Raw genomic sequence first — 72089 nt, 5'->3', positions numbered from 1 at the left:
TGGTATAGGAAGCATGAGCATGCTCATTTGGGTGATTGAAATACATGACAATAATTGGAAGCAACTACAAAATAAATTGGAACATGCAGCGACATGTCAGTAGAGTACTTCAGGAGCAGGGCCATTGTGGGACACTGGTACCCAATAGTTTCCATTCATTACCATGAGCATGCTATGACTCGTATGATGGTTTTGAGGCAAGGATATGCCTTTTTGTTGTGTTTTCCGAAGCAAGGAAGCCTTGCCAAGGGATGGACTACCCGGGATGGGGGTGCTAGTGGAACTTGGAATGTGAGTGACCACATGGAAGGAGTGACCGGATTCCCGAGGGAATGTGTAGTAGAGAAGGGAAGGCCATGAATATATTTATTTTGGTCATTAGCATTTCCATATGGAATCAGATGCACATTCGAAGTGTGCCCTGAAACAATGAGCCAATAATTGTTCACTGAAAGGACAAGTGATGGAGGATTGTAGTGATGGACATTGGATGCAGATTTGACTTTGCAGTGGATTTTGGAATTCCTGGGAAGGAGGTGAATCCTGTTATTACTTTAAGGGTGGAGGTGTGACCCTATGGATTCCCTTGTTTATTGATACATGCATCATATTCTCTTATTTTTTGGTTTAACCGATGTGCATATGTGTATATGTGGTTGTTGTAAATATCATAATGAGTTGTGTTATAAAGCTCCAGTATGTGGTATGGTTGTTATATGTTAATGTTGTTATGTTTTAGCAAATGGTCATTGTAAATACTGCAATGAGCTATGTTATAAAGATCCATGGGAAGTGTTATCACTCAGATTTTCCTTGAAGTTGTTAGAAGAAGGAAAGAGGTCCGAGGTAATCACAAAACAATATTTTAAGTACATAATCTAACCAAAATGTACTCAGATAGGGCTCTCTCTTTATGATTTAGCTTTGTTTATGGGATATTAGGCTAGTTATGAAAGCTTGGGGGGTTTTGATTTTGTTTGGTGGTGGAATTCAGGAGCAGATGGATAGAACAAGGTATTTCAGGCTATTGGGCTATGGAGTCAACTGGAAATGGCTTAGCTGGATCAAATTGATTTAACAAAGGGTGGTTTCATAGGGAAAGATAGCTAAACAAAAGAAAAACGATATCTTAAAAGGGTGAAATGGTCTTGAAAAGGAGGAAGGGCAATTAAGAATCCTTCAACAAAGTTTAAGATGAGAGAAAGTGGGTGGTCATTAACAAAAAACAATTAAGAATTCTTTGTTAAATGATCATAATGGTAAACTGAAAAGCAGGGAGAAATTAAGAATTCCCTACCTATGATAGCTTGGAAGAAAACATTGAGAATATAAATGATTTTAAAGATAGAATGCAGTAAAGCTCTTTTTGAAATATAATTTTTCGTTTATCATTTAGATATGAAACAAACACAAATATTTAAACAAGAAACTGTAAAAACATAAGATATAGAATACTTATTTGTTTCTCGTTTGACACATGTATCCTGTAAGAGTCCTTTTCTTTATTAATTTGTCCAGCTAGCCATACAATAGTTGTTCAACAACACTTCTATTCCAAAATAAAGTGTCTACAAAAATGTATAAGAATCCACACACAGTACTTCAAATAAGGAAGCACTTATACAAAATTATATCAAAATATCTCCTAACGAAGAGAGATATATTCTAGGAAAACTAAAGATCTTTTACATGAACGTAGAGATAGATAGTCTCGAAATTAGAAACTGAATTTTAATTGCTTTTTTGTTGTCCCTATTTTTGTTGAAGGAGCTGAAGGCAAGTCCTATGAATATGCATCTTGTTGTCTTGCTCATAATTCTGTGCTGGATGATTGATTTTTGGCTTTTCAATGATACTCTTTTACCTGTGACTGATACTTTTTACCCGTTTTACCATCATTCATCCTTTTTTACCAAAATTGACTATGGTAAATACTTCAATTTTTTTCACTTTTACCATGGTAAATCATCAGATGTCTGTCATGTCGTCTGCCAATCATCTCTCGGTATTCTTCTCCTTGTCAATTTTCTGAAGATTTCATCTACTTCTGTGTATTTTACAAAATTTGGTTGCACTGGAAACAAGTGCCTCACTTCATGCTCAATATAAAAAAGGTTCTCCAAACTATCATAGAGAACTCTCCCTGTGGGCAATGCCTTGGGCATAGATGAACTAGTAGACAAACTGGCTTGACTATTAGCTTGCTGATATAATTTGTTGACATAATCATCCTGCATCATTAGCTTGTCATTGATGACTAAAGGACTTGGAAGTCCTTTATTTTGTAAGATGCCAATTTTCCCCATAAATTCATCTATGTCTTCTTGCATATTTTGACATTTGCATTCCAATCCTTGCATTAGAATCCTTTTGGTCAATACTTTCTTTATTTCGAGGATGGTAGAAGTCCTATCCTCAATGTTCAACTGTTCCAACTGATACCTGTTTCTGCTGTTTAGAAATTTTATTAATCTGATAGCTTCTTCAGGCTTCCCTCCTATTTCTTCCTTAGTTTTTTCAATCTCTTGAAGAGAAACTTTCACTAAGTCAATTTGTTCAAAAGTGATTTGAATTGATGACCAAATATCATTTATTGATTCAATGATATTGGTCCATAATATCTTCCTGATATCAGTGAAAGGCTTTTCAAATGTAAGATCTTTTTTCAGTGTTTTAACATGTTGAGTCAAGCCTTTGTTTTTTCTCACTTCTCTGGAAAAATTTGTTGGCATTATGATTCAAGTGTTGTCCTTGATGGCAACTCACTCAGAGGATGGTACAGGTGCTCAGAGGTTGGTACAGGTGATGGCAACTTAATCAGAAGACAGATCTCAGTACAGCATGCCAAGGAAGCTCATACACGCCGTTTTGTTAAGCCCAAGTCGCGTGTACACGCCAGTTCGATTCATAAAAAGCGCGTGTATGTGGAAAGGTTCCTTTGGTCCATGGTGGTTAGTCCTTGGAAGTTGTGCCTATGATTTCGGACCATTGTGTCTCGACGGGCGTGTCGATCCCTAGTTTTGAAGTTGATGGTATTGTGTTACTATGGTTTTGGCTCTTGGTATTGAGCTAGGCCTAAGACTATATAAGGAGAAGAAGATCATTAGGCAAGATCATCTTTCGACAAGGCTTGAATATCTAAGAGAGAAAGAGATCTGATATGCAGGTTCTGGGTTGCTTGATCTAAGCCAAGGAGAGATCACATCGGTTGATGGAAGACTAGATCTAAGGATAGATCGGGATCTAATGGTTTGAAATGCACTATCATGATATGGTTGATTATGCGTATTTCTAGATCTGCATATTGTCGCAATGTTACGTTTTGGATCTAACTAATGTCTGGTACAGCTGCAAATTGAGAAAGTTTATTTTTAGATCTGTACGCAGGTTGGATTCGGTAAAAGAGCGTGTATACGCGGGTTTTGCTCATTGAAGTAGCGTATATCTTTTGAAGCTTGATTTTGGGTTTACAGTGGGGTCTGACTGTTATTGCAGAGTTCTGTAGTCTGCTCTGTGTTCTGGTAACTTGTGATTGACAGGGTTCAGTGGTTCAGTGATTCAAAGTTTGGTTGTTTTATGCTTCAATGATCTGTTGTGGAAATTGAATGATTTGTGGTCTTCAGATTGTAATGTTGTGCTTCAGGAATATCCAAGTCTGAAAATGTATGAAAAGTGATATCTGAAAGAAGGAAGATTGTAGGTCAGCACCTACGTACTAGTATCTTGGCTAGTACAAGAGCAAAGGGGGTTGGAGCTCCCTTCCAAGGAAGTTTGGAGAACGAGAGAAGGTTGTAGCCTTCTGCAGGTTGTAGCCTGCGTACTGGTATAAGGCTGCACCAGTACAAAAGATTGTAAACTGAAGTTTCATATTAAAGAAAGATAGAGACAACTTGCAGCAGGTGGTTTTCACCCACATTGGGTTTCCACCTTATATCTTGGTGTTCATGTGTGTGGCTTTTTATCTGTTCTGTTATACTGCACATGTTTACTGTTAATGTGGTGAATAATGTCCTGATGCACTTAATTGAAGAATAAGCTAACTAAATTGTGAGTTTTCTTCTTATACGTTGTTTTACTTCGTCACAGTAGCGTGTACACGCTGGTTCACTTAACTGAAGTAGCATATATGTTTCTGAGCATTTGAAAAGTTTGATTAATCTGATAATACTGATTCACCCCCCCTCTCAGTATTATTTCCAACAATTGGTATCAGAGCAGGTCCTTCAGAGAAGCTTGATCGCTTGAAGGAAGATCATTCATCATGAGCAATTACGAGAAAGAAGCATCAATCAGGCCACCAGTTTTTGATGGAACAAATTTCAATTATTGGAAGGTAAGAGTTACTGCATATCTTCAATCTCTTGGTACAGAAGTTTGGGATATTGTAGAAACAGGCTATGCTTTTCCTTCAGCTACTCCTACAGATCCAGCTGAGAAAAAGGCATATGAAACAAATGCAAAAGCAGTCAGTACTCTATTAGGAAGTATATCTCAAACAGAATTCATGAAGGTCATGCACTTCAAATCAGCAAAAGAGATATGGGACAAAATGATCACTAGCTATGAAGGAGATGAACAGGTAAAGCAAGCTAAACTTCAAACTCTCAGGATTCAATATGAGACCCTCAAGATGTATAATGATGAAAGTGTGGCTAATTATTTTCTTCGGGTAGATGAGATTGTTAATTGTATGAAAAATTTGGGTGAAGAAATAAAAGAGACTATAGTAGTTCAAAAGATTCTAAGATCATTATCCCCCAAGTTTGAATCCAAAGTATCTGCAATAGAAGAAAAGGAAAATCTCAAAGTTCTCACTATGTCTCAGCTACATGAAATTCTAACTGCTTATGAAATGAGAAAGGGAGGTCCATCAGACAGAAGGGAAGCTGCTTTTAAGGCATCAAGAAAAGAAGATTACTATGAAGCAAGCCATGTTCCAGAAGAAGAGGAAGAAGAATCAAATTTTGTCAGAAATCTTCAAAGGGGTGCTGGAAGGTTCAGAGGTAAGCTACCTTTCAAATGCTTTGCTTGTGGAAGAGTAGGTCATTATGCTGCAAAATGTCCTAATAAGGATAAAGGAAAAGAACCTGCTAGATGGAATAAGAAACAAAGTGCAAATAAGAAAAGCTACTACACCCATGAAGATAGTGATGGCTTATCAAACAGTGATGAAGATGAACAAGGTAATAAATATAAGCTATTAATGGCATTTGAAGATGATGATTATGAGGATGCTGTAGATGTGGATAATCTCTATAATGAAATCACTAGACTCAAGAGATGCATAGAAGAAAAGAGTGTGATCATTGATACTTTGCAATTCCAAATTGATGAAAAGGAAAAACACCTTGAAAAACTAGAAGGTGAAATTGTTGGTCTCAGAAAAGAAATTGAGAAAACAAAAGCTATTAATCTTAAGTTTGTCAAAGGATCTGAAACTTTGGATGAGATAATCAATGTGCAGCGGTCTCCTCTAAACAAGACAGGTTTGGGCTATAATGGAGAAACCTCTCAAGCATCCACCTCAAAGAGTTATCTTGATGCAGCAAGAAGAAATGAGCAGAAGAACAATGAAGATAATCAGGTAAAGCAGGGACGAATTACAAACAGAAACTATCAGGGACAATCCTTCTTAAGGGTGAACAAAAGCTACAACCAACCACAGGTAAAATCTTCTCAGTTTGGCACAAGAATAGATAGAAATTACAATCAGTTGGCTGGTAGATTCAATAACCGCAGAAGCTTCTTCAATGGACAATGCTTTTCTTGCCATAACTTTGGTCACAAAGCAGCTCAATGTGTTGCATATAAAACAATCATGACTAGGGAAGCTCAAAAACAAAGAAGTATGACAGGGATTACAAAGAGGACCTATAACAACTTTTCGGTTCTTGAAAATGAAGTTGAATGTTCTATTTGCAATAATTTTGGTCATAAAGAATCTGAATGCAGGAGCAGGTTTCAGGAGAAAAAGGAACAAGCCACGAGCACCAAAAAATGGAGAATAAAAGAACCTCAGACAGAAAGATGTGGGATAGCGTTTTATGCAGAAGGACAGGAAAATCTATGGTACATTGACAGTGGATGTTCGAAACATATGACAGGTGATAAAGAAAAACTTGAATCTTATTCTACTTTAGAAAAGGGAAAGAAAGTTTCTTTTGGAAATGATACTCCTGCAACTATAAAAGGAAAAGGTATTGCTCCTTTGAAAGAAAAGGTCAAGGCTGGAAATGTTTTGTATGTTGATGGATTGAAGCATAATCTTCTAAGTGTCAGTCAGATGTGTGATCAAAAAACCGAGGTTATTTTCAGATCGAATGGATGTCTTGTTCGTGATCTTGATACAGGTAAAACAGTTCTCAAAGGCAAAAGAACTCCAAATAATCTGTACATATTTGAAGAAGGACAACAACAATGCTATCTTAGCAAGGATGAAGAGCACTGGCTATGGCATCGAAGGTTGGGACATCTAAGCTTCTCACAAATAAGAAAAGCATGCAAATATCAGGCAGTTCGCGATCTTCCAGATATCAAAATTCCAGACAACACTATATGCAAATCTTGTCAGTTTGGAAAGCAAACCAGAACTAACTTTCCAGAAAAGGAAGGATCAGCTAGCTTGCCTCTTGAGCTAGTCCATACAGATGTATGTGGTCCATTTAGGAAAAGGACACCTCGAGGAGAAGAATATCTGATATTATTCATTGATGATTTCTCAAGGTTTGTTTGGTTAGGGCTTATGAAGCACAAAGATGAAGCATTCGAAAAATTCAAATCCTTCAAAGCATTGGCTGAAAATGAATCAGGACACAAAATTAAGTGCCTCAGATCTGACAGAGGTGGGGAGTTCACATCAAATGAATTTTTCGATTTCTGCGATGAACATGGGATAAGAAGAGAATTCTCTACAGCTAGAACTCCTCAGCAAAATGGGGTTGTGGAAAGAATGAACAGAACTATCCAACAAATGGCTCGTGCTATGCTCGATGAATCAGGTACTCCTGCAACCTTCTGGGGTGAAGCTGCACATGCTGCTGTTATCATTCTTAACAAAACAAATGTCCGAGTAAATAGCACTCAAACACCTCATGAGCTTTGGAGTGGTAAAACTCCTTCCGTGAAGCATTTCAAAATCTTTGGGAGCAAATGTTATATTAAGAATACTGATGAGCAACTTGGCAAACTTGAACCTAGAGCAGATGAGGGCATTCTTCTTGGTTATTCTCCACATAGCAAAGCATACAAGTGCTACAATAAAAGACTTGGCAGAATTGTTGACAGTATTGATATAGTGGTTGATGAGAAGGGATATATTCCTAGGCAAGTTCATCATGAAGACATTGAAGAAGATGAAGGTTACTCTCAAAGGCGAAATGATGAAGAAGAAGAACCTCAAGAAGAAGAAGAATCTCAAGAAGAACCAGAGGAGCAGACAAGAATAGAAGAGAAGACTCCATCCAGATATGTCCAAAAGAATCATCCAGAAACTCAGATTGTGGGGCAGAAAGAAGCAGGAGTACAAACAAGAAGGACACTTGCAGAAGCTTCAAGCTACTTGGCTCTACTCTCCTCCATTGAACCACAAAATGTGAAAGAAGCATGCAAAGATGAATGTTGGGTCAAAGCAATGGATGAAGAACTTGAGCAAATCGAAAGGAACAACACTTGGGAATTAGTTCCTAGACCAAAAGATAAGAATGTAATAGGAACAAAATGGGTCTTCAAGAATAAGTTAAATGAAAATGGAGAAGTAATTAGAAACAAGGCCAGACTTGTTTGTAAAGGGTATGCACAGCAAGAAGGAATAGATTTTGAAGAGACCTTTGCTCCTGTGGCAAGACTAGAGGCCATCCGAATGTTCCTTGCTCTCTCAAGCTTTCAAAACTTCAAGGTATTTCAAATGGACGTGAAATCAGCCTTCCTGAATGGAGACTTAGAAGAAGAAGTATATATTGAGCAGCCAGATGGGTTCATTCTTGGAAATGATCCAAACCTTGTATGCAGATTGAAAAAGGCACTCTATTCGCTCAAACAAGCTCCAAGGGCTTGGTACTATCGGTTGGACAAATATCTTCACCAACAAGGCTTTTCAAAAGGATCAGCAGATAGCAATCTCTATATAAAAGTTGAAAATAACAAATTGCTAATTCTTGTTGTTTATGTAGATGATATTATTTTTGGCAGCAATGAAGAGACCATGAGTCAAAACTTTGCCTTGGTTATGCAGAAAGAATTCGAAATGTCACTTCTTGGAGAATTGACATATTTTCTTGGATTGCAAATCCAACAAAATGAAGGAGGTATCTTCTTGTCTCAAACCAAATACCTCAAGCAGATCTTGAAGAAGTATGGCATGGAAGAGTCAAAGCCAGTATGTACACCCATGGTTACAGGATGCAGCCTCAGTGCAAATGATGAATCAGCAGCAGTTCACCAACCCACTTATAGATCCATGATTGGGAGTTTGCTTTATTTGACAGGTACTCGACCAGATATTACACATGCAGTAGGAATGGTTGGAAGATTTCAAGCCAACCCAAAGGAAACTCATCTTCAGGCAGTCAAAAGAATCTTCAAATATCTTCAAGGGACCCAAAACTATGGCTTATGGTATCCTAGAAATACTAATCTCACTCTTCATGCTTACACAGATGCAGATTGGGCTGGAAGTGTGGATGATAGGAAAAGCACAAGTGGAGGTGCTTTCTTCATGGGTTCCAGATTAGTATCTTGGTTCAGCAAGAAACAAAGTTCGATTGCCTTATCTACAGCTGAAGCAGAATATGTGGCTGCAGCATCTTGTTGCACACAACTTCTTTGGATGATGCAGACCTTGCAGGACTTTCAAATCACTTGCACTCCACCTGTCTCTATCTTATGTGATAATACAAGTGCAATCAGCATTTCAAAGAATCCTGTCATGCACTCAAAGACCAAGCACATACCAATCAAGTACCATTTTCTTCGTGAACAAGTGCTTGAGCAGAAGGTCAAGTTGGAGTATGTTCCTTCTAAGGAGCAAGTTGCTGATATTCTCACAAAACCACTGCCCAGGGAAACTTTTGAATATCTCAGACAAAAGCTGGGAGTAGTTGATGCTTCATCCTGTTGTTGAAGTTTGTTTGTTCTACAGAAAAGTTGGTATACGCAGGTTACGGAAGGGATATGAGCGTATACACGCGGATTCATACTGGGTAAGTCGCGTGTATGCTGGACGCTTGTTGCAGAAAGAACATCTGCGTACATACGCTGTTTTATACAGGATAAAACGCGTATATGAAGTTCCGAACAGCAAGAGAAAACTCTGAAGTTCTGAACAGCAATAGGAATGTCAGAATTCTTCAGGCACAGTTTCAGGGAGTGCAACAGGCACAGGTTCAGGGGGAGCAGCTCAAAAGTCTCATAAAGCATTGTTGGCATTCAGATGTTTTGGTTGTTGGTTTCAGGAGAAGGAGCTCAAAAAGAAATTCTGGTTGCTGATCTAACAAGATGTTTATCAGAAGCTGCTGGTGTCTTTCCTAAGTCTTGGTCTAGATCTGTTGTCTCTATGTCATGTATCTCTCTTGTCATATCTCTTTTATGGTGTCAAGGTCATGTAACGGCCTATGTTGGTTTCCCCACTATGCCTGGGATGAATGCTGTAATATAATTGGTTGTTTCTGATATGTCCCCTCTTGGTAGGGAGTATGGATGTATGTATTGAGTCTTTTGGTGATAGGAAGGTCCCTTATGGTGTATAAATCTTGGTTCTTGTTGAAGAACATCTTTTTCAGATCTGGCCTACTGTCAGGGGGAGCACGAGTCAGCACAGCCAAGCAGAGGTATCAGCATGTCCTCAGGGGGAGCACAGCCCTTTGCCCTTGATGTCAAAGGGGGAGAGTGACTTGGTGTGGTGGTTGCCATCAAGTCCAAAGGGGGAGATTGTTGGCATTATGATTCAAGTGTTGTCCTTGATGGCAACTCACTCAGAGGATGGTACAGGTGCTCAGAGGTTGGTACAGGTGATGGCAACTTAATCAGAAGACAGATCTCAGTACAGCATGCCAAGGAAGCTCATACACGCCGTTTTGTTAAGCCCAAGTCGCGTGTACACGCCAGTTCGATTCATAAAAAGCGCGTGTATGTGGAAAGGTTCCTTTGGTCCATGGTGGTTAGTCCTTGGAAGTTGTGCCTATGATTTCGGACCATTGTGTCTCGACGGGCGTGTCGATCCCTAGTTTTGAAGTTGATGGTATTGTGTTACTATGGTTTTGGCTCTTGGTATTGAGCTAGGCCTAAGACTATATAAGGAGAAGAAGATCATTAGGCAAGATCATCTTTCGACAAGGCTTGAATATCTAAGAGAGAAAGAGATCTGATATGCAGGTTCTGGGTTGCTTGATCTAAGCCAAGGAGAGATCACATCGGTTGATGGAAGACTAGATCTAAGGATAGATCGGGATCTAATGGTTTGAAATGCACTATCATGATATGGTTGATTATGCGTATTTCTAGATCTGCATATTGTCGCAATGTTACGTTTTGGATCTAACTAATGTCTGGTACAGCTGCAAATTGAGAAAGTTTATTTTTAGATCTGTACGCAGGTTGGATTCGGTAAAAGAGCGTGTATACGCGGGTTTTGCTCATTGAAGTAGCGTATATCTTTTGAAGCTTGATTTTGGGTTTACAGTGGGGTCTGACTGTTATTGCAGAGTTCTGTAGTCTGCTCTGTGTTCTGGTAACTGGTGATTGACAGGGTTCAGTGGTTCAGTGATTCAAAGTTTGGTTGTTTTATGCTTCAATGATCTATTGTGGAAATTGAATGATTTGTGGTCTTCAGATTGTAATGTTGTGCTTCAGGAATATCCAAGTCTGAAAATGTATGAAAAGTGATATCTGAAAGAAGGAAGATTGTAGGTCAGCACCTACGTACTAGTATCTTGGCTAGTACAAGAGCAAAGGGGGTTGGAGCTCCCTTCCAAGGAAGTTTGGAGAACGAGAGAAGGTTGTAGCCTTCTGCAGGTTGTAGCCTGCGTACTGGTATAAGGCTGCACCAGTACAAAAGATTGTAAACTGAAGTTTCATATTAAAGAAAGATAGAGACAACTTGCAGTAGGTGGTTTTCACCCACATTGGGTTTCCACCTTATATCTTGGTGTTCATGTGTGTGGCTTTTTATCTGTTCTGTTATACTGCACATGTTTACTGTTAATGTGGTGAATAATGTCCTGATGCACTTAATTGAAGAATAAGCTAACTAAATTGTGAGTTTTCTTCTTATACGCTGTTTTACTTCGTCACAGTAGCGTGTACACGCTGGTTCACTTAACTGAAGTAGCGTATATGTTTCTGAGCATTTGAAAAGTTTGATTAATCTGATAATACTGATTCACCCCCCCTCTCAGTATTATTTCCAACAAAATTGAATTTTGACACATCATACTTTTTCTCTAAAGTAATGAATTTCTCTTTTACCTTTTGCAGTTCAGTGACCTGGAAATTCATTTCCTCCATGGACTTGATCAACTCCTCTGTACTCTGATTTGAGGTTCATACCTGTGATGTACCTATACCTATTACTTCTATAGTCTCAGTTGTTGCCAAAGGGACATTTGGTGCTAGAGAAGTTCAAAATGTAGAAGGGACCTCTGTAGAAACCATTGGCATCACATTTTGAGGATGAGAGGTCGACTCACTCTTCCTAGTTTGTAGTGTTTTCTCTAATTCTTGCACTGTATATTTTAGTTGCTCATTTAGCTTAAGGACCAAGTCCATAAGCTCTTCTTCATTCTTCTTTTCAACCACTTCAGTAGTCTGTGGGTGCATGAGTGGTGGCAATTTCAACTGCTTTCTCAGTGTAGCTATATCTTCATTCTTTTTCTTTATTAGTCTCTCTGCAACTTTGATATCCTTTGGGTTATGGCCCAACTCAATAATCAAATCCTCTAATGTTTTAATTATGTTATCCTTTGCCTATGAGGAGGACTTTTCTACTTGTAATTGGGCAGTAGTGTTGTTCAGTGAATTCTCCAACCTATGTGCCATGATGGCCTTGCTTGTCAATGTAGAATAAACCATCTCCCCTATTTGTTTATGCAGTTCTATCTGATCTATGGGGTGGATATCTTTAGCTAAGACCTCAAAATCAGTCTTGAGGTAGTATGCAATTGACTGGGGCTGCTGCACTTTAGGATTTACAAAACTCATCTGCATTTTTCCTTCTTTGATGTCATAAGCTGACATCAATCTGGTTTGATTGGTTGGGGCCATCTTCAAGTATTGAGTATAGGCTTGGGCCTTTAGATGCTCATTTTTGGCCTTTATCTCCTTGAATTTCCATTTTATGTCTATGAACTTCTCAGATGAAGATTTGAAAGATAAAACTTAGGCACTTTGTTGTCTTTCAAGCTCTTGTCTTCGTGAAATGGAAGGTGCCCCACATATTGGGAATGTATGTAGACTATCCCCACCTTCTTTCCTCAAACTCCCTGTTGTTTCTTGAAAGAATTATTCCTCTGAATATGGATTTAGCATGTGCCTCTTAGCACCAGGCTGGTCTGAAGGACCACTGGTAGGGATAGCTGCTTCCCTATCTCTTTTCAAGTTCTTTTCCTCATTTAGAGGAGTCTACAAAACCAGGGGATTTCCCATGTTAACCTGATATGAATGAGGCTGTGGTGGAGCTTGTTCTTCAGAGATTTCAAGCTACTCTGACATCCCTGGTTATTCTCATGTTGGAGTACTTGTTCCCTGGTCTTGTTCCTGTGGCGGTTCTATTGGGGGTGCACTATTTTCCTATGTGTACTTTTGAGAAGTATATGTTGTAGAAGCACTAGGTTCTGCTATTGGCTTTTGAGTAGTTCCAACTGGTACCTATTCACAAGAGTCTAGGTCAAGTCTCTTTTCTAAGTCTTTCATCATATTCTCTACATCAAATTGATCAATATCCATTTCAGCTAGAGTTCCTTCCCTCCATTCATCCATATTTACATACTACTCTATTTCAGGGACTCGGTGATGGATATATGGTGATAGCTTATGTTTCATTCTCCTATCACAAATGAAACCTTGTGGATCATATCTCCAAGCAAAGCTTTTCTTTAATCACATTTTTTCTAGGATTTCTTCTGCTCTGTTGCCTGCTTCTCTATTGTTGCAGACAAATGGTCCTAAGTGGTCTTTAATTCTTAGTTGTGCCTTTTTCTTGGCCTTGGTGAAATGAGTCTGATCAGAGTTTAACATTTGCATATAATATTCCAAGGAAAACAACCTCATAGGAACATACTTTGGTAGTTTGAATGGAGGAAGTTCACAACCATAAATTCTGATCTCTGTGTTATTCTGGTACAAGTACCAGTCACCTATTTTGTACTTCTTTGAGAGCTGAAGGATTCTTTTGATTTCATCACTAATCCTAGGAGGGAGACTTCCTATCAGCATGGTGGTCACAGGGTGAACAAACTGGTCAATGAATTCATTGTATGGATATGGACAAGTATAGTGGAAGATAGAAGTCCAAAAAATGACTGATCTAGGATTACTCTTTGTATCAAGTTTATTGATAGAGGATGGGAACTTGTCAGACTGATAGTAAAGGAAAAGGTGATATATGACTGCAGAATACTTGAACACCTTTTCATTTTCTAACCTCATGAACTGGTCATGGATTTTCTTAGCAATGAAAGCAGCATAGTTATACTTGATAGTATGAGGCTAACTAGAGGTAAAAATGGACATTAAAACTAAAGTCAATTCATCCACATATTCTATGTTTTCTATGTTTTTCTCCTTTTCAGGAGTATAATCATGATTTGTTGATTCTCCTAGATAAACCTCTAGAGGTTCTTCCATGGTTTTCTTGGAAGGAAGGGAAGTGGAGGGTTGTTTGTTGTTTGGTTGATTGTCAGAGACATATTAAATTATGGGGTTAGAAGGATTAGTGTTTGATCTAGAAGGAATATGTACAAGTGTGATTACTGTCTTACCTCTTTTGGGCTGATTTGGATCTGTTTTCTTGTTTGTTTCAGGGACATCAATTCTCCTAATTCTTAGATTGTATTGCTTGTGCACCTCAAAGATGGCTATATCATATCCTTCTCTAAAGTCAAATGATTCCCTTGATTGGGTTTGAAACTGCTTAAGTATGTGGGTCTCTTGATCATCTTGGGTTAAGAAAACTTCTCCTTCATCATCAAGCCCCATCAAATTAATTTGAGTATCTTCTTTTGGGCCTTCAGAGTGGGAAGCTTCTGCATAGTTCTCCTGGAAAGGGGGTCTAATTTTTTGGTCAGGACCATTCTTTCTAGTGTTTGGGTTTTAATTTTTCCTGAAATTAGGATTTCTCCCTGTATTGGCTTGCTGGATATCCTAAAGAGATTTCCTTTCAATTGTCTCTACTCTGTCTCCTAATCTATCCATTCCTTTAATTATGGCATCTAGATTTTGTTCAAAGGGTGAGCTCTCTTCCTTTAATGGTATCCTACTTTCACTCCTAGCCTTGGCTCTTTTAGATAGCAGGTTGGCTTCAACACTGACTACTATGCTTTGCATATCTTCCAAAGTAGGGGGGTTTCATTCTCTCAGCTGGAAATCCATATCAGAATCAAATCCATCTGGGAATTTGATTAAGGCTAAACTAGGTGGGGGTCTAAGGTCTCGTGGGATGGCACTATACACACTATTGAATCTAGTGCAATAATCTTGCACAGTTTCTTGTGGTCCTCTTCTTAGGTTTTCGTATTCAGATAGAATCTGAAGGGGATCTTTCCTTTTATCCCATCTGTTCAGGAATTGCTAATAGAGAGTTCTTAGGCTATCTATACTATTTGTTGTTAAGGCTCTACACCAGGTTCTAACTTCCCCTGATAAACTTTGAATGAATATTCTCATTTTTACATCAGCAGTATCTATTTCATAAATTTCAAAATGATCAGTCATCTTCTTGGTGTGTTGTTGGGCTGTATAGTTTCTAGTGCCATCAAATGTAGTGATCTTACTTTGGTAGTCCTGGGGCATGGCACCTAAATTTGATGGTAGTAGCAGGGGGGAATATTTGTTGGCCATTGTTGTTGCTAATGGTGAAACAAAAGCTGGGGTTGGAATAATAGTGGACGTTTGAGTAGTGGATGGAGAGCTAGAGGTGATGGTCTGATGTGGAGCTGTTTGAAGTTGAGAGATATGAGGGAATGATTATGAGCTTGCAGAAACAGAAGTGATTATAGAGGGATTAAGTGTTCCTTCAGTGGTAAGATCAAATTGTGGTGAGCTTTGCAGATATCTATCAATTGACAAATTGGCTGCTTGGAGTTCTAATTCTCGAATGAACTCTGGGTCTTGGACTAGGTCTGCTAATTCAGAATCGGATGTAGTCCTAAAAGAGAGGTTTCAAAGTATTCATCAAATGGTAGGTCTTCGAGGTAAATCCACCTAACATGACATGATGAGGATCTAAAGGTGGGTTGAGGACTAACAGAACTTTCTTGTTTCTAAGAATTTTGGGGATCATATTAGGTTCTCAAACACTTGTGGTGGATTGGGATCAGGATTAGCTCTAGTGTAACGAGTCCTTTCTAAAGCCAGATTTTTGGGTTTTGTTTTTGGTTTTCTTAACTGATATCAAAAACAACTTCTATGATTTCTTTAAGATGATTTCAGATTTAATGTTTAAATTTTCTTAAAGATTTGTTTTGACTGAAGAATTGTCCTTCTCCAGTGGAGTCGCCACTATGTTATCACTCAGATTTTCCTTGAAGTTGTTAGAAGAAGGAAAGGGGTTTAAGTACATAATCTAGCCAATATGTAGTTGGAGAGGGCTCTCTCTTTATGATTTAGCTTTGTTTATGGGATATTATGCTAGTTATGAAATCTTGGGGGGTTGTGATTTTGTTTGGTGGTGGAATTCAAGAGTAGATGGATAGAACAAGGTATTTCAGGTCACTGGGCTATGGAGTCAACTGAAAATGGCTTAACTGGATTAGGTTGATTTAACAAAGGGTGGTTTCATAGGGAAAGATAGCTAAACAAAAGACAAATGATAGCTTAAAAGAGTGAAATGGTCTTGAAAAGGAGGAAGGGAAATTAAGAATCCTTCAACAAATTTCAAGATGAGGGAAAGTGGGTGCTCATTAGCAAAAAGCAATTAAGAATTCTTTGTTAAATGATCACAATGGTAAACTAAAAAGCAGGGAGCAATTAAGAATTCCCTACCTATGATAGCTTGGAAGAAAACATTAAGAATATAAATGATTTTAAATACAGAAAGCAGTAAAGCTCTTTTTGATATATAATTTTTCGTTTATCATTCAGGTATGAAACACATGAATATTTAAACAAGAAAACTGTAAAAACATAAGATATAGAATACTTATTTGTTTCTCGTTTGACACCGGTATCTTGTAAAAGTCATTTGCTTTATTACTTTGTCCAGCCAACCATACAATAGTTGTTCAACAACACTTCTATTCCAAAATAAATTTTCTACATAAATGTCTAAGAATCCACACACAGTACTTCAAATAAGGAAGTACTTATACAAAATTTATATCAAAATATCTCCTAACTAAGAGAGATATATTATAGGAAAACTAAATATCTTTTACATGAATGTAGAGATAGATAGTCTTGAAAGTAGAAACTGAATGTGAACTGCTTGTTTGTTGCCCCTATTTTTGTTGAAGGAGTTGGAGGCAAGTCCTATGAATATGCATCTTGTTGTCTTGCTCGTAATTTTGTGTTGGCTGATTGATTTTTGGCTTTTCAATGATACTCTTTTACCTGTGACTAGTACTCTTTACCTGTTTTACCATCATTCATCCTTTTTTACCAAAATTGACTATGGTAACTACTTCAATTTTCTTCACTTTTACCATGGTAAATCATAAGATGTCTATCATGTTGGTCCGCCAATCATCTCTCAGTATTCTTGTCCTTGTCAATTTTCTGAAGGTTTCATCTGCTTCTTTGTATTTTACAAAATTTGGTTGCACTGGAAACAAGTGCCTCACTTCATGCTCAATATAAAAAAGGTTCTCCAAAATATCATAGAGAACTCTCCCTATGGGAAATGCCTAGGGTACAGATGAACTAGTAGACAAACTAGCTTGACTATTAGCTTGCTAATATAATTTGTCGACATAATCATCCTGCCTCATTAGCTTGTCATTGATGACTAAAGGACTTGGAAGTCCTTTATTTTGTAAGATGCCAATTTTCCCCATAAATTCATCTATGTCTTCCTGCATATTTTGACATTTGCATTCCAATCCTTGCATTAGACTCCTTTTAGTCAGTACTTTCTTTATTTTGAGGATGGTAGCAATCCTATCCTCAATGTTCAATTGTTCCAACTGATACATGTTTCTGCTGTTTAGAAAGTTTATTTGTCTGATAGCTTCTTCAGGCTTCCCTCCTATTTCTTCCTTAGTTTTTTCAATCTCTTGAAGAGCAACTTTCACTAAGTCAATTTGTTCAAAAATGATTTGAATTGATGACCAAATATCATTGATTGATTCAATGATATTGGTCCATAATAGCTTTCTGATATCAGCTAAAGGCTTTTCAAATGTAAGATCTTTTTCAAGTGTTTTAACGTGTTGAGTCAAGCCTTTGTTTTTTCTCACTTCTTCGGAAAAATTGAATTTTGACACATCATACTTTTTCTCTAAAGTAATGAATTTCTCTTTTACCTTTTGCAGTTCAGTGACTTGGAGCTCCATTTCCTCCATGGACTTGATCAACTCCTCTATACTCTGATTTGAGGTTCCTACCTGTGATGTACCTATACCTATTACTTCTATAGTCTTAGTTGTTGCCAAAGGGACATTTGGTGCTAGAGCAGTTGAAAATGTAGAAGGAAATGATGTAGAAACCATTGGCATTACATTTTGAGGCTGAGAGGTCGACTCACTCTTCCTATTTTGTAGTGTTTTCTCTAATTCTTGCACTGTCTCTTTTAGTTGCTCAATTAGCTTAAGGACCAAGTCCATAAGCTCTTCTTCATTCTTCTTTTCAATCACTTCAGCAGTCTTTGGGTGCATGAGTGGAGGCAATTTCAACTGCTTTCTCAATGCAACTATATCATCATTCGCTTTCTTTATTAGGCTTTGTGCAGCTTTGATATCCTTTGGCTTATTGCCCAACTCAATAATCAAATCCTCCAATGTTTTAATTATGTTGTCCTTTGCCTATGAGGAGGCATTTTCTAGCTATAATTGGGCAGTAGTGTAGAATAAACCATCTCCAACCTATGTGCCATCATGGCCTTGCTTGTCAGTGTAGAATAAACCATCTCCCCTGTTTGTTTATGCAGTTCTATCTGATCTATGGGGTGGATATATTTAGCTAAGACCTCAAAATTAGTCTTGAGGTAGTCTGCAATTGACTGGGGATGTTGTACTTTAGGCTTTAGAAAAATCATCTGCATTTTTCCTTCTTTGATGTCATAAACTAACATCAATCTGGTTTGATTGGTTGGGGCCATTTTCAAGTATTGAGTATAGGTTTGGGCCTTTAGCTGCTCATTTTTGGCCTTTATCTCCTTGAATTTTCATTTTATGTCTATGAGCTTCTCAGATGAAGATCTAAAAGATGAAACTTCAGCACTCTGCTATTTTTCAAGCTCTTGTCTTTGTGAACTGGAAGGTGTCTTACCTATTGGGAATGTATGTAGACTATCCCCACCTTATTTCCTCAAACTTCCTGTTGTTTCTTCAAAGAATTCTTCCCCTGAATATGGATTTAGCCTGTGCCTCTTAGCACTAGGCTGGTCTGAAGGACCACTATCAGGGGTAGCTACTTCCCTGTCTCTTTTTAAGTTCTTTTACTCATTCAGAGGAGTCTACAAAACCGGGGGATTTCCCATGTTAACCTAAGATGAATGAGGTTGTGGTGGAGCTTGTTCTTCAGAGATTTCGAGCTGATTTGACATCTCTAGTTGTTCTAATGCTGGAGTACTTGTTCCCTGGTCTTGTTCCTATGGTGGTTCTGCTAGGGGTGCACTAGTTTCCTATGTGTGCTTTTGAGAAGTCTCTGCTATAGAAGCACTAGGTTCTGGTGTGGGCTTTTGAGTAGTTCCAACTAGTACCTTTTCACAAGAGACTAGGTCAAGTCTCTTTTCTAAGTCTTTCATCACATTCTCTACATAAACTTGATCACTATCCATTTCAACTAGAGTTCCTTCCCTCCATTCATCCATATTTACATACTACTCTATTTTAGGTACTCGATGATGGATATATGATGACAACTTATGTTTCATTCTCCTATCACAAATGAAGCCTTGTGGATCATATCTCCAAGAAAAGCTTTTCTTTAATATCATTTTTTCTAGGAGTTCTTCTGCTTTGTTGCCTACTTCTCTATTGTTGCAGAAAAATGGGCCTAAGTGGTCTTTAATTCTCAATTGTGCTTTCTTCTTGGCCTTGGTGAAATGAGTCTAATCAGAGTTTAACATTTTCCTATAATATTCCAAGGCAAACAACTTCATAGGAACATACTTTTGTGGTTTGAATGGAGGAAGTTCACAACCTTAAATTATAATCTTTGTGTGATTCTAGTACAAGTACCAATCACATATTTTGTATTGTTTTGAGAGCTGAAGGATTCTTTTGATTTCATCACTAATCCTAGGAGGGGTACTTCCTGTCAGCATGGTGGTCACAGGGTGAACAAACTGGTCAATGAATTCATTGTATGAATATGGACAAGTATAGTGGAAGATAGAAGTTCAAAAAATAACTAATCTGGGATTACACTTTGTATCAGGTTTATTTATTGAGAATGGGAACTTGTTAGACTGATAGTAAAGAAAAAGGTGATATATGAATATAGAATACTTGAACACCTTTTCATTTTCTAACCTCATGAACTGGTCATGGATTTTCTCAGGAATGAAAGAAGCATAGTTATACTTGACAGTAGGAGGCTGACCAGGGGTAAAAATGGACATTAAAACTAGAGTCAATTCATCCACATATTTACTTGTATTGAAACCCATGACTATAGCTATCATATTGACTATATTTTTGCCTATCTATGTGAAGAAAACTGATAAATAGGGAGGAGGATCTTTGGGTTGATGTTGTTTATACATAAAAGTCTGGCAAAGGCGAATGAGTTTAGACTGGGACAGTTTAGATGATTTCTCTAGTAATTCTCCAAGGGAAATGGGGGTGAGGTCTTGACTGGGCTGAAACTGTAGCATTTCACTGATTGAATTTGCAGTAATTGTGAAAAGAATAGTTTGATTTGGGGACAATATTGCTCTGAGGGTGGGATTATAATTGGTGTGACATTGATGGATAATGTTAGGGAAAATGCACACAGAGGGGAGCATGTACCTTGGGAGATTTGATTCCCAAAGTCCTATAGGATCAAATCCATTCAGGTAGTTGTCCCGGCATTGACAAAATACTTTCAGGGGTCTTTTATTTGAAAATCTTTATCTGCTAAGGGTAGATAATCCAAATCTCTGTGAGGGGTAGTGATAGGGGTTATACTGAGGGCCACGGGGTTTCAATTCGTGTTCTTGTGGATTCAAATAGGCAAATGGGGTTTTTAAGTGGAGTTGGTGAAAGCAGAGGGTCTTGGGAGTCTTCAATTCTAAATTTTGTAACTGAATTATAATGAATTTGCATTTTTTCAATGTAATTACAGAGGAAATCAAGTATTTATAGGGTTTCTGGAAGGAAAGTGGTAAATACATGTTCTTCAGTGATGGGCAATGGAGAGCAAGTTCAATGGGTGCAAATGGTGGACTGGAGCGGCGTTGAACTGGAAGCTTAAGGGTGGTTGACGGTTGGTGTACAAGCTAGTCGACTTCAATGTTCAAGTTGCATGCATGCACTTTCAGAATAAGAATGAAAACTATTTTAACTTTGTTTTTATGCAAAGTCAAAGCTTTTGGTGGGTCCAGCATTTTTGACAGATGGCATTAGCGGGGAGGTGATTTGACGTTTTTTCTTTAGTGGGAGGCGGTAAGCGGGTTTCATCACACCGCTAGTGGAGGGTAAGTGGTATTTTGGTGAGATCGCGTGATTTCATACGCTGCTTGACACGTAGAAATGGTGCTATTCACGAAACTGCTCTCCATCGCATGCTAAAGGTCAACCGCAGGGGTCTGTGCGATATGCGCAATGACCATTGGATCTTGGGGATTCGATAGGATGGTTGTCAGGGAGCTGAAGTGTCTAGCGGATACAAAGGATGGGCCCGATATAATTTAAAAGGATTATTCATATCGGGGGTGATTCGATTGGTTAGAAAAGTTATTAATTAATCGTGGGGATTAATTAATCCTTGTTTTAGCATGGTGGGGGTCAGGTTCTTAATTAACTACGGATTAGTTAATTAATCCCATTTTATTTTTTTATTTAAGGCTATATTCAACCATCAGGGTGGGATATGTAAGAATTTGGGGTTTTTGTATCATATAATAATACAGGTGTGGGTAATTTTATTTTAAAGGGGAATTATATAATAAACATTAGTGGTTAATATGACTTTATGGAATATGAAATGCGTGCTAAGTTTAAAACTTTCTCATCATACACATTTAAAACTTAGGCTAAGTGAATATGAGGGTTTATATGGAGAGTATTTTATTTTCCCTAAGTAAAATATAATTTTACTTAGAAAAAGATTTATTAGGGGAATGAATAACTTATGAAGGGGGGTGAATATTGATGAAGGGGCTTAAGCACTTAGGAATTATAAATTATTGGGCCGAGGGTCTGATCCCTCCAAAAGTCAGAGAAATGCTCTAAGCCCCTCTAACTTTGATAATTAGCTTTAGTACTTAGGGAATTAGTGAAGCTTTTTAGGGGAATGAGTAGGGAAGTTAATTATTTGAATTTGAATATTGAAGTGCCTTTCCATGTGATCCATGTCTTTTCCTTAGTGATGAAAGTAAAAGATTTAAACATTTAAACTTATCATCCACCAGACATTTATTCTGCAACCATCATCTACTTACGCTACCTACTTTACCCTAGCATTTTCACTTCTTTAGTAGGGTGCACTTAGACTGGAAAACCCTTATCAAACTTTATTTTTCTTTTACCTATCTAAATCTAAACTTCTTACATCCAAGGGCTCAGATTAAACCATTGAGCTCCTTTTATTCACTCTACCTATCTACTTATATGCCAATATTAAACTGTTTGGTCAGATCTTTATTTTCTCTTTCTACAACATGAAATTGAATATATGAATTAGTCAAGATTAAAGTATTTGAATATTCATAAATTGTGGCATAAGTGACAAGCTGCACACAATCTTTTATTATACAAAAGTAAAAAGTAGTGGCATTTAGACTTGCGGTCTTTTCTTTTTGTTGGGGTTAATTTTCTTTCCTTTTTTGACATCTTTTTTATTCTTTTCACCCTATTATTTTTCTTTTAGGGTATACCATCTTTACATTTTTTAATTTTTAATTTTTTGATTTTTTCCAAATGTGGAAAGCCTTTGCAATAAGTAAAGGTATGAACATATTTGAGAGTTAAACCAAGTCAATCATGATATACGACACCTATTGGTATAGGGGCATAACAGGAATTATGTTTTGTTTCAACAGTCTTGTTGGTTATAGGTGTCATTGAACACTGAGGACAGTGTTCCCCCAAGCGGGAGGGTTCTGTAACAACCCTAGTGAAAATTCCATGTAAAACTATATAAGACCACAGTTGATGGGACATGTATTCCAAGATGAATTTTGGGCAAGGTATCCTAGGGAATGTTCATTTGGTTGTTTATGGCTAAAGAAATTAGAAAAGGCAATGGCTAAGGCTTTGTAAAGGCATGAGGCATTTATTGGAATTTTATTTATGAAAATAAAGGAAATTAGGAGAAAAGGAAGATGAAAGGTCACAGGTTGCATGTGAGGAGGAAATTGAAGGAAAATAATGGAAAATGAAGAAAATGGAGGCCTCATTGATAAAAAGGTTTCTATGGATTAGTTCGAAAGCTTGACTAGTTCAGCTTTGGAGCTATCTTCTATTCTCTCACTCTTGGACACTTGTAGCTTTCTTGGAGCACTTTGGCATTTGAGCAAGAAAGGCAGAAGGCAAGAGGAAGCAAAGATCAAGTAGGGAAAGGTAGGAGGAAGCAGCTACAACAGGATTCATTGTAGGTATAGATTTTCATGTGTATTTTTCTCTCTATATTTAACATTCATGGTACTGCATGTGGTTATTTTCTATCATGGCATGGGTTTTTCCAGGTGTGACAATATTCTTCAGCCTATCCTTGCCATTTCCTAATAGATTTGATGAGATGGTTTCTTAGACTTTGGTTAATGTGGGATGGCCAGATGGATTCAAAGTTGAGTGGGGTGGATCTACGAAATGAAAAACACATGGGCTAGTGGTCCCTAAAATGGACTGTGGACCACGGTAAAGCCACTAGCCTAATAACCATTGAGCCAGATTGTGGGTTGCAGTAAATCCAGGATTGTGTGCCTCAATGGGCCTAAGAATCCTTGTCGGTGAATGACATGATATATGATAAAGCCGAGAGGTGGATTTCTCTTTGTTAGTCCTAGTAGTCCTAGAATGGGATGTACAGTAAAGTTTGGAGAGCGTGTCTCCGTATAAGTCCTAGTGATCAGTAGATCAAAATATGGATTATAATAAAGCATGAGAGACTAGGAGGCACTCAAATTACTCACGATGTAGGTGGAGAACTCTGGTGGAATTCATGCTTATTTGGTGTTTTTTTGTGTTCTATGAGTCCCACATTCATGCTTGGAATATGGCACAGGGTTGCTTGGATAAAGAGAGACTTGGCTCAGCCAATCTATGGTCGGGTGGAACATGGTGGTTCCATCTCCGGTTGGCTTATTTCATCATTAATGAAAGGTTATTTCTCCTTGTATTTCTATGAGTATTTTTATGGATTATATGTGGTCTATATGGTTGTACTTTCATAAGTATTTATGTTGTAATTATGCTGGTTATATGTGTGGTTTATGACAACAACTATATATAGCTCTCAAGATGTTTTTACTTGTAAATGAATGGATAATATATCTCTTTCCTAATAGATGATAATGTAGAAAATGACATGAGGGAACAATTGTTCATAACGATTCTCAAATAAGTATGAGATACCTAAGCTTAATTATGTTGTTTACACTTGTAGGTTACATGCTGATGATATGTTTAACAAAATTCTCATCATGGCTAGCAGGGGTCTGTTTAAGGTCTTGTTTAACTTATTTATTTTGCATCATTGTTTCCCTGTTCTTTAACTAGTCGTAAGCTATCATTCCATTTAAGGAAGTGACCTGGGCTATGGGCCTAAAAAAGTGGCTCAAATATTAGGGACACTGGCACAAAAATGGCTAATTAGGTCTCTAGGCATTGGCAGGCTAGCATGTGAGAGTGACTCTAGGTTTCTGGACACACTCATGCCTAAAGCATGAGAGCGACTAAGGCATAAGATGTCTAGAACATTAGTGGGACCTAGGGAAAGGATCTTTGAGTGGCTCACATGTCTCCCGAGGGTTCTGTTTCTAATGTGGATAGGTTAGTTGATGTGTTTCGTCGACTCCACTTCCTTAAGGTCACATAGGAGGTCGAATCCAATCATAGTAGCATATCGTCACATGTTTACTCTGGATGGTCGATTGCTTGGGTAGATGCAGGAGGAGGGTGTTACAGTCCAGTCTTCATCTGACATTTCCATTGGTTTAGTACCCATATCTATCATGATCCACTAATCTTTATCCACCAATAGATCCTCCATCTTGAGTTTCCACAACTAAAAACTCTGACCATTAAATTTCTCAGTCTTTATCTTTCCACTTCTCACCATCTTCTTTCACCCCTAAGGATCGATCTCATAGATCTCCCACTGAACAAGGTCTACCATAGGCTTGAGAAAAACCCCTCAGTAGAAAAGGTGTCCCTTTGAAGCCAAACTAACTTCGATACCAAATTTAGGTTTCAACCCTGTACAGAAATTACTTGCAAATGAATTCTTAAAAAAAGAGGAAAATATACAATGGCGAGAAACACAAAACAAATACACAAATAATTTCCCTTCGATCCCAAAACCAGGACTACCAAATTAATTTTTCATTATATTCCTTTCAATCTTACAACACATATATATAAATGCCAAAGCATTCATAAACCCCAATCCATTAACCTTAGATTACAAACATAATCGTAGTTCCCTTGACCAGATCTGCAAGATACCATGGGATAAAAACCATCATGCCCAAAACCATATGAAAAACCCATGCACAAAACCATAGGCAAGTCCACCCACCTAATATAAGGCCCAAATTCCTTTTTCCAATGGAGCTGCCCTAGACCTCGTATAGGGGGGGCTACTTCCCCCATGAAACCCTCAAACAAGGGGGTATTCCACCCCTCCCCCGCCCGTTGCGCCGGCACAATGAAGGGGGAGTTTCCACACCCCCCCCCCCCCACTCTAACCCCCTGATTCATGCGTGGGGCTAATCATGTAAATAGTATAACATACACCTAACACTTACATCCTTAGTAAGGTCTATGGGTGGTAAGGAGGTGAGTTACATAGTGGTATCAAATCTTCCAGGTTCAACACATGGACTGGATAGGATCTATCACAAAAGAAATTCAAAGAAAATATTTAACTCTAGACCTTTAGGTATAAATTTGGTGCCCTATTACAAAATTAACATAGAACAAGGTTCAAGGCTTGAACCTTTGGAGATGACTGAAGCTCTAGCTCAAAGTATAAAAACTAAATGTGAATATGATTTTATGTTATTTGTAGCACTGATATTGGATAGAATGTTGATGGAAATGATGCCTCTAGCATGTTTTTATTGAGAAATGAAATGGGACTTCATGGGTTATTATTTTGAATTTTAAGGTTTGGATAACTTATGGCTATGACATTGGTTAGTTGTCCTTTTCCTTAAATTTTTCAAGACTACCTACATGATTTTTGTGCATGATTGTCATAGTGTACCAACACTACTAGACAAGTGATGCATTTTTATGCACTTGGAATAAGTGTTCATGTGAATGTCCTATGATATGAGGGATTGAGGAAATCCATGTGTTTCTTGTATGACATAACATAGTTAATTTTTATTGAGTATACACACTCACACATATACTAATTGGGATGTGAGAATCCCTTGGTTTGATTAGCATCATGGAAAAGATCCTTGATGGAGGTTGACTATTTTTATACATTGATATTGGTTATGATGTTTTCCTTATGGGTGCTTGTCATTAGTGGTTAATTCCTTTCTTTTTCAAGGAATGGGATGTGGAATATGGGTATGGTTAGTTAAAGCCTTCAAGGGTAGTTATCTAAATACAAAATAGATCATCCATGTTCAATACTTGAACTAGATGAGTTCAAAGGAAAAGGTCTTGAGTAGACCTTGTAGATAAAGGATTTACAGCTCTGCTAGAGAGTGATGTGCTTGATGATTGTTTGCTTGTGTCGATTGTAGAATTGTGATTGTTGATGGTATATTCATTGTTTCCTTGTGCAAGTGGTTGTTGGGTGTAGCATTATGATTGAATGGCTATCTATTGATTGTAATATTTCTTGCATATACATGATACATTTCATAAATGTGAAAATTATAAATTATAAAAATGTTAGATGCTTATATGCTAAATGGATTTTAACTGACCTTTGCAATTATAGATGCTTTGTTGTTGTTGGCCTTGGTAAAGAGGTTGATTGTAATTAATTCTAATAGATTGTGTAAAAGACTAATTTTTAAACCCGTGAAGGCATTATTATAAAGGAACCTATATGATTATATGCATGAAAACTCTGATTTTTGAAAAAATTATGTTGTGATATAAAATATGCATATTTATGTCCTAGATTTTGAGACAAGTGACTAAAGAATAAATTGAGATATGTGTGAAACTGTAAGAAAAAATGTTTGGGATAACATGGAAAGGAAACAAATAATTTTGAATTAATGATACTAACAATTGAATGTAAGTGGCAATGCATAAAGATAATGGTACAACAAGAAAAGAGTAGCTAGTAAGAGCTCTCAGACATTTGAGCCAACAAGGTATAATATGGGAATAAAAGGAAGAGGAGGGGGAATTCCCTCAAGACCCATTGATAAGCATTGAAGGATTCCTGAGACAAATTGCATGGGTAGTACAAGTTTAAAAGGATTCCATGAAATCTTGAAGGCTAATATTTTATTCATGAAGCATTGAAAATACTGGAACTCATGGGGATTGAGATGTTGTGGTTGTTGAATATTTCATGTTTTGTGTTCCTCGATTGATTTTATGCTTGACGTTCCATTTTGACTATTGATTGGTGCATGTGCATGCTACCTTGTCTATAGTTTGTATTGTAGTTATGAACTTTTGTGATTTTTCATTTTTATTTTTTTCTCGCCTTCTATGTCTTAGGGAAGCATTGATGAGGTTCATCAATAGGTAAATTATATATGCCACTCTCCAACTTATTAAAATCACATTTTCTCACATTTATTTACATAATTTATTATATTTTTCATAGTGAGAAGGGTAAAGGTGATAAGTTATTTCATGTGGCTTAATGTGAATTAATTGCAAGATTTGGAGAACTTTGGGGCTAATATAAGTGCAAGAACTCGAGGTAGAAAAGAAAGAGGGATTCTAGGAGAAATTTTCTCCCTCTTTAACTCCTCAACCACTCAAATATTCGTCCACCAGATCTCATCAGATCGAAGTTACAAGCAGCCAAGCCAATCGAGTCAATTGACAGCCAAGCTAGTGATAGTTGAAGACAAGTCAATCTCAAGTTTGGGAGCCAAGCCTCCCTAATTTTTTGGAAGTTGTTGGTAGATTAGGTTGTATAAATAAGATGACCTAGGGCCTCATTAGGGTTCAACTTTGTATTATAGCCAACAGGAAATTTCTAGCTAAGATATTGTGGTTGTTATTCTCATGTTATTTTTGACATTTATGATAATGAAAAGGGTTTCTTTGATCCAACATTGATTTGACTCAGAGGGTTAAAGCTCTTGCATTAGGGACAAAACCTAGTAGTAGAGGTTCCTCTTTTTGTACCTATATTCTTAGATTAGAATCATATATTAGTTGTTGAAGCTATCTCTGATTTGTTTAAGTTACAAGCCTTTGAATGATTGGTTAGTTTTTTTCTCATTAGTTGGAGAAGTAGATCAATGTTATAGTAGTGAAAGAAAAGACTCTAGAAAAATTTGTAATAGTGGCCTCTTCCTCATCTCCCTCATGAGATCATTGGTTGAGGGCCCCACTATCATAACCCCAAAAACATATTTATCTTTTGGTCATTGTATAACTTAGGATTTCTTGTTGAGTAGATCATTGTTTATGATTTCTTAGAAGCACCTGAAATTGACATTGTGGTTTCTTGAGTTTGTTGTAGATTGGAAAGTGTTCCATTCCATAGATTTAAGCCATTATCCATCAATAAATCAATTTTTGAAATTCAACTCATCTTTTCCACATTTACATAAAGTTGTGAATAAATTAAGAAAATAATATATGTTGTTGCAGAAGTTGTTGATCTGTAGGGATGAACTCATTCCACTAGACTAATCTAATTCCTCTCCACCTCTCGCCCAATCCTACCAACCACTAATTCACATTTCTATTTTGTAGCCACTGTGGACAGCCACCTTGAGCAAATCCAACTCTCCTGAAGAGTTGGGTTAATCCTTGGGTAGTGTGCACCTTTCTAATACCTTACTCCATCATCATACATATTCCCATCACTTCCTTTCACCTTCCCTACCTTCCTATAAACTTCACCTAAGTTTCCTGCAGTAAACCAGGAAATCCTGCAGTAACTACAGGACATCCTATAGAAACTATAGGAAACCCTGTAGAAACTACAAGAAACCCTGTAGCAGCGTGTTTTAGACTGTTTTGGGAAAATTTGATGATCAAAGCCTAGAGTAGGCCTTCAACTTGACTTCCATACTACTCAACGCCATTTTGGACCAGCTTTTCCATACCTTTCTCCCCTGCAAAAGATTGGATTATTAGCTTAGAATTTATGTTTCTCAATTGAAAGCCATAAGACTCTTTTCTGCAATATTTAGCTAGTGCATGCATACATCAGTCATAGTAGTGTTAGGATAACTTCCATCCCTACTTAATCCAGATAACTAGCTGATAAAATTTCAGGTTAAATTAGGTCACTTTACAAGTAATGCGTGTTAATTCTTAGCTAGCTAATATCATGTCATTTCATAGCACTTTTCTATTCAGTACTTTCATTTCCTTAAAGTGTGCAAGAATTTTCTTTCTGCGTTACATATAGATTTACATTCACTACCAGTAGTCAGCGTCCTTCTAGTCAATAGAAGATTGGTTTGAAAAACCCTAGTGGTCTATTGCCCCAATTGAGAAGTGAGAAGAGTAGACTGTTGCATATGTTGTGCATATAACATTGTCACCTCCAAGTTTGTATCAACCCCAGGTTGATAAAGTAAAGTTGAACACCCTAGGAGTTGCAGAATCCTTGTTGCAATACTGGGGCTCGCCACCTTTTCGCGCCAATGTCAGGGAAGTGTCTAGGTAGATGGAATTTCTACTTTCCTTTATATTTGAAATTCAATAAATATATGTGATTTCTTCTTTCCTTTTGTTTTTCCTTCAATACGTAGATGCAATTTCTTCTTTCTTTCCATTTTGCAAGTAGTTTCATTCAAAAAATTGTTGCAATTTCTACCTTTTGTCCAGTCTACAAGTAGTTCTGAAAAAAACCCTAAACGAAAAAAAAAAAACAAATTTCTTTCATGCCTCGTAGGAGTAGAGACAAGTTAGGAAAATATTTTCTAAATACCCCCACACCATCAAACAACCAACCTTCCCTCTTCTTCGATGGTTCTAAGCTAGAGGACCCATTAGTCGAACAATTTGAGAACTTTGAAGATCCTATTGGGGAAAAAGAAGAAGAAACCATTACACCAACCTACACCATGGCAGAAAATTAAAATGGGATTTAAAATAGAAATGGAGCTGAAAACATAAATGTGGATGCTTTTCACATTAGAGACGATTCTAGGATGAAAAATATAAGCTCCTCGGCCCTTCCTCAATTCCATGGCTTAACATTAGAGGACCCTGATACCTTTTTGTTTGAGTTTGTTGTCATCTGCAGAGCCTATGATTATACCTCTAATGACCATAAGTTGAAGTTTTTCCCATCCACCCTTAAGGATGCAACCTTGCGCTGGTTCATGGGTTTACCAAGGACAACATCAATACATGGGATCAAATACAACAAGCCTTCAACAACAAGTACATGGATTATTGTAGGTCCAAAGACACCAAAGAGGAAATATTTAGAATGACCTTGGGACCTAAAGAATCCTTGGAAGATTATGAGGAAAGGTTCCAACTTAATTAAAAAAGGACTAGATGCATTCTTGATCATGAATCACTCATGTTAGTCCTCCTTAGAGGGATCAGGGAGGACCTCAATATCAAGACAGTTTTCAAAAATAATTCTAGGGTGGCCAAAAAGAAGGGTAGGGCTAGTCAAGCTTTGGTCAGTTCATCCTCCTCCAACACATCCATCAAAAGTGAAATTGGGAACATGTAGGAAGAATTTAAGAGTGAGATGTTGCATACCCTTTCTCTACAAATGGACACCATGCAGATCAAGAGGAAGCAGAAAAATACTTAGCTATATTTTTCCCTAGATGCACCAAGAGGCACCCTAGAAATTAATGTCCATTAAATATTGTAGATATCTGCTCAGTCTGAGAGGAAAACGACTCCACAAAAAAGTGCCTCTGTCTACATGGATTGAAAGTTGTGTATAAAGGAATTGAAAGTGTGACTGAACAAATATGTTATATGAACCAAAGGAGGCCTCAAGGACATTGACCATACCAACTTGGCATGCAAGAGGCATCCTATTGATATTACAACCCCAACCAAAATGCATCCATCCCCCCTTGGTTCCCTCCTGCTCATCCTTCATGTTCCACACCTTCTCCTTGGTCTTTTTCACCTCAATACCATTCCCAACATGTCAATAAATCATTTTAGCCATATGATCCCCCACAAGCTCAGTGGAATACACCATCGCAAGGGTGGAGGTCCCCATACAACCAATCTCCATCCTTACTACCTCCACCTCTATCTCAGATACCTAATCGGCCAAATCCGAAACCAAACAATAAGCAAGAATAATTGGTCTACAGTGGAGAGACATCCTACCCAGCCTATGTTGTGGAAATTCAAGAAATCAACCTCACGTCTAGAAGAGTGCTTCCAGATAACCAAACTTCATCTCCACCTAGGATCTTGAAGAGGAAAAGGAAGAAAGTGTTCCTTAAGCCAATCCACCTCCTTTTCCTCTGAGACTAATTGATCTAAGCCAACACATGCCAAAAGAGATTGAACTTTTGGGTGAATTTAAAAACTTGTGTGTTAAAATCCCTCTCCTCGAAGCTATCAAGTGTGCCCCATCTACAACAAGTTAATCAAGACGAAATGCTTCAAACATCCTAGGAGGAGAAAGAAAGACTCCCCTACCATTAATGTCATTGGACAATTGTCTGACTTAATGTTTGGGAGAGTGATTTACCCGAAGTATCTAGACCCTGGAAAACCTGTGGTAGATGTGCACATTCATGGTATCATTTTCTCCCATACCTTAATTGATATTGGGGTTGTCATAAATGTGATGACTAAGGAGACTATGCTTAAACTGAATGAAGATCACAACAGTCTTGCAGCTTTCAGATATATCTAGAGTAGCTTGTAAGGGAGTTGTTGAGGATGTGATGGTCTCCATTGATTCCTGGGAATACCCTGCTGGCTTCTTTTTTCTCCAACTTAAGACCAAGATCAATGGTTATCCTCTCATCCTTCGAAGGCCATGGCTATCCACTTTTGATGCTTATATAAGTTACAAGACTATGAATATGACCATTAAAGATAGGCATTTGTCCAAACAATTGGTCTTGTACCCTGCTGCTCAACCATCTGTAGAGAATGCCTTACCCTTATGGTTGGAATAGGAGGAGGAATATGAAGTGTACCATGCCACATCATACCTAATATGTACCCTAGATGCTACTATATGAGGGGGGGAACCTGGTGAAGACGACCTGATTTATCAAATCCTCCAGAATCATCCCCCCAACACCATGTGTTTTAATGAGTTAGTAGAGAAATCCAAACATAACCCTTGGATTGATTTGTGCCTAGCTTACTCAAGTCCTACTCATGTCAAGATGATAGAATTTGGTCGAGATAAAGCACTGAAAATCAGCCCCTCTCTCTCTCTGCACATCAGGAAAAGGAGTTATGTGACATACTAAGAGAGCATCTGGATGCCTTTGCCTAGAGCTATAAGGAAATGAAGGGAGTGCACCCTTTGGTGTGTACTCACCACATTTACATTAAGGAACAATGCAAGCCAGTGCGCCAAACTCAGAGCAGAATGAACCCAACCCTCAAAGACATAATTAAATAAGAACTGCAAAAGTTGTTATGAAACTAGCTCACAAAAAGATAGAAAAGATAGATAAATGCCTTAGAAATAAGCCTCTTCGAGGCAGAAACCTCCTCCACATTACACAAATGAACAATTATTGGATGATACAAATGACAAGACCTCCTTTCTATATATAGGAGTCTAAGGGGTCATAATATAATCAAATTCGACATAACAATAATAATGTAAGGGCACAATAATTAATAAAAATATTGGGCTTCTATGGGGCACAATAATATCAATATGGGGACTACATGGGCACAACAATATAATAATGGGGTTGTACTAATAACAATAAGGGGTTACACTAGTAGTATAGTGACCTAACATGCCCCTCTCCTTCGAAAAGTGTTGTCCTCGACGCTTGAGTAGTTCTTGATGCTTCTGTATAAAATTCTCATCCTTCCATGTGGAATATTTAGTGGGTAAGTTCTTCCACTTGATGAGATACTCTAAAATTGATCGATTTTGTAGTTGTCAGCTTCTCGGTTCTATGAATGCTTTAGGTTCCAATATGATTTTTCCTTCCTTGTCAAGTTCTAGCAATATTGTTGAAACTTGGATCTTCGATAAATTTTGAATGAGTTCCCACCCCACTTCGCCATTCTTCCATTCATCCCTTGCTTTGTTTATTAAATTTGGTGGGATAATTATACCAACCTCTACAATTTTTGCAGCCATATGTTCAATTTCACTCATTTGGGCATATGGATATATATAAGGCCTGATGTTTGGAGGAACACTTCCTGTAATAGCATGATCATGATCACAAATACGTGGGAGACCTTTAGGAGTCTCAAATACCTTGGAATGATTGTCCAAGACTTTTTGGAGGTCTGGAGAAATAGATGATTTAGATGTGGGAACCATTAGCAAACATAATTGTGCAATTATGCCTCATTGTTCTTTCTTTAGAAGCTTTTTCATTCTGTTAGAGATGATTATTTTTGCTGGTTTCCCTATGCTACCCCTTAATTCAACTTCCTTTCCTTCCGAAGAAAATTTCATGAAAAGTTCTGGAAAATTAAAATCTATTGTACCCAAGGATTGTAGCCATTGGACTCCTAGTACGACATCAGTACCACCGATTGGAATGGAAAGAATTGGGCTATTCAATACATATTATCCCATGGATAGCTTGATATTATGGCACTTTCCAGAGATATTTATGGTTCCTCCACTTACAACCATCACTTGAAACTATAGTGTTGGATATAGGAAGTAATTCAATTGCTTGGCTATCTTACAATGAATAAAATTATGGGTACTACCTAAATCAATCAACATTATTACCTTTTTCTTCTTGATATGTCCCTTTATCTTTATAGTTTGAGGAGTGGTAATTCCAACCAATGCCTTACAAGATATGGTCGTATTCATTTCTTCTTTCTTTGGGGTTGGTTCCTGGTGAGCATCCTTTTCTTTTGATGTTTCTTGATACTTTTCTTCTTGACATTTCACTGCTTGAACCTTCCTTCTTGATATGTCCTTCTATCTTGAGAGTTTGAGAAGTGGTAATTCCTACCATTGAAATACAAGATATGGTCGGATTCATTTGTTCTTTCTCTAGGGTTGGTTCCCAGTGTTTATCCTCTTCTTTCGATGTTTCTTGATCCTTTTCATCATTAGGAGGCCTTTCTTGTAGCAGATTTGTCCCACCTTCCTTCAAACCTTCCATGTATTTCTTCAAATCTTCCATGCCTTTCTTCTAATATTCTTTCATACCATTGATATCAGCTTCCATGTCATATATTAAACAATTTATATTTTGCTTCTCTAGAATATCATTTACCCTCATATTCAATTTTTGAAAGTCCTCAATGTGCTCTCCCATTGAACCCTTTCGTTTGAGATTTATCAATTGGCTAAAGAAGATGTTTCTCTTCGTATCCTCATAATCTGCTATCATTTTCTCTGTGAAAATTGACCACGTGACAAGTGGTTTACGAGAACAAATCCCTTTATACCATAAAAATTGATTCGGTTCTAAATAATTAGATGCAATACATACCTTTTGTAACAGTGGTACACCATGTAGATCAAAATATTTCTCCATCTATAGTATCCAATTTACCAGATCCTTGCCATCAAACTTCCTCATCTCGCTTTTTCTTGATTTTAGGAGCTCGACCTTTAAACAAATGTAACTCCGTAATTTCGGATATTTAAGTTCTGAAATTTTGGTCTGTAATTTCACTTTGAGTCCTCTTTCTAACTCCACAAGTCTAATTGCAATTGGATCCCCGAAGAAAGATTTATTCCCAGTCTCTCAGGATGACCTAATTATAGACTAGTTCAATAAAGTGAACTTGTACGACGTGCCGTGTGTCATTGTTTCAACCATAGGTTCTGAAAATTATAACCAAACAAAACACAGTCCATCCTGTTTTTGTAACTTCTTATGAAATTTCAATCTGATGCTCAGAGAGAAAGTTATGAGTATTTTCCCAAGGTCACTTATTTAGGATGTAATTCGGGAGTCCACGAAAACCCTAACTTCCTCAGATCATATATTTGAAACTGTAGTGTGCCAAGATCTAAAATTTGGATTCAAGGTTCAAACCAATTTTCTCTCAAATGGGTTGCTTTTTTAGCTTCTGAAACTTCATAGTGAAAATGTTATAGCGCAAATCCCACGATGACTTGTTTTAGATGAAATTCTAGAGCTTGCAAACACCCTAACTTCCTTAAATCATATCTCCGAAAATATAGTGAGATCAGATCTAAAATTCATACTCGAGGTTCAGCATGATTTCATCTCAAATGGGTTTATCTTTTCACATATGAAATGTTGCAAAAAAAAAGTTAAAGAGAAAATTACACGATGGCCTGTTTGGAGCACCGAAACCCTAAAATCCAAAGCTCTAAAACCAAATGTTATGAAACCAACTCACAAAAAGATAGAAAAGATAGATAAACACCTTAGAAATAAGCCTCTTCAAGGGGGCAACCTCCTTTACATTACACAAATGAAAAATTCTTGTATGATACAAATGACAAGACCTTCTTTCTATATATAGGAGTCTAAGGGGTCATAATATAATCATAGCCAGCATAACAATAATAACGTAAGGGCATAATGATAACAATAGTGGGCTTCTATGGGGCACAACAATAACAATATGGGGACTACATGGGAAAAATAATATAATAAGGGGGTTGTACTAATAACAATAAGGGGTTACACTAGTAGTATAGGGACCTAACAAAAGTCGTTGGATGTAGGGTTCATTTGCCCCATATTAGATAGTGAGTGGGTGTCTCCTTTAGTTCTGGTCCCAAAGAAGAAAGGAAAATGGAGGATTTGTGTGGACTACAGAGAGTTAAACAAAGCCACTAAAAAAGACTATTTCCCTCTACCTTTCATTGATCAAGTCTTGGATGGTCTTGCATGGAAGAAGTTATTCTCTTTCATGGATGGATTCAATGGTTAAAATTAGATCTAGATTAGCCCAAATTACTAAGATAAAGCCACCTTCACTTGTCCTTTAGGTACCTTTTCTTATAGGTGATGAGCCTAGGTATTGCAACAAGAATGTTGCAAATCCCAAGGCTACCAACTTTACTTATCAACCTGGGCCTCGTGCAAAATTGGAGGTGAGAGTGCTATATGCACAAGTAAAAGTGAAGGTCTTGCCTGTTGTCACTCCTCATCTAGCAAGAGACCCTAGGGGTTCCAAGCCAAACTTCTATAGGTTCAAAAGAAGATTAATTATTTGATGGAAGAAGAGAAAATCTATTCTAAGAGAGAGCTACTCTACTGCAGTAGTGAAGAAAACATCATGTAATGCTAAACTCACACCATAACCTAATTAACCAATTAAACAACTATGCTAAGAATAATTTCTAAATCAATCACTAACCTAATGTTGCTATCTAAGTTATAGAAAAAAAAGCATAAAAATATACCAGGGTGGAAATGTGAAAGCTAAGCTAAATCGGTTTTCAAGTAGAAGAGAAATCGGAGGACGAAATTAGTGAAAGGAAGATGTAAGGAAGCAATAATGCATAAGAACCATTGTTCAACCAACGAACAGGAGATGAATGATAGAGATCTTATTGCGAAGGCTTAAGTGAATAGGTGGATGAATAGGGTGAATGCATAGGATGAACAACGAAGGCTTATCGTAGAGGTTAAGAGGATAGATGGAAGAACCGGACGAACGAACAAGATGAACAACGGAGATCTTATCGCGGAGATTAAGTCAAGAGATGGACAGACAAGATTAATCGAAGTATGAAAGGTGTTGGGCATGGAATCCCCCCATAGCATGTTTTGGGGCTCAAAGCCCAAGTTTTGGTCAAATGTATTGTAAGACTCTGCGAATTACGGGCGTGGAGTGCTAAGTATAGGTTAAGTCATAGGGTTGTCTACCATAAGTATTGTAAGGTAATGTAATGTCATGTTGGCCTACCCATGGTCTGCAGACCATGGGATTGTATAAATAGAGCGAAGCTCTAAGTTCTAAGGGAAGCAATGAAGAAGCAAAGGAGCAAAGATAGAGCACAAAGTAAGAGTCTAAGTGTATTGGGTCGTAGTAGTAAGAAGAGTCTCTACAATTGAGTGCACAGAGGTCTAGTAGAGTCCGCAGCTAAGTGTGTGGACCCCTGTAGCTGAGTGCGTAGGGCGGTGTCGAGTCTATAATCTTGATCGAAGAATAATAAAGAGAAGTTGATTCTGATTTATGTGTATCTGGTTGTGCATTTCCTTCTTTACATTTATACTCTTTTATTTATCGTGTGCACTGATATGATTGTTGGATATGCTATAATAATCACTAGTCTTACACAAATAATAACATATTAAATAGCAAGGCACTTGGGTAGAATACGGGTTGCACCCCGAGTAGGGCTGTGTGGAATCAACATCACAGGTTACAAAGGAATAACAAGTGTGCATAGCAACATACACACAGGGTCAAACTGCAGACCTTCAAAAGCTCATCAGACATCCCCAGGGTGTGGAAACCTAGCTCTAGCACCCTCCCATACTAATTTAGGTGATACCTCAGTTGGCGCTCTGCGGACTGTTTCCGAAAGGGTCAATAGTACTAGGATTTGTTTGGCTAAATCACCTCTAAACCTGGGTCAGGCCCAAACAAGCCAACAAATGGTTCCATTGTCGGGACCTGGATCTACATAAGGGATGTCTAATGTTGTGCCATTGGAATCCAACCAAGAGAGGAACTGAAGAGTGGCTCGATAAGAAGATTCACAAGTTCGCAGCGTAGAAAAACAGAAATCTGCGAGTATCTAAGGAACAATGGTTGGAGTTCTACTTATATACGGAAATCCATGAAATTTTCTTTGCATCCTTTCCTTTCGAGCTGTATGAGTGGATTGTGAAGTTAGTAGACAACAAAGGAAGATGTAGGCTCCACAAACTAATATTGTGGACTCCATAATTAGTGTGCAGACTAGAAGCATTAGGGGATAAGATCACGTGAGATGTGGACCATTGGCTCGAGAGAATAATAGGAGGATTTATCACTGAGTTTGCAGTAGACATGATCGTCAGCTATAGTGAGGCGGAGCGACGTTTCTGCAAGGGACTGCGAGGTAAGTATATTAAATATTTGAACACTTGGATTAAGATGCTATTGTGTGAAAAACAAGTTATGTGAATAAATTAATGTTTGGAGCTACATGAAGTGGGAAGATCTACAAAAGCAAAGGTAGAAAAGAATTAGAAACAAATCCCTTAATTTCACCCTTTTGGGAAAGTGAGGAAGAGCTCGCAAAATTTTCTCTGAGAAGCATTGTCAGTTTGATAAGGCAATGAATTCTGTGTTTACCACCTCCACCCACACCACCACCCATCTCACCCTCCTCACCTCCATATCCACCCACCCCACCTCCACCACCACCACAATTCAGTATGACGAGTGTGATCAAACTACCAATATTTAGAGGAGTGGGGAAGGAAGATCCAGACCAATTCTGGTTCATGGTTAGAGTAGTATGGGAAGCACAAGGCGTCGTGGATGACAATATTAAGAAGGCTATGCTGGTGAGTGCGTTGCAAGATCGTGCATTAAAAATGGTATATCAAGCATTCTAATGACCACCCAAATGCAGGAATCATGGAAATCTAGGCCGTGCTAAATAGGGAATTTAGCAGACCAAAGTTAGAGACACAGTCAGTCATTGGGTTTAAAGATATCACAACGCTCTCGAGCGAGACCCCCTGGGATTTGGACCAAAGGCTGAAGAGTAGGATTCACGAATCCAATATGATTTTGATAGATGGACAACACTGCGCATGGTTTGTAGCATCACTTTCGCCACACTTAAGGATGACGCTATCACAACAAAAACTTTCAACCCAGGATGACGCTTTGGAGATGGCAATGAGATTACATGAGACCCCTATACAAGACCATAGGTTGGGAGTCCAAAAAATCCTTGTGCAACTGTAGAATCTGTGTTTGGAAATGTAGAGTTTGAAAAAGGACAGGACACCTCGGTTAGAGGCACACGAGGAGGTATGGTGCATAAAATGCAATGACCAAGGGCATGACAAGGACCACTATCCAGTATTCGCGAATTACTTGGTAGGAGGAGGGTTGATGTCATTAAGGACAAAGGCACAGGCAGGATTGAGAGTGACACCTGCACTATGGTGCGCAATCTGTCAGATAGGGGGAAAAGACACTACGGATAATTGTCATCTATTACAGAAGTATATGCAGACATCCCAACAATTGTTTTGTAATTTCTACAGGTTGGTAGGCCATGATGAATGCACCTACCGAAGCTATGAACTAATGATGGATTGGACTCCTACCTATAGGGTGTAGACCAAAACACGAGCCCTCGACCCAAATGCAGGGATGGTATGCGTTGGATTTCAGGGGCATGGTCGAGGTCAAGGCAGAATGGGACCAGGAAGGGGTCGCAAACAACTAATTTGTTACAATTGCAGAGGGCCAGGGCACTATCCCCACAATTTTACAAACCTGATAAGGACATCATGTTGGTACTATACTTAGTTTTATCATGAGGTGGAAGACTACCCTTCGTTGATAGTGAAGATGCATGAAAAGGATGTACTCTAGCCCCCTCCAACTCAGAATTTGTAGATGATGAGGTATGAGCCGCGCGAAGAAGACCAAAATGTAAACATGATGCTCATGAGTCGTATGACTAAGGGCAATGATAAAGGGAAGTGGCCAGAAGAAAATGCATGGGTTCGTAAGGCTCCTACAAAGGAACCTGAATTTGATTTAGAACACGCGAAGGAGACACTCATGGAAGCTAAGAAGAGCTTCACTGAGGCCTCCACTTTAGGTAGTAAGGATCAACTAGAACTAGGGATGGATCCTTCTTTGCTTACTACCTTTCTGGAGACATGCATGAAATTTTTGCATGACAACAAGGCAGTCAAAGGACTACAGGAACTTATCACTAGGTTTGGGGGGTCAGGAGAACTGTGCATGGTCCAGAAAGTTGGAAAGCATGCATTGCGCAGAGGAAGGGAAATGAGGTTGAATGCGCAAATCGGCGAGTATGAAATGGATCAAGTAATCCTGGATCTCGGATCAGATGTGAATGTACTGTGAAAACAAGCATGGGAATGGATGGGCAGACCCATGCTATAGTGGTCTCCTATCCAATTACGAATGGCGAACCAACAAAAGATTTTTCCCATGGGAATATTGCAATGGGTAATAGTAGACATTGAAGGTATGAGCGCGCAACAGATTTTGAAGTGATAGAGATTGTCGATGACAGTAATCCCTATCCAGCACTACTAGGAATAGACTAGGCCACCGATATGAATGGAGTCATGAATTTGAAGAAGCGTAAAATGATCTTTGAGAAAAATTCACTACATGTAGTAGTATAGCTAGATTTAGCCGAAGGAGTGCAATACATTGAACCGGTGTGCAACGATGATAGTGATGATGATCTTGATTGCATTTACAATAAAACTACATAAGAAGAGGATTGGGTGAATCTGACTATAGATGGAAGGATTTCATAGGAGCGTGAAAGCTCCTGTACCTTGGATTCAGACGAAGAGATAGAGCGATGGTAGAGTTGACTGCACGAAGTAAGAATGCTTAATTGCAACATGATGGTTAGATCACTGCACTGCGTGACAAAAAAAGCAAGGGATCGGCCGACATATGATGGGTTGTCAGTGGTGGATGAATTCCTGAGCAAATATGAAAGCGTAGTACCAAAACAGCAGCGATTCGATGCTCTGAAGTGGGCACTGCGCACAACGCCCGCACGATGTTGGGGTATGCATAAAGGAGGTTTTGAGGACTGGTGCGGCTATAGAAGAATGTTGTGCCTACAATTTGGGAAACCACAATTATGTCTAGTAGACAAATATGATGGATGAGATGATCCAGACGGACACCTCACGAAATGGATCAAGGTCTACGGGGAAGAGCCATAGCCTAAATGGGTACATTTATTCTACAATACCCTAGATGTCATACCCATGAATTGGTATACTGAGATGGAGCTCTGCCATGGTATAGGTGAATGGGATGTCTTGTGCGAGGGTTTTTTGTTAACCTTCACGTTTGAATATTGTTGGTCAGATACTATTGATGATGCACTACAAGCAGTAAAAGTCGCTATCTTAAAAATACCATAGGAGCCAATGTACGCAATGCTTGGGAACTATTGGGATGATGCCATGATGGATAAGGTTGCTACATTACTCCGCGAATACCAAGACTTGTTCCCGACCAAAATTACAGACTTAAAAGGGATCATCGGTGACTTAGGGATAATGAAGATCACTCTGAAACTAGACGTGAAGCCAGTTAAGCAGTGGCCTTACCACTTGAATCCGAAGTATAAAGAGAAGGTCCACGACGAATTAGACAAGATGCTCATAGCCGGAATTATTGAACTAGTAGAAGAATTCAACTGGGTGAGTCCTATGGTAGTATAGGAGAAAAAACAGAACAGCGAAATAAGAATATGCGTGGACCTCAGGAAGTTGAACGACACCTGTGCAAAAGATCCAATCCCGACACCATTCACAGATGAATTACTGGAAAATGTTGGTGGTCAGGAAGCATACTCATTCACGGATGGGTTCTTAGGGTAACATAAGATCAAGATCGTGCCAGAAGATAGGAACAAAATGACCTTCGCAACAGAATGGGGCTGCTTTCAATACACCATTATGTCGTTTGGACTGAAGAACGTGCCAGCTATATTTTCGCACATCGTTGTGGCAGTGTTTAAAGAATACATCCACAAGTTCTTGGAGGTCTATTTGGATGATTGGATTGCCTTTGGATTAGTTAAGCACCACGTAGCGAGCTTATTCTTGATGTTGGATACTTATCGCCGACACCAGATTGCACTAAACCTTAAGAAGTGCACAATCTTCGTTCCCTTTGGAAACCTACAGGGACATGTGGTTTACAAACAAGGCCTAATGGTGGACCCTGTGAAGATTTCCGTGATTCTAAATTTGGAAGCACCGTGAAGTGTTAAACAACTACGCGCTACTTTGGGGCACACTGGATGCTATAGGAAGTTCATCAAAATGTATGCCCAAATAAAAGCGCCGATAGAAAAGCTATTGAAAAAGTATGCTACATATTGATGGAATGATGATTACATGAAGAGTTTGGATGTCCTGAAGGGGAAACTGGCCTTCGCTCCAATCCTAATCTTCCCAAAATAGGATGTGGAATTTCATGTACATGTTGATGCGTCATGTAATGCACTAGGAGTCGTACTCACACAGGAAGGCGCAGAGGGCTTGTATCACCCGATTGCATTTGCAAGTCGGAGACTATCCAAAGCACAAAAGAACTACTCTACCACCGAGTGCGAGGGGTTGGAAATGGTGTACATGCTCCAAAAATACCGACACTATTTACTTGGAGGAAATTTCAAGATGTATACCGATCATTCCGCATTGAAATACTTGGTGAAAAAGCCTGTGTTGGGGGGGGGGGGGGGGCGGATATGCAGATGGCTTTTATTGTTTCAAGAATATGATTTTGAGTTCATAGTCAAGATGGGATGCTTAAACACATGACCAAACCACTTGTCACAAATTGAGATGGGCGAGGAACCAACAAATTTGGAGGAGGGACTGCCTGATGTAAAACTCTTTGCAGTGCACATTTTGGACAGACACTTCGAAGATATAATCCATTTTCTAACAAGAGGGACTGTGCTGAAGGAATACTCAATCCAATAGAAGAAGGAATTGGTGGTGCGCACAGTGGACCTTTTGTCATCACGGGGCACCTCTACAAAAAGGGAAATCGTGAAATATTGTGAAGATAAGTACTTGAATTTGAACGAGGTCAGATCCTTGCAGAAGCACATGGGGGTTCTGCAGGAGGACACTATGCAGGACACATGACTGCATAGAAGATTCTCCGCGTAGGAGTATGGTGGCCAACCCTGCACCAAGATTCGAAAGCGCACTGTAGGGCCTATGATATATGTCAAAGGACTAGAAAACCATCACAAAGGGACGAGATGCTACTAAATCCACAAATGACATTGAAGCCATTCAAAAAATGGGAAATAAACTTTGTTGGACCAGTCAAAACTCAGGGAAAGATGGGTGCACGCTACATCATCACCGCGACAGAATACCTGACACGATGGGTGGAAGCACAGCCAGTCAAGGACTGCATAGCTGGTACGACGATGAAGTTTTTATTTGAAAACGTGTTGACATGATTCGATTGTCTGAAAATCCTAGTGAGTGACCATGGAACACATTTCCTGAATGAAACCATTAGCACACTCACAGAAGAGTTCCAGGCATATCATCAAAAAAGTACACTGTACCACCCGCAATCTAATGGGATAGTAGAGGCATTCAACAAAATACTGGAGGCTGCACTGACCAAAGTATGTAACGTGCAGTGAAACGTCTGGGACTTGCATCTACTGCCATATTATGGGCCTATAGGAAAACGTGCAAAAAATTGACGGGATAGACACCTTTCTGGTTAGTCTATGGCATGGAAGCTATCATGGTGATGGAATACATTATACCTAGTCTACGAATAACAGTGCTCATAGGTAGGACGGACCCGAAGATCTGGAAGAAAGGCTCACGCAATTAGAAAAACTCGACGAAGAACAGTTTCTGGTTGGATTTCATCAGCAAGTACAAAAGCAGTGTGAAAAGGTCTAGCACGACCGCAATATCAAGTTGCGCACCTTCAAGGTAAATGACTTAATGTTGATGTACGACAGTAAGTTTTAAAATTTTGCGGGGAAATTTAGAATGCACTAGCTGGGACCATACGTGGTTAAGGAGGTCATAGGTGGAGGTGCAGTCCACCTAGTTAAACTAAATGGAGAACCCTTCCTAGGCAATGTAAACAGTAGTCACTTGAAGCCCTACACGGGTGGGCCGACTATTTAACTAACTGGTCGAAGCACAGTTCTCGAGCCCTGAGGAGCTAGACCAGGGTGCGGGACTATAAGCACACGCAGCAGATGTCGGTACCAAGGTAGGGACACAACTTAGAAACAGATGATTCTGAAGCAAGAATGCAATAGATCCAGCAAACCAAAAAACAGTGCACTACGAACCCCCGAGCAGTTCTATTATAGACATTTTTGGGCACTGTAACCCCAAGCATAAATGTCCATAAACTAAGGACTCCTAATTTCCTAAAGGTGTTGTTACAACCCCTAAAATAACAAGGTCAACTGATTATAGCTCCTCCTAGAAGTTCTCCATGAAAAAACACTTAGAACTGGTCAAAATCGGACCATTTCACCTGCCCCATAGGCAAAGTGCGTTGCATCTCACCTAAATACACACAGTAGGTGCGTTGCATTTCAAAACTCCCTTCTATGGGGTGTGATGGGCGAGAAGGGACAAATGGCAGTGTCAATCCGTGAGGTGGAGAAGCATGGAATCTTCCAGAAACTTCTCCTGTGACACTTGCCTCTCTGAATTCGAGCAGGGATGAGTAATAGATCATCAATCTCCAAGTGGAATCAAGAACTATCAGAGGGAAGACACTAATCAAATCACAAGCTGACTCATCTCCCTTGCAGACATCTATATATGGATCCCTCATCCCAGAGATCCAGAAGCTGGAATTTTACATCTTGTAAGGAATTGCTGTTGGTTTCTTGAGGCAACATCATAGTGTTGGGTGATCTAAGCTTTTCATGAGGTGAAGAAGGGCTCACTTGCTGAGAGGATGATTCTGGGTCAGAATGATTGGTTGTAACTCTCTTGGCTCTTTCTTGATTATCAATAAAGCTATTCAATTTTTCCTCCATACTCTTGTGTGATTTATGTTTTATGCAATTGTATGGTCAATTTACATTTGATCCTAGATTGTTTATGATAATAGATCCATGTTCTCGTATAGTGTTATGCTGCTTTGATTCTACAGGTACTCTATGAAGCTGGGTATACAATAAAGCAAGTAGTAAAAGACTATCAAAAGAGAGAGGAATTGAGCAAGGAACCAAGCGCAAGACAGAGGTTGGTCTCCTTTATTCTTCTCTCATCTATCTTTCATAAAGGAAAATGAAAGTAGTTTTACTTTGTTTGTTTCTAAGGTAGCTACCAGCCTTAGTGGGATTAGTAGTTCTGCATAGAAACTATTCCCGGTAACAAAATGGTGAATCCACTGGGGAGCGAGTATATTGTTTGTTCATCTACATTTGTTTACTTTATAAACTTACAGGCAGAGCCTGAAGTCAAGCTAGCTAGCCTTCGAACTGCATTTGCTATGCAAGTACAAAGTAGATCAATGCTGCTTCACTCAATCTTTGGGTTTTGTTTATGATTTAAACAACTAATTGACAAGCTCTGTAATTGCCCTTGTGGTGGCTCTAGTAACCTCCTTAGATCTACCCATGTGATTGATTTACTGATTACCACTTGCTCGGCCAAAATCCCTTAACTGAACTACAAATTGTGACCCTGAACCCAATCAAAGTCTCGTCCCTGGTCTAGTGCACTGTCTGTTCTCTGAATCGCAAATTCAGTGCACTTCCCAAGTGTAGCAGGTGCGTTGCATTTCAGTTTCACTGTGTTACAGGTGCGCTGATTAGACTAGGCATTGTTCCTAAATTTTGGTTTCTGTGTTCACTCTTTTCAAATATATTCAAGAGTTTTGCTGCCTGTAGTCAATACACCTCTGCTTGAAACCCCTTTCCTTGCTGTTATTCCACCTCCATTGTGCAAAGAACTATAAATGTTTTTATGTATTTGTTGAGTCATTTTCAGTTCTCCTTTACAAAGAAGTAACGTAATTGTACTATCGTTTCTTTATTTGAAAGTGTTGCAAGTGTCATTTTAAGTCATAGAAGAGAATCTGATTGTTCTTGATAGTCGATTACATTGTTACTATTGTATTTGATCTGAATTAGTAGTTTTTCTAGTGTCGAAATCAATTTTTCATTTCCAAATCGCAAAGTGTTGTCATTGTATTCATTTTGACTTTGAAAAGAAACTTGTTAGTAATTGTTGCTTTGAAAAATAATTCAGATTTGCGCATTAGCTTTCTTTTTATCATTCACATATTAAGAAGGCTGAAAACAAATACATGCATGTGCATTTTCATTTAGACTGTTTGATTGGTTTGATTTAGGACAGTGCATATGGTGTGTGCTCTATGCTCTTTGATGAAAGAACGCCATTTCTCTTTCCTTAGTAGCTAGGATTTTCATTGCACAAAGAAGATAAAACGACTGTTTATCATCTCATATTACATTTTAGGAATCGTACATCTACATCACGCGGTGAACCTGAAAGGAAAATTTATTAAGCAAGATCAACTATAAAATAAATTTAATGAATCTAACAACGCTTTGGAACCTAACGCACAACATCTAGAAGTCTAGGCTAGAGACGTATTTCGGCATCGTAAAGCCTGGTAACTGTTGCTTTCACTGTTGGTAGGGTGATTCCTCCACTTTGAGACAATAAGTGCCAGTATGGACTTGTGCTCCCACGTACCGTCAAGTATATTTTGGGATACCATAATAGGCTTAATCCTTTATCCATAGGAAGCCGTGTCTGTCGCCCTATCGATCGCAATGCACTGAACACAGCATTCGGGAAGATTGACTGTCGTACCGTAAAAAGTATTCTGCAGTTTTGCGATTGGTTTGGTAATCCCTCTGTCTAGATTTCCAGAGTAGTCCCTTTCGTTCCTTTTCAAACTCCTTAACGGAAAAGGTCCATCTGAGCACTTGTCACTTCAGGCTCATTAAAAATCAAAGGCAACTAGAGTCATCTTTTGTTTTTTTCTCGACTCTTAAAAATTGAGAAAACAAGTTGTGTCAAAGCATCTAAAATTTATTCTAAACGGAATAATCATCACCTTTCCTACGTTGGTCTTAGGTTGAGGAAAATGGAGTCCACCAACCAAGAAGTTCCCCTTGGAGGAAATCCTAGTCCCTTCTCCTCTTGGGGAGATGTTGATGCACCCCATATGGCCACATTGTCACTTCCAGGATTGACAATCAGTTTGCCCGTATGGCTTTTCTCAACCTCCATCATTCAGAACACCACGATTCCTGAACAATCGAGTCAGCAACTAGACAATTCCAGAGTTACCCCCCAACCTTCTACTTCGTCCAATTCTTCCTCTCCTCCTTCCTCTTCGCTTGATGGGGATGGTAAGGCCAAAAATCAAGTACCTGAGAAGAAGAAGGAAAAGAAGAAGAAGGAGCCAAAGGTGAAAAGGGGTAACCAAGCATCGTCTAGTGAAAATCCACACACTGCATCGACCGGGCCTAAATCACCATGCGTCATTTGCAAGGGAGACCACTTTCATAGAGATTGTCCTTGCATCCCTTGGATCTTAAGGGGCTGGTCTCCTCATTTGCACAACCCAGTGTCGTCAACCTCTGATGATCATGTTGAAAATACACCATCGACTAGTGAAAGTGAAGCCCCTGGACAAAAAGGAAAAATAAAACTTCCTTGTAAACTGTGTAAAGGAAATCACGCCGTACACCGTTGTCCCTTCTTAGACGAAGCTAAAAGAGTTTTATACGATCATCCGGTTTCACCATTACGACTTCCTCCTGGATATAAGAAACTCTTGCCAAGTTCGTCACTAGTTGAAAATTTGGCTGACATGCCTAGGTGGTTGGCTGAAGTATCTATCACTGAAGAAAAACCATGTGAATCCATACCATATGAAAGTCAAAAGGTCGAGACGGCAGTGGACCCAGTCTTGCCTTCAGAGGTTCCATCTTCAGATGATACAATCACCAAAGAGAATAAGGATGACACTATCCAAATTATTTTTGTAAGCACAGACTCCGATGAACATGGGGGAAATTTACCCATTCCTTTACCGCAGGAAGGAAGTTCGTCAGAGTCGTACCCAGCCGTCTATTCGGTCCCACCTCCAAGCAACCTAGTTGTTTCCTTTGATTGGAATCTACTAGGCAGACCCTGTTTACCGGCTAGTATACCATTCCGAATAATTGCTCAAATATATAGAATGGTTATGGCCGGTACCATCATAGATGAAGGGGCTTCTCTGAGTATCCTTTCCTCGACTGCTTGGAAAGCGCTTGGTTCGCCATCGCTTTTGCCTGAGATGAGAAATCTAACAGGCTTTGACAAAGGAACTAGTCGACCGTTAGGGATCCTTCCCAATGTGCCCATAACATTGAGAGGGAAAACCATTCACATGAACATAATGGTAGTCCAAGGACCCCTGGATTATAATCTACTCCTTGGGCGAGACTATATTTATTGCATGGGAGCCATTGTCTCATCACTCTTTAGAGTAATGTGTTTTCCGCACGAAGGAAGAGTGGTCAAGCTCATAGACCAGCTTTCATTCCCCGGTTCACGCATAGAAAATAATCATATACCATCCCTGAATGGTCTTTTCACGCAAGGAATGTCTCATTAATCCCCAGTCCGTCCACTTGATGAGCGCGAGTAATTCGGGGGACATGACTAAAACCCAAGGGGCATGCACCCTAGTCTGCTTCGGTAGGAAAACTTCTAGTATAGCATAGGTTTCCACAAGAGATATATGACTATTCTGACACTCCCGACCGAAATTGGAAAAGGGGGTCAGACTGGAACAAGATTCCCTTGTCAAAGTTATGTGAGTGGAGGCGTCTGCGCCATTCACCTTTGTCTATTTCGGTAGACATCGCCGAGGAAGTTTTTTATTTGTGGTACAAATAGAACAATCTTTGGTAACCTGAAAGAGGTAGGCCTCTTTGGCAAAACAAATGTTTTGTCTGCGAAATTGTGGGGTAACCTTGAAACTCTATGTCTCTATACCTAGGGGCATGCAAACCTTTTGGCATGCAAGTGAAGAGCAACCATTTATTTTTTTAAATTTGTAGGTCCTCTAACCCTTTAAACTCATAGGATTGGTCATTTCCTAACTTGCATAAAGAAAGGATGTGGGGCAAAGCTTTGAAATAATGTCGTTTTTATATATGAGACATTCTTATTATACGACTGGATTAATCGAGCAGTTTTAATGCGAACTTCATGCTCGTTAAAAATAAACATAAGCAATGAGCAAATGTTTCCCCCAACATTTAAGCTCATTAAAAAATGAACCAATTTCCGGTAAATAACCATCGTGAATGTAGCACTTCAGCCTTTGAAGACTTGGTTGTGTTCTCATCATCACCTCCACTTTGTATTGGCTAATAATTCACCTCCACTTGATTGTTTACCCCTTTTGTGGAATAACTGTGAAGAGTGATTCTATTATCCATCCTTGTAACACTGCCATGATTAGGAAATTCCAAACCTTAACTGGAATCAGCTGCTACCCGAATTTATCACTCGTTCCTCAAAAAACGAGTCTCCTTTAAGCTCTTTTCAGCTGACTCATAAAATATGAAAATATTGTCGATCCATTGGCCTCTCCAGCTCGTTAAAGTGACCGGAAGTGCTATCCCTCCTTTAGATTTTAATCTTTTTGGACCTGAGGGATTATTACACAAAAAGATCGAGCGCTTGTTTTGTTCAGCTTGTTAAAAGTATCGAAAATTCATCCCTTCTGTATTGTTTTATACTTTTTAGAACTTAAGGGATTAGATGACGAAAAAGGATTTTTGGAGTTACCTTTCCCTTTTCAGACTCTCTAAAATTTAAAAGGACCGAGTTATCTTTGTCATTAAACTCGTTAAAACCTAATAGCGACAAACTTGTCCATAACAGATAAGAACGAGTTTCACTATCGCTAGGCTCGTTAAAACATAGCGATGGGTTTGCCCGAAGGGAAAATTATAGAACAAACATATGTTATCCTCCTCAAGCTTGACAAAAATAAAGAGGTACTGGTCAGCAATGACTGGGGAAAAATTAGGAACAAAACTTTAAGAAACTTTATCGGTAGCAAGTCGCTCTTGAACATGACACTTTCACTCCGCATCCAAGTCGGGTTGGGTTGTTTCACTCACCGGTCACATCACCATGGTCACATCACACCATCCACATTTGGGGTTAATGCTACCAATCCATCATGTCAGTGTCGCCGATATGTTCAAGAGAAGTCACTCAGAGAATCCACCTGTGTCTCACCCGCTGCAATACATTTACGCTCCATTCTTTCATGACCGCCACCTTAAACCTTATATCACCAGATCATTTTCACCTCCATTAAAATCATTTGCTCTGTTCCGTGTCATTGATGTGGGATTCATTAAGGCCCTCCTATGACAGATCACTTCTTGTCGACATCATCTCATTATCCAAGAAGTTGATCTAGGAACACCCCTTTCAGTACTTTGAAGCTTGCAGGCCTCAATGTCAAGTTTCTCACTTCCGGCGACAGGTTTACATCAATGACCTTCGACTGAAAGATTTTTTGTGGTGTTCGACGCCAAGTCCCTTATTCACACCACGTGAATTGTACTGCAGTATCTTGAGGATCATTATCATTATCGGTGATTCCTCTCGCGCCTGTTAACAGCTTACATCATTGGCTGGTAATCAGGCGATGTATTTCCATGTTCGACTCCAGAACATCTCTCACATGGATCGACTTGTACTTTGAGTGAATATCGAACGAGATTGAAGACCTCGGATCTAGTTTCATCCATCCGGGCTGCGATATATATTCAGGAAAATAAAGACATCAAATGTACATCTGTTAAAATTGGCAACTAGGGAAAAACTTCATGTGGGTCATCTTATTCATGGCTAATAATATTTTTATTAGACTCCTCTCGTCGAGAGGTGTAGGATTGATATAAGGATCATCCAATTCTGATAAGTATTCATGGAGATATTAATTTATTTTGATTATGGAATTATTATCAAGCTAACCTACAACTCATGTAGGCTCAGAAGCCCAACAGTCGCATCTATTCACCCACCAACGTTGTGTATAAATATAAGATGACTTTTCCTCATTTGGACTCACTCATCTCATCACATCTCTCTCTCTCTCTACTGTGCAGATATGAGTCTCTTCTCTACTACGCTGAAATGGGTCTCTCTCTCTCACACATGTGAAGCCAGAAGCTGTTGAATTTGAAGTTGCAACTGCAGAAGTAAAGATTGACTTGCATGGCCTAGCGGATCTCCTCTTTAGAACTGCGCTGTAGGTTCATCTGAACCTCCTTTGAAAGCCGCAACTTTTGGTGGTGGAATGAAGTCAATCTGACGAATGGTTTGCAAGATATCGACTGCCCTAGTTTGAAGCCGGAAACTGCTTAAACTGAAGCTGCAATTGCAGAAGTAAAGATTGACTTGCGAGGCCTAGAAGATCTCCTCTTTGGAAATGAACTTTAGGTTCATCTGGACCTCCTTTGAAAGCCGCAACTTTTGGTTGTGGAATGAAGTCAATCCGACGAACGGTTTGCAAGATATCGACTGCCCTAGTTTGAAGCCGGAAACTGCTGAAACTGAAGCTGCAACTACAGAAGTAAAGATTGACTTGCGTGGCCTAGAAGATCTCCTCATCTAAATTACGCTGTAGGTTCATCTGAACCTCCTCTCGAAGCCAAAACTTTCGGTGGTGGAATGAAGTCAATCTGACTGTCGGTTTGTGAGATATGGTCTGCCCTAGTTTGATAATGAAGCCGCTAATGCTGATGCTACTGATCTAGGGTTTGCTACTGCTGATATGAATCAGATTTATTGTACTATTTATCTCTGCTGAATTATTGAAGATAAAAGAAGATTTGATCAAAGGGTTTCCCCACACATTGTGGGGTTTGTCCCTAGCTAGTCGCCACATCTTGTATCTCTTGTCTTGGCTTGTTTTCTGTCAATCGTTTAATGTTCTATCTGCACTTTACTTTATGTACATGTGATTGCTAATCGGTGGAATATAATAAGAAAAAGAAGTAAACTGTTATAAGGATAGAACTTACCATAACTTAACATGGTATCGGAGCTGAGGTGAAGACAAAGCCTGAGCAAGAGCAAGAGCAATCATTGAATAGAAGATTGGCAAGGCTATCCTAAAAGAACTATGGGGTCGTCAACACTCTTTCCTGCCGAAGACAAGCTCCGTGAGAAAGCTGACTATCACGGATAGAAGATGTCTATCGATCTAACCCTTGAAGATCAAGGAGTGCTAGACCATGTAAGAGGCAATATTGTTGAGCCTTCATCAAATGCATCTGTTGCTGCATGGAAAAATGGAGAAGTCAAAACAAAGAAGATCATTCAGGACTCTATCGACAAGCGCTTGGTGGCCTACATCTCTGATCTAGACACCTCCAAGGAAATCTATGACAGACTGGTGAGTTTATTTAAAGTTAATGATGCAAATCAAGTTTTGTTTCTTAGAAATAAGTTGAGGGAAATCAATAAGGGTAAAGATGAAAGTATGCAAGCATACTTCTTAAGAATCACTGAGATCAAGAACAATCTCCTATCTATTGGGGAAACCATTACTGACAGAGAAATGGCACTCACAACTCTCAGAGGATTACCATGTGAATGGTATGTGTTCAGGACTACTCTTCTGAACAATAATGTAATTCCTAGTTTCGAGGAATTAATGGCTAGATGCATTCAAGAACAAACAAGGGTAGAATAGCAGGAAATGCCCTTGCCTAAAGGTCCTCCTGCTACTTTTTCTTCTCATGCTAAGAAAAGAAATAATTCTGGGTCTAAATCGAAAAGAAAGGCTGGATTTAAGGGTGGAAGAAAAGGACGATGTTTCATTTGCAATAAAGCAGGTCAATATGCAAGGGAATGCCCTAATAGAAAGGACTCTCACCGTGATGATGATCAAAATCCCTCTCATGGTAATCGAAGGAATGGAAAATTCAACAACAAAGGAAAAAGGAATGCGGGAAATCAAGGAAGAGGGCAACCATTCAAGAAGGCTAGAAATTCTAGGTATGAATCTAACACTGTTGACGATAAGCAGGCTGAATATTATCTACCAGCTGCCCTATCTACCTCTTATCCTTCGGACTCAATGGGAATTTGGCTCATTGATAGTGGTGCCTCATGACACTTCACTGGTTACAAAGAAGTACTCTATAATCTGGTAGAGAAAGAAAATAACCTGGAAATTGTCCTTGGAGATGACATGAAATATCCAGTGAAAGGTGTAGGCAATGTTTCTCTTAAACTAAATCAAGGTAATACGATTCACTTACAAGATGTATTATATGTACCTGATCTCAAAAAGAACTTGGTATCCATCTCGGCAATGGAAGACAAAGGCTATAAGGTAACCTTCAGCGATGGTAAGGTACGCATATGGAAAAATAATGTTAAAGATGCTTTCACTCTTGGGTTTCAAGTTGATTCTTTATATCAAGTCGGTGGGAGTCCGCTAGGTGTCATGTCTTGTGACACAATGCTTCAGTCCGAACTTTGGCATCGGAGGTTTTCCCACCTTTATTACAAAGCTCTACCCAATGTAAGACAGATGGTAACAGGGATGCCTGAATTCCAAGTAGAGAATGAAGGTGTATGTCCGAGATGTGCCGAAGGAAAGCTCAAAAGGGGACCGTTCCCCTCAAGCCAAAGCAAGACCTCCGATGTATTACAGTTGGTTCACTCAGGCATATCTGAGGCTGGCATTAAGAGGGAGACTACTACACCACATACTCTTGAGCAGAATGGTGTGGCAAGAAGGAAGAACCACACAATGATGGAAGTTGTCTGGGCCATGGTACATGATCAAAGTCTTCCTAAGTTTCTATGGGCTGAAGCTGCAAACACTACCGTATATCTACAAAATCGATGCCCTCATCAAGCATTGGGTTCCAAGACTCCTGAAGAAAAATTCACCGGTAAGAAACCTGATGTTTCTCATTTTAAAATTTTTGGAAGCCCTGTATACTTTCATGTGCCGAAAGAGAAAAGAAATAAATTGGGAGCATCTGGAAAGAAGGAAATTTTCGTGGGCTATGGTGAAAATACTAAAGGCTATAGAATCTATGTAGCTGGTCAAAGGGAAGTCATAATTAGTCATGATGTCACCTTTGACGAAGATATGGATCTCAGCAAGATGATCAATCTTTCGACTTTGAGGAGCTCTCAAGAAGCTGACACCAAGGAACCAAAAGAAAAGGATGATGAATCAATGCCTGATGTAGAATAACCCATGGATCTGATTGATCCTCCTCCATATGAGCCTTCCTCCTCTAGGAAGAGGCCTTCATGGCTTAAGGGGTTACTTGATGATGCTGAAGGACATGCTGCACCCTGAGGAACCTTTCGTGAAAGTAAGAAACCTAATAGGTATCAAGGATACCTGACCATCATGAGCACGATCAAACAAAATGAGCCTTCGTCATTCTCAGATGCCGTCAAGCATCAAGTATGGAAGGATGCTATGACTGAAGAATATGAGTCTATCATAAAGAATGATGTTTGGGAATTAGTTCCCAGACCCCAGGACAAGACTATTGTTACTTCCAAATGGATTTACAAGATAAAGCATGCAGCAGATGGAAGCACGGAAAAGTATAAGGCTTTTTTTGTTGCTCGAGGTTTCTCCCAAAAGGGAGGTATAGACTATGATGAGATATTTGGACCTATTGCCAGATATACAGCCATCAGCTCGATCATAGCCCTTGTCGCTTCACAAGGATGGAACCTACATCAGATGGATGTCAAAGACTGCGTTCTTGCATGGCTCGATCAAAGAAGAGGTCTACGTGGTGCAAACCCTCTCATTCACAAATGTTAGAGGGAGATGGCTTTTGAATTTGAAATGAAGGACCAAGGACTTGAAGTGTGGCAGAAGCCAAGGGAAATTTTCCTATCTCAAGGAAAATATGTGGTAAATATATGGAAAGATTTAGTATGATGGACTGCAAGCCTGTGACTACCTCGAGGATCTTAACTTTTAGAAGTTATATGGTAGTGATGTCGGACCAGACTTGGGAAATGCCTCTGAGTTTCAAAAACTCATTCGCATTGATGTTCTTGGTGAACCTCCGTCCGAAAATATGTTTTGCAGTTAGCATTGTGAGCTCATATTTGGTTGCGCCTCACTGGATTGATGCCAAGAATCTTCTGAGATGTCTTCAAGACACAATCTCTCATGGATTAAGATACACTGCCGGAGATGTGAGACTACTTGGATATACTGATGTTGATTGGGCATGCAGTGTGGTGGACCGTAAGAGCACTTCCGGGTACTGTATCACCTTGGGATCTTCTTAGATATCCTGGATGAGTAGGAAGCAGAAGTCGGTAGCTTTGAGCACCACCGAAGCAGGATATATTGTTGCTAGCATAACCTCGTGTGAGGCAGTCTGGTTGTGAAAGCTCTTCAGTGAGATGTTTGGATTTACATTGGATACCACTGTGATTCTCTGTAACAACCAGAGGTGGGATTCGATTATTGAGGAATCCCGTATTCGTCAATTGCTCTAGCAGATAGACATCATCTGGGATATGGTAAGTTGATGAGCAAGGAAGTTCCATCACATTAAGATGATGTACAGGTTGACACACCTTGTCAAAGCCCCAAGGAAAGATCTAATCTGTGATTTTCCAAAACGACTTGGAGTCGGCAAGAAACCTTTGTACAAGGGTCTTGCATGTTGCATACATTGAGCTCTAGGAGCTCTAAGGGCTTGCAGTTCCTACTGGAGCAACATATGACCGCAGGGTGACTCACCCTCCCCTGGTGGTGCACATTGGAACAAGATGATTCGCTCTCTTGTGGGAAAAGATGATTCGCTCTCTTGTGGAACAGGATGATTCGCTCTCCTGTGTAGCAGGATGATTAGTTCTCCTGTGAGGCCTGGATTGATGTGTTCTCCACGGCAATTGTAGCAGGATTGATGTGTTCTCCTGTGAGGCCTAGATTGATGTGTTCTCCATGGCAATTGTAGCAGGATTGATGTGTTCTCCTGTGAGGCCTGGATTGATGTGTTCTCCATGGCAATTGTAGCAGGATTGATGTGTTCTCCTGTGAGGCCTGGATTGATGTGTTCTCCATGGCAATTGTAGTAGGATTGATGTGTTCTCCTGTGAGGATAGGATTGATTAGTTCTCCTGTCGAGGCATCCTACCCATGTAGTCTGGGACTCATGGGAAGTACCTCTCATCTGATCAATGAGCAGGGAAATGAAGTTAGGGACCATAGTAGTACCGATGGATGCATCGTTGTAACTACCGTACTCCCTATGCTAGGATGACCTCCATTGATCTGGGATCAATGATACTGGTCTGGGACCAGTGGTAGGAGTTGTACCATACTATGACGCTGACTTCGGGTCGGTTGATACTGGTCTAGGATCAGTGGTACATACTCTGAGACTGACTTTGAGTCTTAGGAGGATGATATTGGTCTGGGACCATTGGAGTTGTAGTCACTATGACGCTGACTTTGGGTTGGTTGAGACTAGTCTGGGACCAGTGGTACATACTCTGAGACTGACTTTCAGTCAGTATGATACATCCTCGATCATTTCTTCTTCTTCATAATTCGAACAAAAGCAGAGCAGAACAGAACAATGCAAGAGCAGAGCATAACAGAGCAAAACAGTACAGATCAGTGCAGGTAGAACAAGACAAAGCAGAACAGGCAAAATAGAGTAGAGCAGGGCAAGGGTCAGGCTGTACAAGGCAGTGCATTTTATGGATGAATAGTAACGACCGATAGACAAATTGCAGATGAAGTTCTCCATGGTTGAGAGGGAGTGTTAAAATTTGCAACCAGGGAAAAACTTCATGTGCGTCTTCTTATTCATGGCTAATAATATTTTTATTAGATTCCTCTCGTCGAGAGGTGTAGGATTGATATAAAGATCATCCAATTCCGATAAGTATTCATGGAGATATGAATTTATTTTGATTATGGAATTATTATCAAGCCGACCTACAACTCATGTAGGCTCAAAAGCCCAACAGTCGCATCTATTCACCCACCAACGTTGTGTATAAATATAAGAGGACTTTTCCTCATTTGGACTCACTCATCTCATCACATCTCTCTCTCTCTACTGTGCATATATGAGTCTCTTCTCTACTGCGCTAAAATGGGTCTCTCTCTCTCACACATGTGAAGCCGGAAGCTGTTGAATTTGAAGCTGCAACTGCAGAAGTAAATATTGACTTGCATGGCCTAGAAGATCTCCTCTTTGGAACTATGCTGTAGGTTCATCTGAACCTCCTTTGAAAGCCACAACTTTTGGTGGTGGAATGAAGTCAATCCGACGAACGGTTTGCAAGATATCGACTGCCCTAGTTTGAATCCGGAAACTGCTGAAACTGAAGCTGCAACTGCAGAAGTAAAGATTGACTTGCGTGGCCTAGAATATATCCTCTTTGGAAATATGCTGTAGGTTCATTTGAACCTCCTTCGAAATCTGCAACTTTTGGTGGTGGAATGAAGTCAATCCGATGAACGGTTTGCAAGATATCGACTGCCCTAGCTTGAAGATGGAAACTGTTGAAACTGAAGCTGCAACTGCAGAAGTAAAGATTGACTTGCGTGGCCTAGAAGATCTCCTCATCTGAACTACACTGTAGGTTTATCTGAACCTCCTTTGGAAGCCGAAACTTTTGGTTGTGGAATGAAGTCAATCCGACTGTCGGTTTGTGAGATATGGTCTGCCCTAGTTTGATAATGAAGTCGCTAATGCTGATGCTACTGATCTAGGGTTTGCTACTGCTGATATGAATCAGATTTATTGTACTATTTCTCTCTGCTAAATTATTGAAGATAAAAGAAGATTTGATCAAAGGGTTTCCCCACACATTGTGGGGTTTGTCCCTGGCTAGCCGCCACATCTATTGTCTCTTGTCTTGGCTTGTTTTCTGTCGATCGTTTAATGTTTTATCTGCACTTTACTTTATGTACATGTGATTGCTAATCGGTGGAATATAATAAGAAAAATAAGTAAACTATTATAATCATAGAACATACCATAACTTAACAACATCATTGCTACACAAATAATCATCCAATCTAAGGGATGATGGCTCTACCAGAATCATTAGTCTACACTCAGACGATTGTCTGTCCTACGTACATGAAAATGAATTTATAAAGCTGAGCATGGGAATGCCCGCCTCAGCTAGATCATGAAAATATTATGAAGATAATGTATTGTATTTTATCTTATTACAGGTCTCCTTCCAGCTTGAAAGAACTTTGGATCCTCATGATAAAGCATTTCACCCGACATCAAAAAAGATTAACGACCTCATGCTTTAGGGGGCAACTATTATAGACATTTTTGGGCACTGCAACCCCAAGCATAAATGTCCATAAACTAAGGGCTCCTAAGTCCCTAAAGGTGTTGTTCCAAACCCTAAAAGAGCAAGGTCAACTGATTACAGCTCCTCCCAGAAGTTCTCCATGAAAAAACACTCAGAACTGGTCAAAACCGGACCATTTCACCTGCCCCATAGGCAAAGTATGTTTCATCTCACCTAAATACACACAGTAGGTGCGTTTCATTTCAAAAATCCCTTCTATGGGGTACGATGGGTGAGAAGGGACAAATGGCAGTGTCAATCCGCGAGGTGGAGAAGCATGGAATCTTCTAGAAACTTCTCCTGTGACACTTGCCTCTCTGAATTCGACCAGGGATGAGTAAGAGATCATAAATATCCAAGTGGAATCAAGAACTATCAGAGGGAAGACACTAACCAAATCACAAGCTGACTCATCTCCCTTGCAGACATCTATATATGGATCCCTCATCCCAGAGATCCAGAGGCTGGAATATTGCATCTTGTAAGGAATTGCTGTTGGTTTCTTGAGGCAACATCATAGTGCTGGGTGATCTAATCTTTTCATGAGGTGAAGAAGGGCTCACTTGCTGAGAGGATGATGCTGGGTCAGAATGATTGGTTGTAACTCTCTTGGCTCTTTCTTGATTATCAATAAAGCTATTCAAGTTTTCCTCCATACTCTTGTGTGATTTATCTTTCATGCATTTGTATGGTCAATTACATCTGATCCTAGATTGTTTATGATAATATATCCATGTTCTCGTATAGTGTTATGCTGCTTTGATTCTACAGGTACTCTGTGAAGCTGGGTATACAAGAAAGCACGTAGCAAAAGACTATCAGAAGAGAGAGGAAGCGAGCAAGGAACCAAGCGCGAGACAGAGGTTGGTCTCCTTTATTCCTCTCTCATCTATCTTTCATAAAGGAAAACAAAAGTAGTTTTACTTTGTTTGTTTCTAAGGGAGCTACCAGCCTTAGTGGGATTAGCAATTCTGCATAGACACTATTCCCGGTAACAAGTTTAGGACCAGTTGGAGGGACTTCGTGCCAAGATTGCCACACCTACTAAGTGACTTGGGGATGAGTCATGATGATTGTGTTGGGGGCCTATTGGGCATGGAATCCCCCCACAACATGTTTTGGGGCTCAAAGCCCAAGTTTTAGTCGAATGTATTGTAAGACTCTCCGAATTACGGGCGCAGAGTGCGAAGTATAGGCTAAGTCATAGGGTTGTCCGACTTAAGTATTGTAAGGTAATTTAATGTCGCGTTTTCCTACATTGTATAAATAGAGCAAGGCTCTAAGTTGTAAGGGAAGCAACAAAGAAGCAAAGGAGCAAATATAGAGCATAGAGTAAGAGTCTAAGTGTATTGGGTTGCAGTAGTAGGAAGAGGCTCTGCAGCAGAGTGCGTAGAGGCCTAGTAGTGTCTGCAGCTAAGTGCGCGTACCCCTACAGCTGAGTGCACAAGGAAGCGTCAAGTCTGTAATCTTAATCAAAGAATAATAAAGAGAATTTGATTCCTATTTTTGTGTATCTACTTGTGCATTTCATTCTTTACATTTATACTATTTTATTTACCCACGCACTGATATAATTGCTGGATATGCTGTAATAATCACAAGTCTTACACAAATAAGTTAAGTAATTGGGTAATAATAGATTAAATAGCAAGGAACTTGGGTATAATAAAGGTTTCAGCCCAAGTAGGGTTGCGCGGAAGCAACATCACAGGTTGCGAAGGAATAACAACTGCGTGTAGCAACGTGCGCGCAAGGTCAAACCGCAGACCTCCAGAAGCTCATCGGACATCCCCAGGGTGCAGAAACCTGGTTCTAGCACCCTCCCATACTAATTCGGGTGAGACCTTAGTCCACACTCCGTGGAATGTTGCCGAAAGGGCCAGTAGTATCGGGATTTTCTTGGCTAAATCACCTCTGAAACTGGGTCAGGCCCAAACAAACCAATAGACGGCAGAGATCGTATCATGGGAAAAAGAAACATGCGGAAATGATGGAGCGGGTTTCAAAGGTGGTAAGTAGTTTCTCACATGCCCTGAAAGCTGTAAGTTGTATTGTGAAATTTCACACAATTAGCCTAACTAGGTGACACGTAGCATAGGAAAACCACTTTTCATGCATGCTCTCGAGTGGATAACGGTTATGCAATAATCCGCACGAGATTGCGCTATAGCCATCAGATTAAGCTAGGCAGATTGATGGTCGATATTGGCCAAGCTAGTTAGCAAGCGGGTGACGCAATAGCTTTCAGATCAGGAGATAGATTGATGGTGGAGGTTAGAGTGCATAAAGTATTGAGGTGACGTGATAGTAGTTGGATCAAGAGAAAAATCGATGGTGGAGATTAGAGCACATAAAGTAGGTGGAAGACTTCGCGTGCGATGGCTGTTGGGTAAACTAATGAATCGGATGGTGATTGGGTGGGTTTTTTGTGGAGCGGATGGTGAGGAAATGATGCATGAACAACATGCCGAAGGAGGTTTCAATTGAAAACGACAGAAAAAACCAGTGAGGGTGAGGGTGGACCGAGAGTAATGAAAAAAGATGACAGTGAAGCGAAACAAGTAACTGCATCAAACAAAAAATTCCAAAGCTCATGTGAGAACTAGAGACCTATGTTTTTGGGGTTGTTGAAGGGTCTCTTCCTCAAGCCATGGTCCTAGAGGGAGGAGGTGAGGCTGAGACACCTACCAACAACCTTATGGTTATATTTTCATCCTAGCTAACTTGCTAACTGAAAGAAGGCACAAATAGAAGTAAACTAAAGCACAACTGATCTACTCTATGCTACTATACTGTGAATGCAGTTGCTTAATCAAATGAATAGTTAAACCATAAATCTATGCTATACTGTTGTAATGAAAATGAAACTACTTAAGCAAATGAACAAAACCAGGAAGCTACTTAAGAAAATGAACATAACTAGGCGATGACCTTGGAGACTATCTTGTAGATTATATTGCACAGAGCAATAGGTCTATATTTGTCGGGTTTGCTGGGAAGCTCTACATTGGAAACAAGGGGAATGAAAGTGGAATTCACTCCTGGAAACATCCACCTTATGGATTGCGATTCATCCACCACCTACCAAACATCCAACTTGATCAATTCCCAAAAGTTGTGAAAAAAGTTGGATGTGAATCCATCCGGGCCAGGGGCTTTCCCGGATTTCAGCTGACAAACTGCTAATTCCACCTCCTGTAAGTCAACAGGCTTGAGCAGAAGTTGGTTATGCTCTTCTGAGATGATTTTAGGAATGTTTCGAGTAATTTTGTCTATGGCCCTTGATCTGTCTACATTTGGCTCACTATGCATTTGCCTGAAATAGTTGAGGAGTTCGCCTTCGATCTCCTCATGCTCTTCCACCTTGTCTCCCTGCTCATTCTGAAGGTGAGTTATATTGTTATTCATTCTGCGCTGGATTGTGGTGCTGTGAAAAAACTTTGTGTTTTTCTCTCCGTCTTTGAGCCATCTGATTCTAGATTTTTGTCTCCATAACGTTTCTTCCTGCTTAGCCCTTTCTGTGATTTGTGCCTCCAGACCTTTTTCCCGTTCTAACATATCATCTGATCGGCCTTCATCTATGATCCTCTGTTGTAGTTGCTTCATTTCTAGCTCAAGGGTGCTCCGAGCTTGAAAAATATTACCAAAGGAATTATGATTCCATCTTTTGATCTTACATTTAAGATGCTTTAACTTCTGCTGAAATTGAAACATTTGTGATCCTGTTGGGGGAGTGAAGTTGTGCCATTCTGAGGCGATTAGATCGCGGAAGTACAGATGAGTCATCCAAAACTCCTCAAAGCGGAATGGTCTTCGGGTTAGGTTGTGAGGGCACGACCATGTAAGGGAGATGGGCCAATGATCAGATCCCGTCAGAGGCAAGATGGAGGCTGCAAAGTCTCCACCGATATGTATAGCATTGTCTAAAAGCGAGAATCTATCTAGAAGAGAAGCGATCTGCTGTGACCCTGTTCTCCTGTTGCTCCAAGTGTATAAACCATTATAAGGGTATGTCCATGAGCCTGTTTTCCTGAATGAGGTATTTTAGAGGTTTTCCTTCCTGACTCCCTCTGCACCTTCCTCCCCTCTTCTCTTCCAGTCTAGCAATCATGTTAAAGTCTCCTCCGGAAATCCATAAACGGTGTACTCTATCATGGTTGATTTCAGAGAGAGCGTTGAGGATTTATTCTTTATGGACTACCTCTTGGGGGAAATATACATTGGTTAAGAGCTCATGTATATTTGTCCCAATGATGTGAAATGTAGCTTAGATGAAGTTCTTGTTGGCATGGATATTATCTAGTCTGATGTTTCGAGAGTCCCAAAGGATTTCCAGGCCTCCAGATGCCCCCTCAGCATCCACTGCCATGCTGAGGCTCCCCAACCAGATTTTAGCTGTTGTTCTTTCCACAACAGATGAATTGCATTTAGCTTCTTGTAAGAAAAGGATTTGAGGTTTTTCTTGTCCCATCATGTTTTTAAGACTTCTTCTTTTCCCTGGGGCATTAAGCCCTCTTATGTTCCAAGATATTAACTTCATAGAGAAGGATTGTGATCAGAGTTGTAGTACTTAGTTAGCTTGGAGTACCCACCTGACTCCACTAGCATCGCTCTAATCCTGATTGTTCTCTGGAGGTCTGTTTTTCTTCCTCGCTTTTTGATGTCTTTAGTAATGAACTTTCCATCCCAGGGGCTGCCATTCTGGATACCTAAATATTTTTCCCGCTGCGCTCGGTTTAGGACTTCCTCCAAATTCTCAAGTTGTTTCTCAGGGATAATTTCAAAATTGTTTGTATTGCAAGCCTCTTCTAGGCCTAGGATGTCTAGTTCCCCAATGTCTATAGTTGTTGTTTCCTCTTCCATAATCTAAGTATCATTGAATTCCTCGTATGGCTCTTCTACTAACCTGGAATATGGGTCTAGGTTGTCCACGTCCATTCCTTGTGTAGTCCATATTGGGGCTTTTTGTTTCTATGAGGTGGAAACCCCTTTAAACTTAGGTTCTTCTTGAGGTTTTTTGGGAGCTGCCTGCTTCTGATATTTGTCCTTCATCATCTCTGTCTCTATGGTGGTAGGAGTTTTTGAGCTTGGGTCATTTTGGCGAGCTAAAGCTTCAAAGCTATTCCTTGTTGAAGGCTTGGATGAACTGGCTCGAGGTGTTCTAGCATTTGAGACCTGCTTCTTGTGTTTTTTCCTACGATTGGTTACCTTGGTAAATCCGTCTGCTTTTGATGAATCCGATCCTGAAGCAGGGGAAGGTTTTTGAGCTAAAGGATAGTCCCTGAACAAATGCCCAAAGGCATGGCATCTTCAGCATCTAAATGGTACATGTTCATAATCAATCAACTGAAACCATTCAATGTCATCATGAGAAACACTTACCGCATCTGGGAGTGCCTGGTTAAGGTTCATGTAGACGCATATTTGAGCGAAGAAGGTGTATTTGTAGATTTTTGTTTGCTCTGCTACCTTCATAAATTCGCCCAGAACATTTCCAATCACTTGTAGGGATTCTTCATCCCAATATTCCACAGGAAGTGAGTATAATCGAATCCAGACTAGAGCCCAACTGAGATCCTCCTTATCAAGGTTGAACTGCTCTACCCATCCTTTGAGATACAGCCCGACGACGATAAAGAAGTAAGGCCCTCCATCCAGCACTCTATTCCTGTCCTCCAGGCAGTTGAAAATAGCAGTGAAGAAACCTTTTGGTCCTAGATGCAGGGTTATATGTCCCTTTGGGTTCGATTTCACAACAATCCAGCCCCTTAGCGCTTTCTTAGTCGGCCAAAGCCCTATGAACTTACCTATTAAAGCATGGTCTCTCATGAATTGAATTTGTGCATTGATCCTCTGTCCTGGGAGTTCAACCCTTGGTCACACAGTGGCAACAGGTTTGCATGTTGTCCAACTGACCTTGGGTTGAGTTTTATCTTCTTGATTTGCCTGTTGTGGGTCCAAATCTCCATCGTCTTCACTTTGACGCAGAGGTTTATCGCTTTCTTGATTTCCTTGCCATGTAGCTTCATTTTTTGGGGGAGGCGCATCGCCCTCCCACTGAGGGGGGTCCATGGAGAGCTAAACCTGCTGGCAGGAGGCCAAAATCCAAGAGTCTGTTAGAGTTTGTAGGGCTTCAATTGTCTGTAGTGGCCTGCCATTGCAGAAAAAGATAAAACCCTAGCGAACAGAGCTCTCAGCTGGAGACGATAAAGCTGGTAATTGTCAGAGAAAACCCGTAGGGCCCCTAATTTATTTAATATGTTGAGTTACATTATATTATAGTGTGTGTTTATATAGTTAGTGTTATGGTGTGGATGAGGTGGACCCCTATTTACGACGTATGATATGTACATGCATACATATATGTCTAGTTGTGATATGATCCATGTGGGTAGAGGGCGATGTGGAAATCCAATATAGTGCCACTACTATGACGAAAATATGATGCGGCATGCCATGTGGGCACCACGTGGATTAATTTTATGTCTGAGGGTTTATTAATCAAACTCTTAGAAACCATAAATTTTGATAATGAAACTCGATTGAGGTAAAATATTATATCGCTAAAGAGGTATTTATGAGATGAACACGATGGTTTCATTTGTTTTGGGTTTTGAAGAGTTTGAAAAAGGTATAAATTTTTAGACCCCGTTTCCATAACAGAACATTGAACATCAAGCCATTGCAATAACAACCTCCTTATTGTAAGTTTTAGCCCTGTCCTAAAATTACCTGCAAATGAATTCTTAAAAAATATAAAATATACAATGGCAAGAAACACAAAACAAATACACAGATATTTTCCCCTAGATCCAAAACTGGGACTACTAGATTAATTTTTCATTGTATTCCTTTCAATGTTACAACACACACACACACAAACACACACACACACACACACACATCTATATATATATAAATGTCGAAGCATTCATAAAAGCCAATCCATTAACCCTAGATTAGAACATAAACCTAGTTCCCTTGAGCAGATCTACAAGATACCATGGCCAAAAAACCATCATGCCCAAAAACATGTGAAAAACCCATGCACAAAACCATAGTCAAGTTCTCCCACCTAATATAGGGTCCAATTTTTTTTTTTCCCGAGGTGCTACCCCACACCCTATACAGGGGGGGATACAACCCCCCTGTAATCCCCTAGAAACCTCCTGACTAGGGGGGTTGTCTCCCCTCTGCTTCACGCGTCAGAATAGTCACGGAAAGAATATAACACACACCCATCCTCCCACTTGTTGTTTTCTTTTCACATAGGGGGTCACAGGAGAGCTTAGTCATTAGTCTAGCCCTACAATGCCCATTGTTTCTCTACACCAAGAAAGCTTCTCAGTGCTCACAGACTTTGTCAATGCATCTGCAACATTCTTCAAAGTGTTCACCTTTACTAGAAACACCTTTGTGTCCTCTACCATATCCCTCAAAAAGTGATATTGAACATCAATGCGATTTGTATTTTAATGATAAGTATGGTTATTTGCCAAGAAAATTTCACTTTGGTTTTCATAGTATATCCTTATAGCTTGTTGTACTAACCCCATACTTGAACACAATATTTGCAACCAAATTGCTGCCATGATTACATGAGTGGCTTCCATGTATTCTACCTCTGTAGTTGAAAGTTCCACTACAAAATGTCTCTTTCTCATCCAACTAACTGCACATCCAAATAGGTTAAACACATACCCACTTGTAGATCTTCTCTGATCCAAATCTCCAGCCTAGTTTGCATCAACAAAGCCACATATGTTCAAAAATCTGTCCAATCCCAGTCTTCCTTGGTAGCACAAATCATAATCACTAGTGGCACACAGATACCTAAAAACTCACTTTACAGTTGCAAAATGCTCCTTCCCTAGTTTTGACATAAACCTTCTCAATACTCCTATTGCATGTGAAATGTCTGGTCTAGTACATACCATTACATACATCAGGGTATTGACTGCAATTGCGTATGTAAAATGGGACATGTCCTCATCCTCTTCTTGTGTCTTAGGACACAACTCAGTAGATAAATTTACACCTACAGGAATAGGAACCTTCACCGGTTTACTCTCCTGGATATTAAACCTTTGCAGTATTATCTTGACATACTTCCTCTAGTTTAACTAGAGCTTCCTCTTTTCTCAATCTCATTTAATTTCTATGCCCAAAATATAGTTTGCAACACCAAGATCCTTCATGTCAAATTTGGAGGACAATTGGCTCTTCAAATCCTGGATAATTTCTTTGTTATTTCTAGTTAGCAACATATCATCCACATACAAGACTAGATAAATAACATGGTCACCAGTTAATTTAAAATACACACAATGATCCTCTTTGATTTTGGTGAAGCCAAGTGATGTAAGAGCATCCTGCTCAAGAAAAAAAATTATATATTTGGTTGACTTGAGGGATCTAATGTTTGTGATTTCTTGATAGGAAAGTTTGTATATTTTTAATAATTTGAGTGAGAAATATGTGTGTGAGGTTTTAAATGTAAATATTCTCAATTATGTAAGAATATGAGAGATGATTAGACTTGTGAAGATCTCATAAAGTTCTTGGAGATTAGAAGATCCTAGAATAAGAAATTAGTTGAGCTAAAAGTGGATTGAGAGATTTGGTATAATCTGCTCATAAAGGTAGATTTTAGATATAGAATTATTGTTGAGATCCTCAAGCGATCAATAAGAGATTTTAGGAACTATTTGAGAGATCAATAGTGAAGAAATAGGAACTAGAATGATCCATAACTATGTAATTGTTCTTATAATTGTAAGCCTAAGCGGCATGTAGAGGAAGAGAGCAGGTGTGGAGTGAGTTTGAATGGAAGAGACCAGGGTTGCATGCCGACATTGTATATCTGGTTAGGTTTGATGTATATTTGAGTTTAGTTAATAGATGGAAAATTGTGTGCTTATGGTATGGAAAATATCTCTGGTTTATCTTGTCACTAGGATAATTGTTTCTGAAGGAGTGGCTAGTTGGTAACTTACGGTATATATGATTATCAATTCTAGCAATCCGTATTTGTAATCAATTTGAGAATTCTATCTGTAGAGAGGAGAGAAGGTGAGGGTTGTATATTCTCATATTGTATATCAAACCAAGTACATCTGAATTGGTTTTATGGATAACATATTTATATGATTTTAGTTTATGAATATCTATATGGGTGTTGTAGTTATGCGTTGTCGATTTTTTGATTAATGTCTCTGCATGAGGAGAAATTGGTGAATTGATTGTGTAAGTGATTGTAAATCTAGAAATAATCCCTGTAATAAAACACAAGTTATGACTATGGGGTTGAGGCATAATTGACATATACCGAATAGTGGATTCGATTTGTGGAAGCTTTTGAAAATGATATCTATGTGTTAAATTTGTGTTAAAGCTATGACTATATTGAATAATATTGTAAACTCAATATTGAATTGAGTTTTTGAGTTGAGAATTGGCAATGTGCAGGAAGTTGAAACACAATCTTAGTAAACCATTGACCAAGACATGGTCGAACTCGTGAGATATGGTGATGTTATGGTTTGAATTCTTGAATGGGAATTTGCGTTGAGAAAGGGTCATGCGAGAAAAATAGAAAACAGATGGGTCATGCCTGGAACAGAAAGGTTGCCCAAGAACAGAAAGATTGTGCCATGGGTCGTGCCAGGAGCAGAAGGGTCATGTTGAGACAGAAGGGTCACACCTGAGATAGAAAGGTCGCACCATGGGTCATGCATGAGGCAGAAGGGTCGCACTAGCATTGCAGAAGCGTAGCGCTAGTTCAGAATTGTCTTTGATCGACTTTTAGGAGTTCATGTTCTCACCTTCAATGTTCCCCCACATCAAGTTGCACTGAAGGTAAATGAGCACATGGGTTTCGAGAAATAGAGGGTTGCCATATTCATGTGTTTCCTTAATCATTCTCAAGTATTTCGTATAGTACAAAACTCTTAAAACCAATCCTTCCTTGTTTATGTATATTGATATGTGGGAAGTTTAATGAAACAATGAGATATAGGAAGGGTTAAAGTCTCTTTGTTAAGACTTCTAGTGTAGCTTTAGTATCTGAATGCTATCGATTGTGGAGTATAGACCTGGTAGGTCATCATTTGGTATCAGATCATGTAAAATATCTTTGGGGAAAACTAGAACAAAGTTGTGCTCTTGAATTTGTATATGCAGATACAATTGTGATTACAGAATGAGGAGATCAATGAATAATGATAGAAAAAGAAGGAAAACAAAGCTAGTGTTCTTTGTGTGCATTTGTTGAAGATATTACACAGGAATAAAGGATTAGATTTTAAATCTAATAGGTAACAGGCACACAGAGATAAAGTGTGGTAGAATATTGGGAAGTAATTGATACCCTTAAGGAGAATTTACAGAGGAAAACGAACAAGGAATAGTCCATTCAAAGCACAGATGAATGGTGGAACAAGATCATGCAGAGATCTTGAAGGTGATATGGTATGTTTTTGTATTTAAATTTGGTTTTGAGGATTGTGTTTGCAAATTTCAACTTGTAGACAAAAAGGGTGTTAGCAGCAAACAAAGATGAGAGGAGTTGTAACAAAGAACTAGTTGTGTTCTCAAGTGGAATAGCATGTGAGATCTTAAACAGTGGCAAAACCTTGAAGAATTCCAATAGAGGTTGGATAAGGAGGACAAGTGAATGTTCTTAAAGGAAGTGGAAGCTATAGAGCCTAAGAGAAAAAGAGTTTACTCAAAGAATAGTTCTAGAGGTAGAGAACCATAGATCAAGATCACGGAGATAGCTTGGTAAGGTAATGTATCAATAGGCTAAGCTTAAGGAGAAAATATTGATAAGATATCAAAGGAAGGTATGGAGAGTTGCTAAAAATAGAGGCTTAGATGCAGTCCAAAAGTGAACAGATGGAGTTCACAAAAGAGGAGAAAGTGATTGTTGATAGTCATTGTAGAGGTTCGAGGAGAATCCACAAAAAGGAGAAGGAAAATGCCAAGGCAAATGACATGAAAATGAATCAAGAAGAGATTGACAGAGAGAAAGTTGAGATAAAATTCCATCTTGATTTATTGATGGAGATGTTGCAGAGGAATAAGGAAGACCAGAGGTATGGTTGGATTATGAAAAGAAAAGTTAAATGGCATAGATTGCAAGTGAAGTGGGAGCGTAGATTGAATGCTCAACTGAAGGGAGAGTTACTCGGAGTAAAATAGTATGAGGAGAAAGTTTTGGTATGTGAACCAGAACATGGCCCATTTCTTTTTGAAATTAGCAAAAATACAAAGGAGAAATCTACAGAGGATGTTCTGAATCATATGAAGGATTCAGAGCAGCAAGAAGACCTGGCGATTGAAGTATCAAGTGAGACCGCAAGGTGTTATGTTTTTAAAACTGACAATTTGTGTATGATTGTAGGTATTGCAGGAGATAGGAAACGTTTTGAAGATGTATTCGAGACGAGTGAATATATTGAAGTAAAATATGATGAAGAAAACCTATTAAATGAGGAAGCCTTTGAATGGTTGCAACATAAGGAGTTCATTGATGAGTCACTTAATGGGAGAAGACAATCATCTAAAGCCGTCATGGAGATGGAAGATTAGAATATTATTATGATGAAGAATAAAGAACATTGTCCTAGAGAGGTAATCCAATGAGTTTGAATAATGTTATTGATAAAGAAAAATTGTGGGAGAATGCTAAGGTAGAAGACGGGGCAAGGATAGCTTTTCAAAAGGGCTTACAAAAAGACAGTAATGAAAAATGTGTTGAAGAAGGAGGTGAGGCAGACTTTTCTCAGGAAAAAAAGAAGACAATCATAGGACTGAATGAAGAGGAAGGACAACTACTGAAAGATGTTAAGAAAGAAGAAGAACCTATTGAAGATTATAAATAGCATCATGATGAAGTACTTGTGAGGTGTCAAATATAAATTGAGTTGTTGGAGTATTTGCTGGAAGAACAGGAGTATGAGAGTGTAACTGTAGTCAGAAATGAGGGAGTGTCTCATGCTTTGATTGGGATAGAGATATGTATTAGTTTCCAAGTTTCTGATGTACTGGTTAATAGAGAAGAAGAGGTGGATGAGTATGTAGTCAGAAAGATGACAAACAATTTACTTCTTCAAACTAAATTTGAAGATAAGAAGGAGCAAATGGAAATTGCAGAGGAATATTTTTCAAAGACATTAAGGATGTATGGATGGAAAAAAAATCTAAAAAGAGCGGCTAGCAGATTAAAGAAGAATGTGCAAAATTGCAGTAGAGAAAGGATCTCTGGCAAGATTTCAGGCAAGTTGTTGAGACAAAAGGATTCCATATGAAAGTAGAAATTGATGATGAGACAATCCAGATGGAGACAACTGACAGCAGAAGGGATGATCAATCAAAATTTCAAACTGATTGAAGAAATGAAAATGAACCAAAAGATAACAGACATGCAGCAGCAACAAAGGTGCAAAGAATTTGGAAAATTACAAATTAAGGTTTGGGATCCTAGAGGTAGCAAGTCATTAAGATTTGTAGCTGCCACATTACTACAAAAAAGTGATAAAACTCATGGAAAAGAGTCTACAAATATATTTTCTACTATGGGAGTCTGATGCAGGAGCATCCTGCTCAAGAAAAGAATTGTATATTTGGTTGACTTGGGGGATATGATGTTTTTTATTTCTTAATAGAAAAATCTGTATATTTTTAATAATTTGAGTGAGAACTATGTGTGTGAGGTTTTAAATGTAAATATTCTCAATTATGTGAGAATATGAGAGATGACTAGACTTGTGAAGATCTCATAAAGGTCTTGGAGATTAGGAGATCCTAGAATAGGAAATTAATTGAGTTAAAAGTGGATTGAGAGATTTGGTATAATATGCTCATAAAGGCAGAATTTAGATATAGAACTGTTGTTGAGATCCTCAAGCAATCATTAAGAAATTTTAGGAACTAGTTGAGAGATCTATGGAGAAGAACTAGGAATCAGAATGATCCATAACTATGTAATTGTTCCTATAATTGTAAGCCTAAGGGGCTTGGAGACGCAGGTAGTAGGTGTAGTGAGTTTGAATGGAAGAGACCAGGGTTGCATGCCCACTTTGTATATCTGTTCAAGTTTGATGTATATTTGAATTTAATTAATAGATGAAAAATTGTGTGCTTATTGTATGGAAAATATCTCGAGTTTATCTTTTCACTAGGATAATTGTTTTTGAAGGAGTTGCTAGTTGGTAACTTATGGTGCATATGATTGTCAATTCCAAAAATCCATATTTTCAATCAAGTTGATAATTCTATTTGTAGAGAGGAGAGAAGGCGAGGGTTGTATATGCTCATATTGTATATCAAAACATGTAGCCTCTACATCTGAATTGGTTTTATGGATAACATCTTTATATGATTTTAGTTTATGAATATCTATATGGGTGTTGTAGATATGTGTTGTTGATATTTTGATTAATGTCTCTACCTGAGGAGAAATTGGTGAATTAATTGTGTATATGATTGTAAATCTAGAAATAATCCCTGTAATAAAACATGAGTTATGACTATGTTATTGAAGAGAAATTGAGATATATCAAATACTAGATTCGATTTGTGGAAGTTTTCAAAAATGAGCTTTATGTGTTGAATTTGTGTTAACTCAATATGACTCTATTGAATAATATTGTAAACTCAATATTGAATTGAGTTTTCAAGTTGAGAATTGGCGATGCACATGACGCAGAAACACAATCTTAGTAAACCATTGACCAAGGAATGGTCGAACTCGTGAGATATGGTGATGGCATGGTTTGAATTATTGAATGGGAATTTGCGTTGAGAAAGGGTTGCGCTAGAAAAATAGAAAACAGATGGGTTGTGCCTGGAATAGAAAAGTCACCGAGGAACAAGAAGGTCATCATTATGGGTCACGCCAGGAGCAAAAGGGTCACGTTGAGACAGAAGGGTCATGCCTGAGATAGAAAGGTCACGCCATGGGTTGCACATGAGGTAGAAGGGCTGCACTAGTATTGTAGAA

The sequence above is a fragment of the Pinus tabuliformis genome, chromosome J (genome assembly GCF_031772625.1).
Source record: "Pinus tabuliformis cultivar Carrire ecotype Pingquan chromosome J, CPIR1, whole genome shotgun sequence".
Classification (NCBI taxonomy): domain Eukaryota; kingdom Viridiplantae; phylum Streptophyta; class Pinopsida; order Pinales; family Pinaceae; genus Pinus; species Pinus tabuliformis.
This window is presented reverse-complemented; position numbering follows the sequence as displayed.